This window comes from Coregonus clupeaformis, chromosome 23, assembly GCF_020615455.1.
Source record: "Coregonus clupeaformis isolate EN_2021a chromosome 23, ASM2061545v1, whole genome shotgun sequence".
NCBI lineage: Eukaryota > Metazoa > Chordata > Actinopteri > Salmoniformes > Salmonidae > Coregonus > Coregonus clupeaformis.
In genome coordinates, this window is record NC_059214.1 from 41,340,633 (window position 1) to 41,412,721 (window position 72,089).

Here is a 72,089-nt window from a genome sequence, read left to right on the forward strand (position 1 = left end):
CTTGTAACGCCAGGGTAGTGGGTTCGATCCCCGGGACCACCCATACACAAAAATGTATGCACACATGACTGTAAGTCGCTTTGGATAAAAGCGTCTGCTAAATGGCATATTATATTATTTATTATTAATGGCTAGGGTTCTGTGGAATGGTATTAAATACATCAAACACATGGTTTGCAGGTGTTTGATGCCATTCCATTTGCGCCGTTCTGACCATTATTATGAGCTATTCTCCCCTCAGCAGCCTCCTGTGATAAGGACATATAGATAAAGGACATATACTTAAATACAAGGGGTAGATGTGACATGCCTGGTCCTGGGGTGGGCAACTACTGCCCCCTTCTGGACAAAATCTGACAACACAGTCAGATCTGTTAGGTCAGGAAGATTAGAATGGGATGCATTTACTCTCCTTTGTCTGATGATAGAAAACCCACTCCAATTTCACAGTTTAAATTAATTGACAATGTCAATAGATTTAATCTAGATAAGTCTGAACTGTGCAATTAGAGTGACTGGCTAGATGTGTAACCTCAGGGACAATGGGATTGGCTGAAAATTGTTCTGATGATGACTGCCTACTAATTACCCAGAGAGAGGCATCCATCTTCTAAAAAAAGAGGGAAAACTACCAGCTATGGCCACCAACTCACTTCTCACAGTAACAACAATATAGGAATGGGTGTGGGTCATAGAAAAAAACGATGAACACAGAAAGCTGAACTAAAAACAGACGAAACTGAGCAAAGCAGCTGGCGTTGGAAGGCTATGTGATGCCTACAACGCTAGAAAGAGGGGAGGCATGGTTTTATGGGGAAGCATAGTTTAATAGAAGAGTCCAACACAGTCAGGACCAACAGATAAACGTCACTAAAATGGTACACCTAACCTAATCACACTATCATTGTTTGCAGTCCCCACTATAGGGTTGTGGTGTCCAGTATAGTTGCTTTGCTGTACTACTGCCCCTTGGACACCCAGGTCAGAGTCTGGGTCACCCTCTGTCTGCTGTAGCTCTTCAATGTTCCATTCTTAGAATTATGCATTCTAATTCTATGGTCATATCTAACAACTGTGACATCATAAACCACTGTACCGCGACAACCTAATTCCAACAGTCTAATCAAACATTCCAAACATCAGATTTCACCTATCTCTTTGGAGAGAGGCTTCTTTTTCAATTCGCTCTGATTTTACTCTTCATTATTGAGAAATGTGTTACTATTGTTATCTGAGTGGGTGTTTTGGCATTACACATTGGAGTCCCAGATAGCGAGGCTCTTTGTAAGGGTCGGTTGCCTGCTATGATCCCAAAGCAGTGGGCCAGCACCCCACCTATCAACATCGACACACACACAATTCTAAGAAACATCTAACATCGCTGGACATGGAATCAGGCCACTATCGGAACCCACTTCTCACCAGACCACCAGAGATAGTACGCCCAGCTTTTGAGCCATGTTTAGAAAACCTCTTACCCGGGTAACTGAGCTCAGGAGTGAGGAAAGAGAGGGAGCGGCAGAGCCTGTCTGGAGGACGAAGGTTGACGAGGTCCATGGGAATTCTGAGAGGATGGAGGCTGCAAGATGTGTGTTCTGGGGCACCTCTGCTCACATCTACTGTCTGTTGCGCGGCATGGGCCTGATCAGTTTCCGGTGGCTTCTACAGGTACAGTGATGTGAAGGGGCACTGGGGGCATGAGTCTATAGGAGAACACCACAATGTTACACAAGCAACAAGGCAATAAGATTGATAAAAAATTGCACTTTATATGTAACTTTTCTTCTATTCCATGGTGAATGTGTCAGAGGTGGGAGATGGACAAGAGAAGAAGGGTGTTGAGTGGGAAACTGTCAACTGTAAAGCAAGTGAAGCTCATCCAGTATCAATCTCCCAATGCTTCACCAAGAGAGTCCGTCGCTCTCATCAATATGGGTCATGCTTACATTTGGAATTAAATTAGCTAATAAAATATACTTTTTCTTTGCACTGAATTTTTCCAAAAAATAATCAGTCGTTTGAGGAAGGTTGAAAATATATAAACACTAAAAGTAGGCTAAATATTCATATGTGACAAAGGAAGGGTACATGCAGGGGTGGACAGGGCTGGTGAATTTTAGCCTGATGGGGGCCTCAAGGAAAAAAATGGGCCGGTGTGTTAGAAATGCCAGAGACTCTTTTTTATCCCAGTTGTTCCCTGCGTACATCAACAACAGTGGAGGCTGCTGAGTGGAGGACGGCTCATAATAATGTCTGGAACGGAGTGAATTCAATGGCATCAAACTATGTGTTTGATGTATTTGATACTATTCCACTGATTCCGCTCCAGCCATTACCACAAGCCCGTCCTCCCCATTTAAGGTCCCAACAACCTCCTGTGATCAAGAACCATTGAAGCTGAGGTTCTCTGATGATGCCCACCATTAGAACATGCCTCACCTATAGAGCTGTGCCTGTGAAACCCTACCACCTGCTGGTCTGTCAGTGTGAGTGCACCTGGCTGCAGGGGACAGGTATGGTGCATTCATCACCAGGACTAACTACTACTCTAACCCAGGCCATTTCACCCAGAATGGAAACACTGGAATTAGCTGAAGTTGGTTCTCATTAGCACCTCTCCCTAAAGCTAGGAGTTTTAAATGAGAATGCAGGAGAGCCACTTGCTCATAGTCAAACCCTATGAAACCCTATGATTAACTGGCTCATTGGGAGGAATCAGACACAAGACATAGCCTACTGATGGAGAGTTTAAGACACACATAAAGTGCAATATTAGCATACTCTACACCACCACAGCCTTTATATGTCTTTATTTATAATTTCAGAGTATTGAAGGTGCTGAAAGAAAAAAAAACATAAAAAGAAATTGTAGAAAGAAATTGAAAAAGGTGTAGTGGGTAGTTGCTCAGCTGACTGAAGAGATGAATGCGTCTGTGTGGAGTAGCACTGTAGCGCTTATTTTATCCACTAACGCTAATGCACATTTAACGGTTTACATTCTGTCATTGAAATACCAGCATGACACCTGACAATTGTTTGTAAAACCAGCCTTATTGTTTGAAAAAACAAGCGTTTATTCAGGGACATTTCTAGCATTTTGAGGCCCCTAAGAAATGTTTGGTTGGGGGGGCCCCCCACCTTCGCAGCAAAACATTTTAGTGGCCCCCCTCTTAGCGGCGGAGATACAAAAAAATGTGCAGCTTTAAAGTTAATGTCCTGTAATTCCACACATTTTGCCATAGGGCATAGAGAAAATATTGCAGTTTTAAAGCACATTTTTTGCAATTCTACCCATTTTTCCATGGAGCACAGAGAACATTTGGCAGTTTTAAAACTAAGTTCATGCGATTCTACTCATTGTGCCATCCTCTTCACATTTTGCGATGGGATGGAGGGAACGTTTTGCAGTTTTAAAGCAAGTTTCCTGCAATACTACACATTTTGCCATGACTTATGCCATGTTAATGATATCTGAGTGAGAGTCATTAACAAAATCAATAGGGGCCCCCTGGAGGTCAGTGCCTGGGCTCGTGCCTTGTGTGCCCGGTCAGTAATTCGGCCATAATTACTACAAGGTTTAGATATCTGGCTAGACTAACTTACATAGCAATCGATAAAATGTTAGCTGACATGGGCTTCCTAATTGACTGACTGTCAGTAACTGACATAACAAAAGGAAAACTGCTGATGCACTACCACATTTCGAAATTAATTATCAATTAAGTTGAAACCCGAACTGACTTTTTGGGGTTGGAGGCCCCTAGCAGCAGTGCTTCTGTCACTTATGCCTAGAAACAGCACTGCCTTTATTCCCACTGGGCACAGACCCTAGTTTAACTTCTAGTTTTGATTTACATTTGGTTGAGTTGTCAACTAATGTGAATTCAACGTGAAATCAACAAAAAAATGTCACATCATTTGATTTTTAGTTGGGCGAAAAAAAATACGAAATTCCCTTACTTTATGACTTTTTGCAAATCCAATCAGTTTGCCACGTTGATTCAATGTCATCACATTGAATTTGTTTTGTTGAAATTACGTGGAAACAACGTTAATTCAAACAGTTTTTGTGCAGTGGGTTGTTTGTAAAACACTGAGGCTGATCACTTTTGAGGTATTTAAATCATAGGCCTATTAATTTACAATGTTTTTTTGTTAGACTAATAGACTTAGTTTGTTTCTAGCCTTTTCTTTTCAGGGCATAGTCTCGATTAGTAAATCGCCAGGAACTGATGAATGCATATGAATAAATTTGCCACTATTTTGCCTACGAGAACGTCACCTGGTGTGTATTCATTAGTTTGATTCCATTGCAAAACGTTTTGTCCGTTGCAAAACGTTTTACCATTTACTTTAGGTACGAAACAGAAGCAAACAGAGTAAATGAAACTAATCGGGGTGGGACCTACATACATTTGTCCAATAGGGCACTCTGTTCACAACATAGACATCAGCAAACCGCTCGCCCACACGACGCCATACACGTGGTCTGCGGGTTGTGAGGTACTGCCAAATTCTCTAAAAATGACGTTGGAGGCAGCTTATGGTAGAGGAATTAACATTCAATTATCTGGCAACAGCTCTGGTGGACATTCCTTCAGTCACCATGCCAATTGCATGCTCCCTCAAAACCTGAGACATCTGTGGCATTGTGTTGTGTGATAAAAATGCACATTTTAGAGTGGCCTTTTATTGTCCCCAGCACAAGGTACACCTGTGTAATGATCATGCTGTTTAATCAGCTTCTTGATATGCCACACCTGTCAGGTGGATGGATTATCTTGGCAAAGGATAAATGCAAACAAATTTGTGCTCAACATTTGAGAGAAATAAGCTTTTTGTGCATATGGAACATTTCTGGGATCTTTCGTTTCAGCTCATGAAACATGGGACCAACACTTTACATGTTGCGTGTTTGTTCAGTGTACTTTAAAATGACTAAATCGAAACCGTGTAGAAATTATAATGGACCGACAATCCTATAGTTCCTTGACTGTGTCAAGCTAGACAATGAGGGAGCATCGACATTTCCAAAAACGATGGATAGAGGACAAAAATAGGTTTGACACTCGGCCCTTGGCCGAATTTATTTGACTGGATTTTTTATGCTTGGCATGGTATCTTATCTCAGATATGACCATAGAAATATAATTAATTAGTATTAAATAGTGTTAACTCTATTTCTATGGATATCATGCAATCGATTAGTCTGGCTGCGCTTTCTCCCTCGTCGAGAAAGCGAGCGGTCTGTGGACCTGTGTGAACCTAGCCATATGAAGGATTATCAACACTAGTGGAACAAGCGGTTCGACTTCAAAATAAAAGTTACCCATTGAAAGTGATTCAAACGGATACAAACAGTGGAAGCATTACATATTTGCACTAGACAATGCTAAACAAGGTCGGAATTTTGTTATATAAATTAAACAAAAGACAATTAGTTCATTTGACACAAAAAATGAAAAATTATGTTGAAATTGCACTGTGGATGTATTATACTTTAGAATTGCATTGGGGGCATACTTATATGCACTGTACAGCCTTACCTATGGAACTTGGGTCCATGAAATTGGGTATCAGCCTACTCAGTGACACAAACCGATTACCATTCTAAAAAGGTTTACATAAATATTAGCATCAACGTCGTCATATTAGGGAACTTTAACTGTGGGAAATCACCTCACTATTCATCCTATGCGTGTTAAACATTTTTTCTTTTTTCTTTTTTTTTTAAACCTTTATTTAACCAGGTAAGCCAGTTGAGAACAAGTTCTCATTTACAACTGCGAGCTGGCCAAGATAAAGCAAAGCAGTGCGATAAAAACAACAACACAGAGTTACATATGGGGTAAAACAAAACATAAAGTCAAAAATACAACAGAAAATATATATACAGTGTGTGCAAATGTAGCAAGTTATGGAGGTAAGGCAATAAATAGGCTATAGTGCAAAATAATTACAATTAGTATTAACACTGGAATGATAGATGTGCAAGAGATGATGTGCAAATAGAGATACTGGGGTGCAAATGAGCAAAATAAATAACAATATAGGGATGAGGTAGTTGGGTGGGCTAATTTCAGATGAGCTGTGTACAGGTGCAGTGATCGGTAAGGTGCTCTGACAACTGATGCTTAAAGTTAGTGAGGGAGATAAGAGTCTCCAGCTTCAGAGAGTTTTGCAATTTGTTCCAATCATTGGCAGCAGAGAACTGGAAGGAATGGTGGCCAAAGGAGGTGTTGGCTTTGGGGATGACCAGTGAGATATACCTGCTGGAGCGCATACTACGGGTGGGTGTTGCTATGGTGACCAATGAGCTAAGATAAGGCGGGGATTTGCCTAGCAGTGATTTATAGATGGCCTGGAGACAGTGGGTTTGGCGACGAATATGTAGTGAGGACCAGTCAACAAGAGCATACAGGTCACAGTGGTGGGTAGTATATGGGGCTTTGGAGACAAAACGGATGGCACTGTGATAGACTACATCCAATTTGCTGAGTAGAGTGTTGGAGGCTATTTTGTAAATGACATTGCCGATGTCAAGGATCGGTAGGATAGTCAGTTTTACGAGGGCATGTTTGGCAGCATGAGTGAAGGAGGCTTTGTTGCGAAATAGGAAACCGATTCTAGATTTAACTTTGGATTGGAGATTCTTAATGTGAGTCTGGAAGGAGAGTTTACAGTCTAACCAGACACCTAGGTATTTGTAGTTGTCCACATACTCTAGGTCAGACCCGTCGAGAGTAGTGATTCTAGTCGGGTGGGCGGATGCCAGCAGCGTTCGATTGAAGAGCATGCATTTAGTTTTACTAGTGTTTAAGAGCAGTTGGAGGCTACTGAAGGAGTGTTGTATGGCATTGAAGCTCGTTTGGAGGTTTGTTAACACAGTATCCAATGAAGGGCCAGATGTATACAAAATGGTGTCGTCTGCGTAGAGGTGGATCTGAGAGTCACCAGCAGCAAGAGCGACATCATTGATATACACAGAGAAAAGAGTCGGCCCAAGAATTGAACCCTGTGGCACCCCCATAGAGACTGCCATAGGTCCAGACAACAGGCCCTCCGATTTGACACATTGAACTCTATCTGAGAAGTAGTTGGTGAATTCATATTGCAATGTAAAGCCTTACCCCATTTCATGGACCCAAGATCCATAGGTATCAGCCTACTCTGTGATGGCATTTAAGATACCCAATAATGCAAAATTGCAACAGAAATAATGTTTAATCAGTATTTATTTAAAGAAACAATTTTCCAGAGGGAAGTGAAAAACAGTAACTAATTTGAGCCAATATAGGAAAAACTGAAAAATTATTTTTAGCAAGACAACTGAGCAAGCTCCTGGAAAATACACAAACCATCAACCCATGAACTATTTACAAGAAAATGTAGAATAAAGTAGATTGAAGAATAACACTTGCTCTTTACGAGCCGCAGGCCTTTCAGGCTTTTGGGATTTTTTGGCAGTTCAAGGCGGGCTTTGGGCTGGTTTAAATGTGTAAAGGCACATCACCATTAGGATAATTTAGGTCGTTAACAGCTATGCCAGTCCATTATTGTTTACATTGTGTCTTTGAAGCAGTTGGCTTTTCAACTAAAGTCTAGTAGGGGAGAGTGGGGTAAGTTGAGCCAAAGGGGTAAGTTGAGCCACCATTGTTTCTAGGAAACCATACACAAAATGTATAATTTGACCAAATGTTTAGGAAGAGGTCATAATTTAATGGAGTCTGTGAAGGAAGAAACCACATGGAAAAAGTGGTAAGCAAGTTAGGTCCAAAAAACTGATTTTTACCAAGTTAAATGCATTTATTGTGTTAGAGGTTTCATGATGCTTGTGTCTAAACAAAAGTAGAACATTTAAAGATTGTTCTATACATCAGTTGGGGTCTCTATAAGCTTCAATATGAGGTCCTAAACCTAGCATGAAATAGCATTCTTGTAGCTGTGTGGGCTAGTATAGTCAAAATGTTTGCCTTGGGGTAAGTTGAGCCAATGGTTGAATCCTCCATTTCTTGTAGTCCACAATCACATGCTTCGTAAACAACAGGTGTAGACTAACACCGAAATGCTTACTTACGGGCCCTTCCCAACAACACAGAGATAAAACAAAATGTATAGAAAGATAATAAACACAAGGAATAAATACACAATGAGTAATGATAACTTGCCGATATACACAGGGTACCAGTACCGAGTCGATGTGCAGGAGTACAAGATAATTGAGGTAGATATATACGTATAGTGTACGTTTTGTATAGTGTAGGGTAAAGTGACTAGACAACATGATAGATAATGAAGATCGTCTGGGTAGCTATTTTGCAGTTTTATGGCTCGGGGGTTGAAGTTGTTCAGGGTCCTGTTGGTTTCAGACTTGGTGCATCGGTACGGCTTGCCATGTAGTAGCAGAGAGAACAGTCTATGACTTGGGTGGCTGGAGTCTTAGACCATTTTTAGGGCCTTCCTCTGAGACCGCCTGGTATAGAGTTCCTGGATGGCAGGGAGCTCGGTCCTGGTGATGTACTGCGCCATACGCACTACCCTCTGTAGCGCTTTGCGGTTGGATCCCAAGCAGTTGCCATACAAAGCGGTGATGCAGCCAGTCAAGATGTTCTCAATGGTGCAGCTGTATAACTTTTTGAGGATCTGAGGGCCCATGCCAAATCTTTTCAGCCTCCTGAGTGGGAAGAGGCGTTGTCGTGCCTTCATGGCTGTGTTGGTGTGTGTGGACCATGTTAATTCCTTAGTGATGTTGACACAGAGCAACTTAAAGCTCTCGACACGCTCCACTACAGCCCTGTTGATGTGGATGGGGCTTGCTCGGCCCTCCGTTTCCTGTAGTCCACAATCAGCTCCTTTGTCTTGCAGACGTTGAGGGAAAGGTTGTTGTCCTGGCACCACACTGCCAGATCACTGACTTCCTCCCTATAGGCGGTCTCATCATCATTGGTGATCAGGTCTACCACCGTTGTGTTGTCAGGAAACTTAATGACGGTGTTGGAGTTGTGCGCGGCCACGCATTCTTGGGTAAACAGAGAGTACAGGAGGGGACTAAGCACGCACCCCTGATGGGTCCCCGTGTTCAAGGTCAGCGTGGCGGATGTGTTGTTGCCTACACTCACCACCTGAGGGCAGCCCGTCAGGAAGTCCAGGATCCATTTCCAGAGGGAGGTGTTCAGTCCCAGGGTGCTGAGCTTAGTGATGAGCTTGGAGGGCACTATGGTGTTGAACGCTGAGCTGTAGTCAATTAACAACATTCTCATGTAGGTGTTCCTCTTATCAAAGTGGGAAAGGGTAGTGTGGAGTACAATAGAGATTGTGTCATCTGTGGATCTGTTGGGGTGGTATGCGAATTAGAGTGGGTCTAGGGTGTCTGGGGGGATGGTGTTGATATGAGTAGTGACCAGCCTTTCAAAGCATTTCATGGCTACAGATGTGAGTGCCACAGGGTGATAGTCATTTAGACAGGTTACCTTTGCGTTCTTGGGCACAGGGACTATGGTGGTCTGCTTGAAATATGTAGGTATTACAGACAGGGTCAAGGAGAGGTTGAAAATGTCAGTGAAGACACATTGTCTGAGTACGCGTCCTGGTAATCCATCTGGCCCTATGTCTTGTGAATGTTAACCTGTTTACATTTTACATTTTAGTCATTTAGCAGACGCTCTTATCCAGAGCGACTTACAGTTAGTGAGTGCATACATTTTTCATACTGGACTTACTCACATAGGCTATGGAGAGTGAGATCACACAGGGAACAGCTGGTGCTCTCATGCATGGTTCAGTGTTGCTTGCCTCGAAGCAAGCATAGAAGGCATGTAGACTGGGGAGCTCGCAGATGGGTTTCCCTTTGTAATCTGTGATAGTTTGCCAGCCCTGCCACATCTGATGAGCGTCAGAGATTCGACCTTAGTTTTCTTTCCAAATTCTTTTTTAATATTTAACATAGAAATGCTACCAAAAATTATTTACTGAAACTGGATACAAATGATGGAGTCACCAATGATTGACCAAATTATATTTTGAAGGAGGAAGCAAAGTACTTTAAGCATATGTTTTCGTTTCAGCCGCCTCCATCTCCTCTAACAGAAGCTAATTGTAGAGATTTTTTTCTATTGATAATGTAAAATTAACAGCCATACAGAAAGACTCATGTGAAGGTATGAAAAATGTATGCAGTCACTAACTGTAAGTCGCTTTGGATAAGAGTGTCTACTAAATGACTCAAATGTAAAAAATGTAAAGGTCAAATTACAGAGGAGGAACTTCTGAATGCAATTAAAGACTTTAAGTCCGGGAAAACTCCAGGGTTGGATGGCATACCAGTCGAGGTATACCAAACCTTTTTTGATATACTCAGAGGACCGTTATTAGCATGTTTTAACCACTCCTATGTAAATGGTAGATTATCAGACACTCAAGAAGGAGGTCTGATTTCATTATTACTGAAACAGGATAAAAGTGGAAAATATAAAGATCCAGTCCATTAAAAAAATTGGAGGCCCCTTACACGTCAGTGTTGTGATGAAAAATTCTAGCAAAATATATAGCGCATAGAATTAAAAAGGTATTGTCGGACATTATTCGTTCTAATCAGATTTTTTTTTTTACACTAACTAGTTCTCTAGCAAATTAGTAAGATTGTCTCACCCAATGTTGAAGAATGGCCTTTTTCCCTTTATTCAGATTACAACCTCTCACTTTCAGTTATTTGAAAAGGAAATAATCTCCCAAATATCACTATTTCTAAAACAAGCCATAGAAAGTTGGTTGCAATTTCAATGTAATCCTCCAGAAACGACAGAACAAATAATGCAACAAATATTGTGGTTAAACTCAAATATACTAATTGATAAAAAAATCATTATTTTTTTTTAAATAAAAAATAAAAACATATAATCTTCGTAAATGATATCATAGGTATGACTGGTGGAGTTATGTCGTACATGCAGCTAACAAAAACATATGGAAAAAGAACATTAAAGAACATTATTGGTTATTATTGAGGTACCGATTCCATGGCATAGTGTTTATGAACTGATACGCAAAACGACACCGGATTCAAAACTTAGAATTTTTCAATTAAAATTATTTTACAAAATTCTTGCTACCAATAGAATGTTATTTATATGGGGGATACAATCTTCCCAGCTCTGCAGATTTTGCTGCGAAGAGACAGAATCATTAGATAATTTGTTTTGGTACTGTCCATTTGTAGCTTGTTTTTGGACACAGGTCCAGGAATGGCTAAAGGATTGCAATATTTACCTGGAGCTAACCCTGCAGATAGCACTACTGGGTGATCTGAAAAGTCATAGTCAATCGATCAATAATATAATAATACCTTTAGCAAAAATGTTCAATTTACAATCTGTAGAAACAATGAGAAAAGAAGGATTCAGAACTTTTGTAAAACATCACAGTACAGTTTAAAATGTTATGGCAAATAGAAATCCAATATGGATGGTGTTAAGAGATAGATGGGAGGTGTTGAATGGAGTTGAAGGATGGGACTAATAACAACTAACAACAACTAATAACAACAGGATAACTAATGTAAAGCATACTGTGTCCATAATAAGTATATAGGTTATAGGTTGAGAGCTTTTGTGAAAGAGCACAATTAGAAAGATATGGCATATAGAAGCAAACTGGATGGACATCATGAAAATGATCGGAAAGGTTGAGGGTAGAGGAAGTTCAGGAGTAAAAACAAACAAAATAGAATTATTGTAAAATTGACTGTGTCCATAAAATGTATATGGTATGTATAAGCTGGAAGTAGAGGCCTAAGCATTGTTGTTCACTAGTTTACTCCAATTAGGGAAGGGGTGGTGGGGTTGGAAAGTAATAAAGGGAAATATATTTTTTTAAAGGATATGTATGTATATGTATATGTTATGTATATGTTATGTATTTATATGTATGTATGTATGTATGTATGTATGTATGTATGTATGTATGTATGTATGTATGTATGTATGTATGTATGTATGTATGTATGTATGTATGTATGTATGTATGTATATGAGGGAAAAAAAGTATTTGATCCCCTGCTGATTTTGTACGTTTGCCCACTGACAAAGAAATGATCCGTCTATAATGTTAATGGTAGGTTTATTTGAACAGTGAGAGACAGAATAACAAAAAAAATAATTCAGAAAAACGAATGTAAAAAATGTTAGAAATTGATTTGCATTTTAATGAGGGAAATAAGTATTTGACCCCCTCTCAATCAGAAAGATTTCTGGCTCCCAGGTGTCTTTTATACAGGTAACGAGCTGAGATTAGGAGCACACTCTTAAAGGGAGTGCTCCTAATCTCAGTTTGTTACCTGTATAAAAGACACCTGTCCACAGAAGCAATCAATCAATCAGATTCCAAACTCTCCACCATGGCCAACACCAAAGAGCTCTCCAAGGATGTCAGGGACAAGATTGTAGACCTACACAAGGCTGGAATGGGCTACAAGACCATCGCCAAGCAGCTTGGTGAGAAGGTGACAACAGTTGGTGCGATTATTCGCAAATGGAAGAAACACAAAATAACTGTCAATCTCCCTCGGCCTGGGGCTCCATGCAAGATCTCACCACGTGGAGTTGCAATGATCATGAGAACGGTGAGGAATCAGCCCAGAACTACACGGGAGGATCTTGTCAATGATCTCAAGGCAGCTGGGACCATAGTCACCAAGAAAACAATTGGTAACACACTATGCCGTGAAGGACTGAAATCCTGCAGTGCCCGCAAGGTCCCCCTGCTCAAGAAAGCACATATACAGGGCCGTCTGAAGTTTGCCAATGAACATCTGAATGATTCAGAGGAGAACTGGGTGAAAGTGTTGTGGTCAGATGAGACCAAAATCGAGCTTTTTGGCATCAACTCAACTCCCCGTGTTTGGAGGAGGAGGAATGCTGCCTATGACCCCAAGAACACCATCCCCACCGTCAAACATGGAGGTGGAAACATTATGCTTTGGGGTGTTTTTCTGCTAAGGGGACAGGACAACTTCACCGCATCAAAGGGACGATGGACGGAGCCAAATCTTAGGTGAGAATCTCCTCCCTTCAGCCAGGGCATTGAAAATGGGTCGTGGATGGGTATTCCAGCATGACAATGACGCAAAACACATGGCCAAGGCAACAAAGGAGTGGCTCAAGAAGGAGCACATTAAGGTCCTGGAGTGGCCTAGCCAGTCTCCAGACCTTAATCCCATAGAAAATCTGTGGAGGGAGCTGAAGGTTAGAGTTGCCAAACGTCAGCCTCGAAACCTTAATGACTTGGAGAAGATCTGCAAAGAGGCGTGGAACAAAATCCCTCCTGAGATGTGTGCAAACCTGGTGGCCAACTACAAGAAACGTCTGACCTCTGTGATTGCCAACAAGGGGTTTTGCCACCAAGTACTAAGTCATGTTTTGCAGAGGGGTCAAATACTTATTTCCCTCATTAAAATGCAAATCAATTTATAACATTTTTGACATGCGTTTTTCTGGATTTTTTTGTTGTTATTCTGTCTCTCACTCTTCAAATAAACCTACCATTAAAATTATAGACTGATCATGTCTTCGTCAGTGGGCAAACGTACAAAATCAGCAGGGGATCAAATACTTTTTTCCCTCACTATATATATATATATATATATGTATATTTGCGAGAAAAAATACATATGGGGGATTGGAAGTGATGCAGACAATTACATTGATGGAAGTTACAATCTATCTGCAATAGTAAAGCTGATCTAACCCTTAAAATATATATATATTTCAAATTACATTAAAAAAAATATTTGATGCTTTGCCTGTTTGATGGCTCGTCCGACGTCGTAGCGGGATTTCTTATAAGCGTCCGGATTAGTGTCCCGCTCCTTGAAAGCGGCAGCTCTAGCCTTTAGCTCAGTGTGGATGTTGCCTGTAATCCATGGCTTCTGGGATATGTACAGTTGAAGTCGGAAGTTTACATACACCTAGGTTGGAGTCATTAAAACTCGTTTTTCAACCACTCCACAAATTTCTTGTTAACAAACTATAGTTTTGGCAAGTCGGATAGGACATCTACTTTGTGAATGACACAAGTAATTTTCCCAACAATTGTTTACAGACAGATTATTTCCCTTATAATTCACTGTATCACAATTCCAGTGGGTCAGAAGTTTACATACACTAAATTGACTGTGCCTTTAAACAGCTTGGAAAATTCCAGAAAATTATGTCATGGCTTTAGAAGCTTCTGATAGGCTAATTGACATCATTTGAGTCAATTGGAGGTGTACCTGTGGATGTATTTCGTTGCCTACCTTCAAACTCAGTGCCTCTTTGCTTGACATCATGGGAAAACCCAAATAAATCAGTCAAGACATCAGAAAAAAATTGTAGACCTCCACAAGTCTGGTTCATCCTTGGGAGCAATTTCCAAATGCCTAAAGGTACCACGTTCATCTGTACAAACAATAGTACGCAAGTATAAACACCATGGGACCACGCAGCCGTCATACCGCTCAGGAAGGAGACGCGATCTGTCTCCTAGAGATGAACGTACTTTGGTGCGAAAAGTGTAAATCAATCCCAGAACAACAGCAAAGGACCTTGTGAAGATGCTGGAGGAAACAGGTACAAAGTATCTATATCCACAGTAAAACGAGTCCTATATCGACATAACCTGAAAGGCCGCTCAGCAAGGAAGAAGCCACTGCTCCAAAACCACCATAAAAAAGCCAGACTACGGTTTGCAACTGCAGATGGGGACAAAGATCGTACTTTTTGGAGAAATGTCCTCTGGTCTTATGAAACAAAAACAGAACTGTTTGGCCATAATGACCAACGTTATGTTTGGAGGAAAAAGAGGGTCGCTTGCAAGTCGAAGAACACCATCCCAACCGTGAAGCACAGGGGTGGCAGCATCATGCTGTGGGGATGCTTTGCTGCAGGAGGGACTGGTGCACTTCACAAAATAGATGGCATCATGAGGAAGGAAAATTATGTGGATATATTGAAGCAACATCTCAAGACACCAGTCAGGAAGTTAAAGCTTGGTCGCAAATGTGTCTTCCAAATGGACAATGACCCCAAGCATACTTCCAAAGTTGTGGCAAAATGGCTTAAGGACAACAAAGTCAAGGTATTGGAGTGGCCATCACAAAGCCCTGACCTCAATCCTATAGGAAATTTTTGGGCAGAACTGAAAAGCATGTGCGAGCAAGGAGGCCTACAAACCTGACTCAGTTACACCAGCTCTGTCAGGAGGAATGGGCCAAAATTCACCCAACTTATTGTGGGAAGCTTGTGGAAGGCTACCCGAAACGTTTGACCTAAGTTAAACAATTTAAAGACAATGCTACCAAATACTAATTAAGTGTATGTAAACTTCTGACCCACTGGGAATGTGATGAAATAAATAAAAGCTGAAATAAATCATTCTCTCTACTATTATTCTGACATTTCACATTCTTAAAGTAAAGTGGAGATCCTAACTGACCTAAAACAGGGAATTTTTACTAGGATTAAATGTCAGGAATTGTGAAAAACTGAGTTTAAATGTATTTGGCTAAGGTGTATGTAAACTTCCGACTTCAACTTTATGTACGGTCACTGTGGGGACGACGTCATCGATGCACATATTAATGAAGCCGTTGACTGATGTTATCAGATGAATCCCGGAACATATTCCATGTGCTAGGTAAAACAATCCTGTAGCTTAGCATCTGCTTCATCTGACCACTTCCATATTGAGAGCATCCCTGGTACTTCCTGTTTGAGTTTTTGCTTGTGAGCAGAACAAGAATAGAACAAGAATAGACTGACGAGTGTCAGATGAAGGTTATTTGTTTCTGGCCATTTTGAGCCTGTAATCGAACCCACAATTGCAGATGCTCCAGATACTCAACTAGTCGCCTATGTAGATATTCCATTAAAAATCAGCCGTTTCCAGCTACAATAGCCATTTACAACATTAACAATGTCTACACTGTATTTCTGATCAATTTGATGTTATTTTAATGGACAGAAAAAATGCTTTTCTTTCGAAAAAAAATGACATTTCTAAGTGACCCCAAACTTTTGAACGGTAGTGTATATGTATAGAAACTAATAATAATATTGCAGGGGAGCCAAATAACTTTTGAAATATGAAGTGGAGGAGTGGTAGGGGTCATGGTCGACATGCTTGTCAGAGCTGTGTGTCGATTGAGTGTGGTCATAGTCATTGTCTCCGCTCTGAACATGCTCTTCTGGAAATCCAGTTGGTGCAGAGGGCTGTGACCTGGAGGGCCAGTAACAGAACTGACGAGCACGCTGCCAGACCTTCTCAGGGGCAGGAGAACAACCTGCCAAATCAGTTTCTATACACTGATCTTTATAGGAAACCCACTGATTGTAACAGTTTGTTGAGGGCTGAAAGCTATCACCCGCTTCCCTTGATAAACAGTTTGACCTACGACAATTCTGTCAAACTACAAGTGTAATGGCTGAAGTCAATACAATGGCACTCACCAATGTAGATCCTTCAAACACCCCCAAACAGGGAAACAGATCCCAATCAAAGGTGTTATCACGTGCTCCACTAAGGCAGTTATTTCTCTTATAACTTGTCCTTGTGGTAAAAGCGAAGCGCAAACTAAAAGTAAGAATCTTTGAGCATCATACAGTAACACCATTAGGTGCAAAAACTAGATGTACCCAGTTGCGGCCCACTTTTTGGAAGTAAACCACTCTACTTCGTCCCTTCAGCTATAATGGCATCGAACACGTCACCCTCCCTAGGAGAGGGGGTGACCTTGACAATTTATTATTAAAATGAGAGGCTGCCTGGATCTTAAAATTAAAGACCCTTGCTCCCTTAGGTCTCAAGTAGAGTTTGATCTGAGGCCATACTTGTGATTATTGTGTTTTTGCTATCCATTGTAAATAATGTTTGTAGGCCTATGTAGCCAAATTGTATCTATGAATTAGGGTTGTTGCGGTGACAGTATTACCGCCACACAAGCAGTCATGAGCCATGACTGCAAAATTCCATGTGACCATTGAGTCACTGTAATCTCCTTTTATGCACTCTGGACATGCTTTGGTAGTACCGGTGGTGGAAAAAGTACCCAATTGTCATACTTGAGTAAAAGTGAAGATACCTTAATAGAAAATTACTCAAGTAAAAGTGAAAGTAAAAGTAAAAGTCACCCAGTAAAATACTATTTGAGTAAAAGTCTAAAAGTATTTGGTTTTAAATATACTTGAGTATTAAAAGTCCATGTAAATGCTAAAATATACTTAAGTATTGAGAGTAAAAGTAAAAGTATAAATCATTTAAAATTCCCTATATTAAGCAAACCAGAAGGCACCATTTTCTTGTTTTTTTATTTAAGGATAGCCAGGGGCACACTCCAACACTCAGACATAATTTACAAATGAAGCATTTGTGTTTAGTGAGTCTATCAGATCAGAAGCAGTAGGGATGACCAGGGGTGTTCTCTTGATAAGTGCATGAATTTGAGCATTTTCCTTTCCTGCTAGCCATTCAAAATGTAAGAGTACTTTTGAGTGTCAGGGAAAATGTATGGAGTAAAAATAACATTATTTTCTATAGGAATAAGAGCATCTGCTAAATGACAAATATATATATATATTTTTTTAATGTGTAAAAGTAAAAGTAAAAGTTGTCAAAAATATAAATAGTAAAGTAAAGTACAGATACCCCCATAATCTACTTAAGTAGTACTTTAAAGTATTTTTACTTAAGTACTTTACACAACTGGGTAGGACCCAACTTGCTAACTACCATCAGGCCCTAATGGCCTGGTACTCAGGGCATTATTCTCCCTCTAACCACTCTGACATCAATGCAAATGCAATCGAAAATCACACATCAAACACTTATCATCAAAACAGTAGGCCTATCTACTTTTAAAATTCATCTCACTGTGATGATCAATTTGAAGAAAGAAGTTCAACACCAGGTTCAAACAATGTAAAATGTAGTTGTTGTGGATGTTGTTTCAAAGCCCAACAATGAAATGGACATCACTTTCTAAGGTGATGATTATTTCAAAACCTCATATGCATATTATAGTTTATACATATGCTAGGTTTATGAGCCAAAGCCCGAAAAAAAATCTGATTTCAATTCTGATTGTGCCGTTATACAATACATAGCTTACTGCATATTACACATGGCAGAAAAACATGAAACAAAAATGATTTAATGTCTTTCGTAGGCTACATAATTGGTCTAGCCTATACTCCAAAATTAAACAAATTTGAGTAATCACCTTTGAGTGTTGACTGTAATTATTATGCAAACTGGATGGACCTTATGCTACGCTCCAAAATGTCTATGAGTCTGGGAGAGAACGTATAGCCCTAGATAATGATGTTGATTGTGCTTACAGTTAGCCTACAATTAGGCTAGGGGATTTTTGTTTGATTTTGAATAGCCTAGTAATAGTTTATTTATTTATTTGTCATAATTAATTGGGTAACACATAACCTTTATCTATCTCACCACCATGCGTTTCCATCTCCTCCGCTCTATCCTTCATTCCTTTCTCGAGCGAGCAGACGGGCTGTCAACCGTTTAATGAATTATATTTCGTTGCGAAAACATGTTACTATCGATGTTCCGGAACAGATTTCACTTGGTTTCCCAAATGAAGCACTGGGTAGCTGCAGGGACAGGGTTGGAGAGCCCATGGCGTACAGAGTTTGGGCGGAATATCCCCTGTTGGGCAGCGAGAGCATGCTCCTCAAACAGTGGTTGATGCCTGGAGTTAAATAAATGTTCTTATATTTATTTATCAGCTGCTCATATTAAGCACATGCACTGCTATAAAACCGAAGTAGCCTACAAAACGGACCGGCGGGAAAGCTTGCGACCTCTATTCGATTTTCAAGTGCAAACAGATGACAAGTCTTATTTCTACTAATTTTACATATTAGTAAAGACAAGATTAAATTGAGAATAGTCTGATGGGTGAAAATATGATCACTTGATGAGAGAACAGCTGTGCAGCCTGAGGCAAGGAACAGAGCGCAAGCTTTTTTTGCTATTTTCTCATATCATTAATAGCCTATAGTCGCACCATGCACCACGCCCATATATGTTTGATTTCTAAGACATTCAAAGGTTTGTATCATTCACAACTAAAGTTGCCAAATAACTCTAAATCTAGCATATAGGACTTGTTTCAAATTATGACTTTAATGCTCAACATCTGCGCACTCGCTCTGTAATGGGTAAAATATCATTTCTATTTTATTCAGCTAAGTTCAATTATATCCTTCTTATTATAAAATCATATCAAATAAAAGAATGGCACGGGACTTGTAAGCATATAGAGTCAGCTAAATGCACAAGCCTACATCCTATGGCATGGAGCATAGCCAGATAACATAGGCTTACAGTATGGCAACTCATATTCTGTTCTTCTGAAATACATTTCTTCATATCCTAATATTTCTTTAAACCTGACTAAAATAAATAATGGATTTATTGCGATGGTGTATATTACATTGATTTATTAAACTTTTTTAAATGTAAATGTTCCAAAGGCTCACGTCAGCAGCTTGTATGTGTGGAGACCTGGAGATGCTAAACATGTTTATGTTAATTAACGGTGAATTACTGTGAGCCCAGCAGGCTTTTGCATGACAATAACCTGCTGACAAAATGTCATGACTACCACAGCCACAGACTGTCACTAGTTTATATAGTTTGAAAGGACACACCCAGGTGTCTGTAATCATGGCCGGATGTGGCTTGATTTCATTGGTTGATTTGGAGATATAAATAGAACATATAAAAAGCATGAATGGTTAACATAAGACCATAGACTATGGGGGATCATCTGAGACCAGCCACCTGGACAACTGATGAAACTGAGAAGTATTTCTGTCTGTAATAAAGCCCTTTTTTGGAGAAAAACTCATTCTGATTGGCTGGGCCTGGCTCCCAAGTGGGTGGGCCTATGCCCTCCCAGGCCCACCCATGGCTGCGCCTCTGCCCAGTCATGTGCATTTTTTTTTGTTTTTTTGTTTATTGTTATATATATTATTATTATATATATATATATATATATATATATATATATATATTAGTCATTTAGCAGACGCTCTTATCCAGAGCGACTTACAGTTAGTGCATACATTATTTTTTTTATCGAACCCACAACCCTGGCGTTGCAAACGCCATGCTCTACCAACTGAGCTACATCCCCTGCCGGCCATTCCCTCCCCTAACCTGGACTACGCTGGGCCAATTGTGCGCGCCGCCAATTATTTGTGGGTCTGTAACTTTCTCACTCATAATTATTCACGATTAATTCAGGGCTATCCCTAATCACGGTAGCATCCACAATAATGTAGAATTGTTTAGAAAGATATTATATTCTTAAGTGACTCCAAAATGACATAATACATTATTTACTAGTAATTTCTATTGGGCACAAACTAATCTGAAACACAACCAAAACAAACAGCAAATGCATCCAACAAGTTTGTTGAGTCACAAGCTTGATGTATTCATTGCGTGATAGGAATATGAGATCAAATACTAAACTTTTGACTACTTTAATACACATATAAGTGAATTTGTCCCAATACTTTTAGTCCCCTAAAATGGGGGACTATGTACAAAAAGTGCTGAAATGTCTAAATGGTTCACCCGATATGGATGAAAACACCCTAAAATGAAAGCTGACAGTTTGCAATTCAACCTCATAGTAATTGTATAATTTCAAATCCAAAGTGTTGGAGTACAGAGCCAAAACAACAACAAAATGGTCTCTGTCCCAATTCTTTTGGAGCTCACTGTAAGTATGCCCCCAATGCAATTCCAAAGTCTAATACATCCACAGTGTGAGTTCAACAGATCTTTTCTTTTTTTGTGTCAAATTAACTCATTATTGTGTTTTGTTGAAGTTATATAACAAAATTCTGACCTTGTTTAGCATTATCTAGTCCAAAAATGTCATGATTGCACTATTTGTATCTGTTTGTATCACTTTCTATGGGGGACTTTTATTTTGAAGGCAAACCGCAAATTCCACGATTGTGGCTAATCCTTATTGTGGCTAGCATTACACAGGTGCGCTGTGGGTGACTACTACTGCCTGAATCAGTCTTGTTTTAATGGAATTAACTTTTGTTGGAACATCATCTCGCAACAACACTTGCTAAACGGTGAGAATAACAGCACTGGAGTGGGAGGTTGAAAGACCATGTTGTGGTGAATTGACGATACATTATTGTATATTCAGGATGTAGCTAGTGATTTGTAGCAGTATGTTAACGCCAGCTAGCTAGCCAGCCAGCTGTTTTAACGTTAGTATAATGTGACAAGATGATGGGACTGAGGCCCATTGCTAGCTAGCTAACGTTAGTAGCTAAAGTGTTTGACAGTTAGTCAAGCTATCTTGTTGACACTAACTAGGTAGCTACGCTATTGATTTGCACAACGTCGACGCTGAAGCAAAATGTGACAGCTACAGCTGTGTACTGGGATGTCATGTCAAATAATTAATTTCCATTTCTATCCTGTGTGAAAATGCGACACTGCTCGTAAATTATGATGGCCTGCCACAACGTTAAGCTTGATTGCCAGTTAGCAATATGTGGCTACAATTATTCATGAATAAGATACAGATTAAAGACACGTTAGATAAAACTAAAAGTTGTTTACTAGTCAAACATATTTGGAGCAAATTCTAACGGTAAATTAAGCTAGCTAGCTCGTTGCTTGATCAGCTGGCTTGCTTGTTGTGGTCAGCCATGGCGGTTAGTTATGTGGTTATGGTTTCATAGCACGTAGCTAGTAATGCATAGGTTGCAACACAGGCCTGTCACCACCTCCCCATACAATGTGAATCTGTAGTTATGAAATTGCTTTACAATATTCTTTATTTTCCAGCCTGATCTTGAATCGAGCTACCATGTAAATAACCCCCACCCGTCCCGCATCACAGAATAGCTAGAATTAAAGATTACTAGCAAAAGTAGCTAGCTACCACTTCCCCTATTTTCAGTAGGCTTTATTGAATGCAGTTCCTAGTATCAGCCCAGCAGATGATGTTGTAGCTACACCAACAACAGCTGTACAATAGGAGCTTGGCATGCATGGTCCTTCAGATCTTGCATTGTCCTGTCTTGCACACAAGCCTAAGATCGCCAAGCGTCTGCTGGAGTGGTGTAAAGCTTGCCGCCATTGGACTCTGGAGCAGTGGAAACGCGTTCTATGGAGTGATGAATCACGCTTCACCATCTGGCAGTCTGACAGACACATCTGGGTTTGACGGATGCCAGGAGAACACTACCTGCCCCAATGCATAGTGCCAAGTCTGGTGGAGGAGGAATAATGGTCTGGGACTGCTTTTCATGGTTCGAGCTAGGCCCCTTAGTTCCAGTGAAGGGAAATCTTAATGCTACAGCATATGACATTCTAGATGCTTCTGTGCTTCGAACTTTGTGGCAACAGTTTGGGGAAGGCCCTTTCCTGTTTCAGCATCACAATGCCCCCATGCACAAAGTGAGGTCCATACAGAAATGGTTTGTCGAGATCGGTGTGGAAGAACTTGCCTGGCCTGCACAGAGCCCTGACCTCAACCCCATCGAACACCTTTGGGATGAATTGGAACACCGACTGCAAGCCAGGCCTAATCGCCCAACATCAGTGCCCGACCTCACTAATGCTCTTGTGGCTTAGTGGAAGGAAGTCCCAGCAGCAATGTTCCAACATCTAGTGGAAAGCCTTCCCAGAAGAGCGGAGACTGTTATAGCAGCAAAGGGGGGACCAACTCCATATTAATGCCCATGATTTTGGAATGAGATGTTCGACGAGCAGGTGTCCACATACTTTTGGTCATGTAGCCTATATGGTCTACTGAAAATGGTTCTCTGAGGACTGTCAGCTGTAGTTTCACTCCTGTGTGCTGCTGCATTCTTCTTCCCTTTTTACCCATCCTCCCACATAGCCACACATTCATGCTGAAACGCCTCAGACTGACCTATTTTAGCTCTTACACTATTCCTGCCATGGAAGATTGTTGTGCTGCTACATCTCCAAAGCTTGCTTACAAAGACCTTAAAAACCAGTAGTTGGTTGTTTCTATTTGAAACGATATATATATATCCCCACAGTTTGACGTGGTCTCTGCATTGACTTCTTGTGCACTGTTGGCGCATTCATAGATGGTAATGTTAAACATATACGGTCTATTCACAAACCTGTCTGCCGCCCAGTGGCAAAGCTTGGATGTTAAAGGAGTAGACTCGCCTACACTCCATAACAGTACATTATTGGGCACAGTCTGTGATTTTAAATATGAATGTAAGCCTAAATGTAATTTTTTAAGCTAAAATGCTGTAGGATACATGAACTGAGCATCATCAACCCGTCATCATGAGAAAATACAACTTGCAACACAGAAACCGAGAGGTAACAGAGACACCTGTCAGACTTCCTAGTTCGAGCTGCATTTCGATGGTCACAGCATTGGGGTCAGTGCATAGCAGAACATAGCCTAGCTGAGGTTAGCTGGTAACAGCTTTCGTTGATGTTTCTGAAAACCCCACCAAAGCAGCCCATAGAGCCCAGGAGGAGGTCCTGGGACAGCAGACGAGGGGGGGAGGGGGCGAGTGGGCTGTTCAGTATTTCCGCTGGTTGGTTCCCATACATAGAGGACAGACATCCTATCAGAGACTTGCCGTCTAGACTCATACTCAACCAGCTGCTTTGGACAGCACCTCAAAGAACAGCTCACATTTCTTGGGAAACTTTCTTCCTCACTCACTATAAATATTTTTGCTGTTTTTAGCTGCTTACCAACTGTGTTTCTCCTGCCCTGGGTTCAGAGTCTAGGTCCACACCCCAGTTCTCTCTTCGGCTGTTTGATCATCCATGCAGGCCTTCAGCCTGAAGGAGGGTGTCAGGCATACATGGTGACTATGCTAACATCTTAAGGCTGCTGGAAACCTGATCTCTGAATTTATTTAACTTCATCTGAGTGTTGATTCAGTGCCTCAGTTCAGTTAATCTCCACCAGTCTTTGTCTTACTGAGGTGACTGAGGGCAATGCTGTTGTTGTACATCTAACCTCTTAACTTCTACAGCTGACTTCCTGTAATGACTGTGTTTCTCAGGGTTTGTGTTGAGATTGGATAAAGACAGAGTCTTGTCATCCATCAGTAGGCCTATCTCACTATTTTGTGTTGAGTGGATGAACAGTCTTCTCTTCATCACAGTATCTCACTATTCCCACTACGCTGGCAGTGATAACATCACCCTCTGTATCATGCTGTTGTTCTGTGATGCAGAGTGGCACGTAGCAGCTACAGAACGCTTATGTTGGCCAGTGTCAATCTTGCACCTTACTGACCCCTTACAGTTATGTGTGGAGATAACCACACCTCTAGACATACTGCAGGTCCTTCTAACCTATGTACAGCAGAGGAGGCTGGTGGGGGGAGCTATAGGAGGGCGGGTTCATTGTAATGGCTGGAATGGAATCAATCATCAAATCAAGTTTATTTATAAAGCCCTTTTTACATCAGCAGAGTGCTTATACAGAAACCCAGCCTAAAACCTCAAACAGCAAGCAATGCAAATGTAGAAGCACGGTGCAGATGGAACGGAGTCAAACATGTTTTCCGTATGCTTGATACCGTTCCATTAATTCCATTCCAGTCTTTACAATGAGCCCATCCTCCTATTGCTCCTATCAATGTTTTTTATTCTTATCTTTGAGACTTGTTAGTAAGTCAGAATTGAATGATATCAAAATGCATTTGACGCCATCTCTCTCTCATCTCTCTCTGTCCTTCTCCTCTTTCTCTCCTTCTACAGGTGAGTGGCTAGTCCGCCACGCCCTCGTTGCCATGGATGCCTGTGCCCGTATCCGAGGAGTTCCTCTCAGGACCAGAGCCTCCATCAGGAAAGAGGTTAGTCAGACTGCCATCTTCTGATTGATTGATTGGTTGATTTCATTTCATTCTTGATAACCTGGTGCTGTGTGTGAGGCCGTTCATGTGTGTAACCTGAGGTAACCTCTAATTGTGTGTATGTTGTAGGCGGTGCGTGACGGTGGGACTCAGTGTATGAAGAGCCTTCTGAGCAGCAGAAAGGAGCTGTGCAGCGTGGGACTGGAGCTGCAGACCAGAGACGCACCATGCCTGACTGAGGTATGTGTCACATCTCTCACACACACACACACACACACACACACTTTGATATGCAGGATTTCCCTGACTTGTCCCTTTCTTCCCTCAGATCCATTTTGTGTGTTTGCCTGGCCACTCTGAAGGGGAGGATCTAACTCTACAGGTGAGAGTTACTGCACCAGCTCTGACTTATGTAGTTCAATTATTGTGTTATTAATTGATGTTATTAACGTGTTATTTGTGTGATGCTCTGTCCCTGTCCCAAGGCCCTGTCGTCTCTCCCGGGGGACCTGGCGGAGCTGCTGAGGTCTCTCCACGTCACCAGCCTGAGGAATGAAGAGGTGCTGCTACTGAAGGACAGCAGGAGATCAGCCGACAGGAGGGACTCTGCTACACAGGTTAATATGACAGGAGAGGAGAGGAAGTTTCTAATAGGTAAAGGGGAGAGACTGTGTTTCTCAGGTCTATAGACTGCTTCAGAGGAAATACAGTATTTCACAGGTAAATAAGAGTTCAATATCGTTTTGAAGCTGGTTCACAGGACCTTCCTTAGGCTGTATGCTAAGGCCTGAGAGATTCTCTGTGTTTTCACCCTGTTGGTCAGAGCCATGTGTACAGATGTCTGGGATAGTGTGGCCGCTTGTTTTCTCACCACTGATTGCCACATTGTCCTGCCTGGTCCATGTGTCTGCTAGTGTTCAGTCTGGCTCTGCTGCTTTGTGGTTACATTGTTTGTGACTGACAGACATGCTGACATATGTGTGGTTACAGTGTGTGTGACTGACAGACATAAACTGAAAGGCAGTGCAACTAAAACTCAGCCCCTCTACCCACTGTGGCCAAGATAGAAGTGGCACAGAGTGTTCTATTCTGCATATACAACAACACATCAGACTACAATCAGACATGCAGACATAACAACGCTGTCCAAGTAGAGCCCCTCTCTCTCTGTAAGACACAGCCAGAAGAATAGAAAACTACTGTGTGAGTTTACATATCCAGAGACTCTCAGATGATTAGCAAGCTTTGGTCTGATGCACTCCCGGACATGGCAGGCGCTGACAGTCTGCAGACTCTGTTTACCAGTGACAAGTGTTCTAGTTTTTGAATTCCTCAAAGAGCTGATTGTCCCTTTGCAGTAAGAATAAACAACTGTACCAGGCAGCCAGCAAACGGACTCTTTTCTCTCTCCTCCACAGCAGCAGTGCTGGCTGAAGGCGGTGTGTGTTCTGAGACCCAGCCCCAGCCAGGCCATTGTTGGTGTGTTGGTGGGCCTGCTGGGGCGTTACGCTGTCGGGGTCCGCTATGCCCTGGAGCTCCAGGCCCTCCACAGGGGCACGGCTGATAACACCAACCAGTCTGTGTCGTCCATCGAAGACGACTTTGTCACCGCTCTGGAACACCTAGAGGAGGAGGAGGACAACGGTAGGTTCATCACAACTCTATGTAGCTGGACGTTCAATAGAGATTGATGTGTTCATTCACTGTTGCATAATCTGAAGTGTTTATTAAATGAAGACAACCTCATTTACCACTACTCTCTATCCCTCTTGTCTCTCTCCCTAGCCGATGGCTCTTATCGCCATGGAAACAAGCGTGATGTGGCCTCCCAGACTGTCCCCGCCCACAAGAGAGACAAGGACCTATCCGGCTCCAGAATCATAATCAGCTCTGCCCCCAGGAAGTCCTTAACCAATTGCAGGTCTCCCCCAGAGGTGTCCATTACCGTACAGCACTCCAGAGGGGCAGAGTCCCAGTGGACCCTCTGCAGCCCAAGAGCCCGGCTCCCCTCCCCCACACGCCCTGTCAGCGAGTCAGAGGAATCGGACGGCTCAAGCCCTAGTCCAATCATCTTTCTAGATGAGGTTGGCTACCAGAAGAGCCTCAAAGCGACACTGGACATCCCTCGGATCCCTGGGGGGCCAACGGACAGGGTGGAGGACTCTGACTCTGAGGTCAGCGAGTTCTTCGACAGCTTTGACCAGTTTGACGACCTAGACGAGCTGAGCTCAGAGAGCTGTACACTCACTCTGCCTCTAGACCCGACATCCTCCGTTACCACCACCGGCACAGACCAGAAGAAGAAGTACTCTGAGGCTGGTACTGGCAAGTCAGGGTCCAAGAAAGTGTCCCGAAGCTGTTCCACCATGAACCCCCACCGGTTTGACCAGCGCACCCTCCCTGCCAATGTGAAGAAACCCACCCCACTCAAAAGCCCCCTTCCCCCTGGCTCTCCCTATGGATCCCCTGACTCCCCCCGGCCGGCCCCGATCTCTTGTGAGGAGAGTGGAGGTCCTCTGTTCAGCCCTGTCAGCTCCTCAGCCTTCAGCCCTTTGGGAGACGGAGGAGCTCTGGATTTCTTCTGGAAGACCGAGGGAGAGGTAGGAGACGAGTCAGAGCTACGGAAACCCCAGGACCTGTGTTCCCTCTACAAGACCTACTCAGACTTCGCCAGCAGTCTGTCCAAGGAGATCTTGGGCTCCGTGTGTGGCTACCAGTCTCCCGTGGACATCAACGACAACAAGAACCTGAGCTGTGTCTGCCACAAGGAGTTCCAGAACCAGTCTGGACACGTCATGAAGCTGTCTGAGATCCAGGAGATGGTGACTCTCTCCAAACTGCAGCAGAAGCCCCAGTCTCTGAAAGACAGCATCCAAAGGTTCGCTACAGACTTAGTAGAGATGAGTCTGGGCAGCGCCCTGAGAGACCTGCAGAAGGGAATGTCCTCCTGCACCACCACGCTCTGCCACCTGGCCGCCAGAATCACCTCTTCGGTCTTCCAGATGGCCTTCCAGGAGATCGGCATGCGCCACGCCTACGTCCTGAAGGAACGGGCCATCAACGGGCTGGCTGGGTTCCTGGTGGGCGAGGCAGTGTCAGGTGCTCTGAAAGACTTCCTGATGGTGAAGAAGCAGATGTTCAACAGCACGGTGACGCAGTTCGCCGCCGACCTGGCAGAGGAGCTGGTGTTTGAGGGGATGATGGAAGTGTGTCAGTTCTCCCACCCCTCCACCCCCCTCACCCCCAGCGATTGGTCCTTCGGGGTGGGGGAGGAGGACGATGCGGAGGTGGTGTCCTCCTATGCCTCGGACCTCTCAGAGTCTGTCCTCCAGGAGGCCTTCATAGAACTGTCCCAGGCTGATGTTGCCTTCACTACCCAGGCAGCCATTAGTGTCTCTCTGGACAACATCTGCTACGTCAGCGCTGTCGACACACACACCACCTGCAGTACCCCCGCAGGCCACCAGGCTTTCCACGTTAACCCAGCCGAGGAAGGCCCAGGTCTATCAGGGGAGTATGGCTGTACGGTGAAGAAGGCGCTGTTCTGTGTGTCTGGGATAGCCAGCTGTGTACCGGTCCACCTGGCAGGCCAGGCCATCTCCCACCTCCACGACTCAGAGGAGATCTGCCAGTGTAAGACCAGCCTGGCCCAGACCAGCCCCAAGAGGAGCTGCAGCTCAGAGAACAGAGTGGTGACCACAGCCTCTTCTGACGCTACTGCTGCCACACAGACTGACCTGCTGCCAAAGACCCCCTTTCACAACTTCTCTGGCAACATGGTGGATATGATAGTGAGTGAAGCATGTGAACTGATGACTGCCTCGAAGATGAAGAAGAAGGTGGAGGACTGTGCCGACTTCCTTTCTAAGACCATAGTGTCTCGGGGACCTCCAGCCGGACAGGAGGGTAGTGTCACTGACCAGACCTCCCTCTCCTCTCTCCACCCTCCCTCTCAGACCCCAGGAGGAGTGACCTTTGAGTCAGGCTCCAAGACCAGCAGAGCAGTCGCTGAGACCCGGCCTGTGATGATGAAGGACACTCTAGAGGTGCCAGGATTGGAGATGGGAGGCAGGAAGATGGCCACTGGCGAGGAGATGGTTCCCAGCCCTGGTCACAAGTCCAACGGGACCCCTGGTACTCCCCCCTCCACCCCCCAGCAGCCCAGTGAGGTGTCCCAGGAGAAACAGATCAAGCAATTCTCCAAGAAGCTGAAAGGGAAGTTGGCCAAGGAGTTCTCTCCTGCCACCCCTCCTCCCACCCCCCACTACCAGCCAGGGCCCGAGCCCAAAGAATCCCCCTCTGAGACAGACAAGGCTGACTTCATGCTCAAACTGATGAGGTCTCTGTCTGAGGAGGCAGACGGGAATGAGGAGGAAGAAGAGGAGGGTGGAGTAGAAGGGGTTAACTCTGGAACTGAGACAGGAAACCGTATGCAGCCAGAGCTCAACCTCTCAGTTGGAGGACACAAGATTGCCGACAAGGGAGCCCTCCATTACGCTGAGCGCCTGGCGTGCCACATCGTCTCCATGGCAACAGAGATAGACACCCTGGGAGGAGTGGAGGATGAAGGTAGAAGGACGGTGGAGGGGAGGGAGGAGAGGAGAGACAGCGTTGCCCAGTTCTCAGCGCATACCCTGAACACGCTGTGGATATACGCTGGTGAGGTGGCGGGAGAGGTGATCAGCGATGTAAAGAGGATAATGTGGTCAGGACAGTGTCGCCACAGTGCGCTCCAACAAGGCAGCCAGGAGCAGTCAGGGGAATGCCCTCACCACCACCAACCCCAGCCCAGTGAACACAGCAGGGACTGCAGGGTGGGTCGTTTGGCTGAACAGTGGTCCGGTGACGACCTCTCCTCTGTCCTCCACCCATCCACCTCTACCCCCAGCTCTGGCCTGTCCTCTGACTACCCCAGCTGTGAGAGTGTGACAGATGAGTACGCTGGCTACCTCATCAGGGTGCTAAAGAAAGAGGGAGGCAGCAGGGAGCTGGTCCTGGATCAGTATGCCAGCCGTCTGGCCTACCGCTCCATCAAACTGGGCCTGGCCCATGCTGCCCGTAACATGAAGAAGAGACCCTCCTCCTCCAGGCACCACTCCTCCAGGAGGCTCCACCAGGATGGCTGCAGGGGATCCAACGCCGAGCCATCCGTACCCAGGGACGAAGCAGGAAGAGTGGGATCTCCTTCCAGAGACTTTGACGATGGGAGCCAGAGGGAGTACATGGAGCTGGTGAACTTCGCAGAGTCGTTGGCATACAACATCACCTGTGACGTCACACGCAAACTCTGTGTGCCGTCGGTCCGGCTACCCAAGTCCCGGACTGACTCGTGTCTGTATAAGAAGTCCAAGCTGGAGTACATGGCAGAGAATATGATCATGAACTCCTTCTCATGCCCCCTGCTGGCCAAGGAGGGGATGAGCAGGCACTACCACAGCACAGGCAGCCTGTATGACGGCGGCTACAGCAGTGGAGTCATGGAGGTTAGTTTGGTTTATTTAATATTTCTATTTGAGTAAGGAAAGATACTGTTAAAACATGGAGACATTGAATTAAGAAGCGTCTGATTCTATCATCATTGCATTGTAGCATCACACATCAGCTTGCTCTAATTCCCAGCGTTTGTCTCTGCAGGTCCTGGAGCACTATGCCAGGAACATAGTGGACGACACGTTGGAGATGGTCCTGGCCTCGGCCGGACACCCAGCCCAGCAGGGTCCAGACAGACACTCCCACTCTGAGAGGCTGTCTGAGGGGCAGGCGGTGGGCTCTGCACTGGGGGAGACAACCTGCCGATATTGCCAGGTCAGGAAGTCTCTGATGTTTTTCCAATGGATTACTTATGAGGAACTAGCATCCACCCATTGTTTTTAGGTACAATCCTTGAGTATGCATGTTGTTTGTTATACCAGGTCAGGGAGTGTCCGTTCTGCTCACGGCCCAGCAGGCAGCACCTCCTCGGGGAAGGAGCAGGCCAGAGGAGGAGGCTGGAAGGGGAGGTGGGGGTGTGCGGCCTGGAGATCCCTGAGATCCACATCAATCTTAACCGCAGGGCCGTGTTTGCAGAGGAGATGGTCACTACGGCGATGGAGGGGGCCAAGCGCGAGCTGAGCAACACCAGCCTGAACGCCGACAGCGGGATTGGACACGACGGGCACAGCTTTGCAGAGAGCCTGACTGCCGAGATCATGACGTCAGCGCTATCCAACACATGCCAGACCACCAACATAAGGTACCAATACACTGTGACAGTCTGTGTAAGACACAACACCACCACTCGGTGACTAGCACTAATGTTGCAGAGTGCAACCACATGGGGAGACAATTCCTGTAAGATTCCATGATTGTTCACATGGATTTCCTTATGGTTAACTGCAATGGTTAGTAATAGGTAACGCAATTTCTTGTGACGCACCATATTGGGCAATTCATTTTAGAGTGAGTCCAAATATTTTTTCATTTCCGTATTTGACCAGATTACACAACCATAGTAAAGGAGCCAAGAAGTGATTCACCATCTTGATTACTAACTATAGTTCTCTCACTCCCTATGTTGATACTGTTATCAACTGTATTTCCCTGTATAAAGATTCTTTATTCATGTGCCTGGTTCCCTCTCTCCCTGTCCCTGTGGTAGTTTCCTAGGCAGGGAGGCCACAGAGTCCACGGTGTCCCAGCAGCTCGGTCTGAGTGTGGGAGACGACAGCCTGGGCAGCTGGTCCCGCCTCAGCTTCGAGGACGAACACCCCGACGAGACCAGCAGCTTCCTGCACCTCAGCGACAGGTAGAGAACACACCGAACATCATGTAGTCTCAAACTATTCTGCTCTATTCTTTTAGTTTCTCTGAAGGCTAAATTACATAGATCTAGTCCAGATTAGCTGACTAATGATTCACCTCTTGAAACACTTTTCTATTGTCTTTAAGCACTGTTGTCTCTCACTCTCTCACACCAGCGAATGACTCTAACCCATGTTCAATGTCCGCAGATGGATTGATATATGAGTGAGTAGTAGTGCTTTAGACTATGGTTGTTGCATTCAGCCTAGGCTTAAATGAATGCTGAAACTAATGAATGCAAGTCAGTCATCACCGTTTTGGCTACACTGCCAATGAGAAATATATGTATTTTTCAGTCGAGGTCAAATGGTTTTTCCCATGTCGTTTTAAGCTGGCTGTGGTGATTTAGTGATTAGCTGGTTTGATCCTGTGAGACTGAGTTGAGATCGGTACAAGACAGGTTCCTCCATGTTGTCTGTCAGCCTGACGTTAGCAGGCCTCTGGAGGATGTGAGGTCACAGACAGCAGAATGTATGATTTGGGAACCTCTAGAACAGCGGTATTACACTCTTACCAGGTCTAAATCAGTCCCTGGTTAGAGGGGAACAATTAAAAAACACAATGGAACTGGTCTCTAGTCTCAGGGTGAGAGTTGTTGATGTTCCCTGGCTCAGCCTGCTATCTCTATGGAAGCAGACCCAGTCAACGTGTACACTTCTCTCCCCAGATACTGAAAGGGAGAATGCGTGAGGAGAGCAGCTAGTTACTTTGGCCACCAGGGCCTAGTGAAGGTATCATAATATTTTCTAAAGGTGTGTCTGTAGCAGCCTCTGTCTCTCTCTCTGCCCCTGGCCCTTTCCACAGGAACAAAGTCCATCCATGTGTAATTCATTAGCCTCTCTCTCTCTCTCTTCAAAAGAATTATCCAACCGTCTCCCATTTGTCAACAAATAAACGAAATAACCCAGGAAAGGAAAGGCTCCATTTGTAAAAGTATTCAAACTTTAATGACCTTTCAGCAAACCACTCTCACAAACCACAGCTCCAGAGACACTTCTATTTTAGCTGGGTCATTAATGAGCTAATAGACATAGGTATTTTTAGATCATTCTCTACATACCAGTGCAGGTACCAGCCAGCCTGACAATCAGGACTGATTACAGTGATACAGGGTGTTGTGATGGATGTGGTGCTCCAGTTGCCATCTGGATGCCCCGGTGGAGAATGCAGTGATCTCACATCATTAGCAGTCATCAGTTGTTGCTTTGATTGAAAGTTATTTCAGGACCAAGCCTCACATTTAGATGGATGAAATAATAATGGATCAGTTGTTTTTGCCAGGTAAGACAGACTTGCTTGATAAAGCTTAGAAAGACCTTCAAGTGTTTCCAACGCCTCAGACAGTGTGTGTGCGCCCAGTGTTAGTGCCCAGTGTTGAGCAGTGGTCTTGTCTCTTGCAGCAATGGGAACAGCAGTAGTTGGAGCAGCCTGGGGTTAGAGGGAGAGGTGTATGAAGAGCACCTGTCCTTCACTCCCTCAGACAGGTCGGTCCTTACATACACACACAGCTAAAGGTGCTAATTCTAACCGCTAGTCTCTTTATAGCTCCGGGTAGAAGTTGCCCTCAACCACAGATCTAGGATCAGATCCTATCCCCATATCCTAACCTTTACCATTAAATAAACCATGACATAATCTGACCCTGTGTCAGTAGTTAGGGCCAACTTCTACCTACGCCCCCTTATCACTGCATGATGTCAGAGCTGTAATCAGCAACGCTGTAGAATGTGACTGTGTATGAGACAACAGCTTCTACCCTCTATAGATCCCTCTAGATAACCATAGAGGACAGAGCATGTCTTTGTCACTGTGTGTCGCCACTTTGTCGGCACGCTAGTGGAATTAGCCTAGTCAATGGAATCAGTGTGTGTGTGTGTGTGTGTGTGTGTGTGTACGCGTAAGCGTAAGCCTACTGCATGTGTCCTGAAGTAGGTGTGGGAAGGGCTGAAGCAGGGTTCTCTGTCTGTCTGCATGCTGCATGGCTGAGTGAGAAGCAGACACCCTGACCAGAGCTCTCCTCAGACTCTCCTCAACTAGTGGAAACGGATGACAACAGACTCATTTAGACCTCCCACCCTAGTCCTGCGGTAAGGGAGATCTAGCCAGTAGACACTACAATGAGGCAGCCCACCCTACTCCAGGAGGAAAGTCATATCTATATGCAGTATATTATTTATCATATAGTATAGGCTAGACAATGGGACAGGTTAATGATCCAAGTGTATGGAGTCTGTTGTCTGTTGCCCTGGGCTTTGTATTTTACAAGTTTACCGCTTGGCACGTCACACTGTACCAGTCAAAAGTTTGGACACACCTACTCATTATTTTTACTACTATCTGCATTGTAGAATAATAGTGAAGACATCAAAACTATGAAATAACACATATGGAATCATGTAGTAACCAAAAAAGTGTTAAACAAATCAAAATATATTTTATATTTGAGATTCTTCAAAGTAGCCACCCTTTGCCTTGACAGCTTTGCACACTCTTGGCATTCTCTCAACCAGCTTTGTGAATGCCAAAAGTAGTGCACTATAACCTATAGGGAATTCAGATTTGCTATATGCCAATTTGCATGTTGGGGGTTGTGGTCTGTCTCGCTGTGTTCTCTTGCATGCTGTGTGGCTCCAGAGTCGGCCTGCTCTCCCTCTCCCTCTCTTCTCCCTCTCCCTCTCTTCTCTCTCTCCCTCTCTTCTCTCTCTTCTCTCTCTCCCTCTCTTCTCTCTCTCTCTCTTCTCTCTCTGCTCTATCTGCTCTTTCTCTCACTCTTCTTCATCTCTTTTCTATCTGCTCTCTCCCTCTCTCTCACAGCTCTCTGCTCTCCCTCTCTCTCACAGCTCTCTGCTCTCCCTCTCTCTCACAGCTCCCTGCTCTCCCTCTCTCTCATAGCTCTCTGCTCTCCCTCTCTCACAGCTCTCTGCTCTCCCTCTCTCTCACAGCTCTCTGCTCTCCCTCTCTCTCTCACAGCTCTCTGCTCTCCCTCTCTCTCTCACAGCTCTCTGCTCTCCATCTCTCTCACAGCTCTCTGCTCTCCCTCTCTCTCACAGCTCTCTGCTTTCCCTCTCTCTCACAGCTCTCTGCTCTCCCTCTCTCTCACAGCTCTCTGCTCTCCCTCTCTCTCACAGCTCTCTGCTTTCCCTCTCTCTCACAGCTCTCTGCTCTCCCTCTCTCTCACAGCTCTCTGCTTTCCCTCTCTCTCACAGCTCTCTGCTTTCCCTCTCTCTCACAGCTCTCTGCTCTCCCTCTCTCTCACAGCTCTCTGCTCTCCCTCTCTCTCACAGCTCTCTGCTCTCCCTCTCTCTCACAGCTCTCTGCTTTCCCTCTCTCTCACAGCTCTCTGCTCTCCCTCTCTCTCACAGCTCTCTGCTCTCCCTCTCTCTCACAGCTCTCTGCCCTCCCTCTCTGCACTCTTTACCTCCCTCTCTTTTCTCTCTCACTATGTGTCTCTACTATGGTCCTGTGCTGGTCAGTTCTCTTACCAGTGTAATATTTCTCACCCCACAGCGAAGGCACTGAGGACAAGGAGCTTGAGACCAAGGATGAATCCTGCGGTATGACATAGTTACTTCTATCATTAACTGCACCGGATATCGATGGCAAATAGGCTGCTTTATATTCTCTTACTAATTTCTACATGAAGCATTTGATAGTAACTTGGTCCCTATCAGCCGCAAACAGTACATACCTTACCATGTTGCACAGCCACACTACAAACAGAACCACCTTAGCATGCATCTGAGCAGCATGAAAACAGATCCCTATCCTTCTAAATCATGTGTGGTAATAGTTCCCTGCTATAGGTTAAGAGTGGTTAGACTAGGGGACTTGGTGCTGTGTGTGTCTGTGCTGCTAGGAGGGGAATTCACCTACCGCCCACACATTGTCACACTGCCACTCATTCATTCATCTATTCTGCCTGAGTCTCCCTGTGTATCTGTCTGTCAGACCAGATTCCCCAGTGGGCTGAGGGGTTAAGGCTCCAGGCTGTGTCAGACCCAGGCCCAGCCAGTGGGGGAGGGAGCGTGGGAAACAGGCTTGGCCCACCACCAGAGGAGAGGAGAGGAAACACAGGGAGAGCTGGTTGGGATGGGATATTACTGTACTATAGGGATGACTGTCAAACAGAGACTGGAGTGGGAGGAAGCTGATATCTCTTCCCTCCCCCTCCAGGTGCAGTGCGTGTCGGCCAGGCTCAGGCTTACAGGCTCCTCCTGGTGGTCAACTCTGAGCTCAGGGAGATTACCCCTGACCCACAGCACATGACCTTTGACCCCCAGCTCAGGAGCATGCTGCAGTGGGCAGCGGCCTCCATGGCTGACCTGCCCATGGTTCAGCTGGGTCCTAGTGGCAGCAGGGAGCTGCAGCAGGTGAGTGACGTTAACCCACGAACAAAGGATTACACACACACACACACAGTGGTACCTTAGTTATTACTGATGTGTGTACTGGTTCCTGCTTGCTGAGCTGTGTTCTGTCTGCTCTTCCAGCTGCCTGCGGTGGTCCAGAGGCTGAAGGAGAGGGAGTGGAAGGTGGGAGAGCTGCTCCAAGCCCTGCTGCGTTACTGTGAGGAGACCCAAACCCACACCCCACCCCAGTCTGAACCCAGAGAGGCGGAGAGAGCACCCCACCACACTCCCCTCTTCCGGTGGCTCCTAGAGCACGCTTAGGCTGACTGCACCTCTCCCCTCCCTCCTTACCTCTCCCCCACGCTGCTTTCTGTACAGTATATCTGTGAAGCCTGCTACATAGTGAGCACTACTTGTTAAACTAAACCCTATGAAGATTCCCATCACTTCCCAGTGATGTGCAGCGTACCTGCCAAACCCCGAACTCCAAATCTAGCCTCTTCGTACCGTGGATGCTGTCTCTTATAGGGCTGTACCCCCATCGTTACCCAGAGGGCGCTATAAAAACAGCTATTCTTATTATTGTGTGTGTGTGTGGGCATATTGCATGTCGTGACTGAAAGCAATTGTGTATTTTCTTCTCTCTTCTCTGGTTTTGTTGTGGTTGTTTTTAAAAGGGATAGTTAAAGGGATTTTCTATTTCCTCAGAATCAGATGAACTCATGGATACCATTTTTATGTCTCTGCATCCAGTATAAAGGAAGTTAAAGGTAGTTTTGTGAGCCAATGCTGACTAGCGTTAGCACAATGACTGGAATTCTATGGTATCTACTAGCATGCTAGCAGTTACCTTTAGACTTCCACTCATTGTGCTAATGCTAGTTAGCAATTGCACTAACACTAGTTAGCAGCCTTCTTCAAACTGCACTCAGAGGCATAAAAACGGTATCCACTGGTTTATCTGACTCATTGCCGAAATCCTAAAGTATCCCTTTAATATTAGTCTGCATATCACATGCATTGATTAGTGTGCTATCGTTGACGACTGCCTTTGCTAAAGCGCTCACACCCTGACGCTACAGAGAGAGAGTAACTTTAACCTCTGTTACAGACAGTAACCTTAACTTCTGTTACAGGGAGAGAGAGAGTAACCTTAACCTCTGACAGAGAGAGCGGGAAACCTGACAGACGGAGACGGGGAGGGGGAACCTGAACCGTGTTACAGGTAGAGAGCTGGGGGGGTGTAAGATGAAGAGCGAGGCAATCTGGAGAGCGAGTTCAGTGAAAGAGTGAGAGAAAAGTCAGTGAAAGGGAGAGGAGGAGGGAGAAAGAGATTAAGTGAGAGTGTTTTCTGTTAGGGAATCCCCATAGCTGCAGGCCAGATGATGTCATCGCCTTAGTTCACCTCTGTGGTGGTGTTTCCACATGATTAGGGACCAATGACACACATATACACTCGCATGAATACAAATGCATGTTGATTCTAACCCCCTTTACGATGAGTATAACTGAGTTCAAGATCACATGTCTTACTCCTTTGAAAAGATAATTGTTTACAACATATGACGCCATATGATGTAGAGTGGCCTCAATATAATGGGTTACATTACATGATATCATGTATTTGTACGTGTCCCCCATGTTCTAAGTGTAAAACACACATAATGAACCGAGCAGCAGATTTTTGTTTATCAAACATTTATTCTAAAGGTTGTTTCTAAGATATTTTTATATTTTTAAAGATTTGAATTTAAACATGAGAAGCTGCTCTATTATATGAAGGAAGCCTTGGTTATCAGTCAGCTGTATGTTGCCATTAGCTACAGTAGAAACATCCCACTATAGCGTGCATCCGTTATCCGTGTGATGGGATGGTTATCTGGAAGGGCCTTGTCCACTGCTGGGAACATCCTATGACACACACACAGTAGATGGCCTAATTAAAGACATGTTCTCAGTCTGCACCTCTCAACCACAACTGACAGGTTTATAGCTCAGCCCACACACAGACACACACACACCCTTTCTCACATCATCTAGTGTGGGCCTAGGGAATCTGACCCCCTCAACTTTCCTCTCTTACCCCCAACACAGAAACACACACACACACACACACACACACACACACACACCCGGCACTACTCCTGCTATGAATGCACTTTTAGGGAGGTGAAGTGAGGATGGGCATTTTCACTCTGGCTGCCCCAGGCCTCTGCCTCCTTATAGATGATACCACAACATGATGACACTTCTGAGTGAGTGGTCCCATATCCTGTTAAGGTTAACCTTAGTCACACAGAGTCAGTCAACCACAGTAGCCAACACACACACACAGACCCTAAAGGAATCTCTGGCGTTATTGTGACACACTGGGATTATTATTAAGGGAATTTCAGACAATGTGAAATTATGGGGATATTGACCATGCTGTGGCATCTCTACGCTGTATTATAAACTGGGTGGTTCGAGCCCTGAATGTTTATTAGCTGACAGCCATGTTATATCAGAATGTATACCATGGGTATGACAAAACATTTATTTTTACTGCTCTAATTACTTTGGTAACCAGTTTATAATAGCAATAAGGCACCTCGGGTTTGTGGTATATGGCCAAAATACCACGACTAAGGACTGTATCCAGGTACTCTGCGTTGCGCCGTGCATAAGAACAGCCCTTAGCCGTGGTATATTGGCCATATACCACACCCCTAATGCCTTATTGCTTAAATATACCATGGCCTGCCTGCCCACGTTGAACCGTTGAGTTTGCATGGCTGTTCTGCTTCTGACATCACTGTAACAATGGAACAGATTCTAGTTCTTTAACCCTTTGAGGAGTGAGATCTGAGAACTTAGAACACTCTCAGTATTATATTATGGAATTTCACAGGATTGCATTAGCAGGCCTTTGTGCTGTGATCGATTACAACCAGTATGCCTGTATGTACTCCTCAAATGGTTAAATGCTATATTTCTGCACTGTACTATAGCTGTACCATCAGCAGAGCCGATCTTTGTTTAGCAGCAGCATGGCCTGATCCTCATGCTCTTCATCACTTGAATATTATTATATTGACATGCCTATCTGTGAACGAGCCCCAGTGACACTTCAGCTGTGCAATATCCCCAGTTAAAACTCCCTGACAGCATACAGTACAGACTCCACGTTGTCAAACTCCCTGACAGCATACAGTAGTAGGCCACTGCTGATGCCTTGTGTATTAAAAATGATCCTCTGGGCTGCCAAATGTTGCTGATCCATGCTATATCAGAAGGAAATGTTTCACATACGTTAAGGTTGTAAACACAATGTATCTGAACACTTAAGAATCAAAAGTACTTTAAAAGTTGTAGTAAAAAAAACACATTCCCAAAATGTTTAGGGGAAAAGTAGGTATTAATAGGAGAAAATCAATGTAATCAAAGAGGAATGTATGGAAGAGAGAGTGAGAGAGAGTATAAAGAACCTATAAGAGTTAGCCAACTGCGCCACAGTATAATAACACAGTATCCAGAGTCTCTGAGGGAGATTGAAATATGTTTAGTTGTTGAGTTGTGATAGTAAACATATAGACAGCTCATATCTGTCGGGCCCTCCTGTATTGATCACTGTATTTAGTGTACCTGTACATTCCAATGTTTTCCTTCACAGGCCACCTGTCTGGCCGCCTGCCTGCCGCTATAGTGTGTTATTTAAAGCTGAATGTGCGTCTGCAGAGAAATGACTCCACAGTATCAGATGTACTATCAGGTGTATAAGTCTATTTTGTTACTGTCAATGTTGCAGTGTTACTATCATCCTGTCTTGCACAGCGGAAGGCAACCTGTGTTTACTCGATCCCGTATTTTTCCTGCTTCTTTGTAAAATCTTGTAAAATAAGATATTTAATGCTAATTTATATAAGTTATAACAGTCAGTACACTACTAGTCTCTTTCTAGTGACATTGCAAAAAAGTTCACACATTCTAAGCTTGACGTTTAAACACTATTTGTCATTATTTAAGCTGTGTCTAACAATAAAGCTTTTTCGTGTGCTCTGGTATTCTGATTCTGCCTAATTACCTACCTAGTATACCGATTGTTTTGTGTGATGTAGAGAATGTTGTCACTTATAGGCTATGCTAGAAATCATTATCAAGTATACTATCTGTAAGACTTGCTTTTGGTCTTGCATACACCTGGTCCAGGTGTTTTGGGCTTCTTTGGGGGGGCTTTTCTCAGAACCGCCATTCGAACAAGCAGTCACTTCACTTGTGTCATGTCAACGGTTGTACCACAGAAACGGATCATCTGTAATTCTAGGAGGAAACAGTGAGATTACTTAACCAAGCCAAACCCTTCTGTTCCTGACAAGTGTTTTTGTACGTGGTTATTCCTCCTTGCTGCCACACAGACAGCCATTGTTGGTACTGTATGTAATTACACATGGTTTCCCTCCCATCCATCCATCTGTAATTAGGCATTAGTGTTACAGCACAATGCTGAGGGCCTGTCAGTGTACTGTTCTGCCTCAAGAGCCCTGAGATGAATGGTAGCTAGTGTCTGTCTATCTGACAGGAGGGGGGAGAAAGCTAATTGCAGACTTATCGCTGTGATATACAAGCTTTGGAATGTGACAGAGAGACACATCTCTGATCTCTGCCAGTCAGAGAAGCCTGGATTTTCAAGTTGGACCAAGTGAATGAACTCGTGCTGCAATGAGGACTTCCCTATCTTTATCATAGTCTTTTGTCAGCACCTCATGTTTTAGTGTCCACTCTTTTGTTATTTGATCATGGGCATCTGACTCCCTCTCAGGGCCTGAGCGGCGCATGTGCAACCAACTGAGCTATTGGAACCACAAAGTTCTGTTAGTCAGCACTTCCTCCTCTCCGGTGCGTGTTCAGTATTTCGTTATTTACATTATTGACATCTGACTCGTTATCAGGCTGTGACTGGTGTGGTCTGCCTCTGACATCAGACAGGCTGGGCCCGGCCTGGAATCCACCCCTGGGTCGGCCGTGATTCAACAGCCCAGTGACATCACTTCCCTCCCTACACCAACAAACGGCAAGGTTGTGGGGAGAGACCACTGGAGAGGAGGAGGGGGGTTTAAGTCAGGCCTATGGAATCCATGACATACAGGCTCATGGGGTTTGTGTCTGAGAGGGGAACTCCAGCTACATCATCTATTCATCTTTTTAAATTATATTTTCCTTTATTATTTTCCAGTAACCCTACCACCCCTCCCCTAATTGGAGTAAACTAATGAACAACAACACGTAGGCTTTTACTTCCAGCTTATACATACTATATACATTTTACGGACACAATCTATTTTACAATAGTTATCTTTTGTTTGGTTTTACTTCTATCCCTCAACCCCTCCCATCTATCTCTGAAGACCATCCAGTTTGATTTCTATTTGCCATATATTTTTAACTGTGCAGTTTCACAAAAGTTTTGAACCTATATACATTTTATGGACACAGTATATTTTACATTAGTTATCTTGTTGTTATTAGTCCCACCCTTCAGCTCCACTCAACCCCTCCCATCTATCTCTTAACACCATCCATATTGGATTTCTATTTGCCATATATTTTTCAACTGAGCTGTGATGTTTTACAAAAATTCTGAACCTTTCTATTCTAATAGTTTCTAGAGATTGTAAATTAAAGATAAACATTTTTGCTCAAAGTATTATTATAATATTGATCGATTGACTATGACTTTTCAAATCACCCAGTAGTGCTATCTGCAGAGTTAGCTCCAGGTAAATGTTGCAATCCTTCAGCCATTCCTGGACCTGCGAACAAAAACAAGCTACATATGGACAGTACCAAAACAATTGATCTAATGATTCTGTCTCTTGGCAGCAAAATCTGCAGAGCTGGAATGTGTGTATCCCCCAGATATATAACATTATATTGGTTGCAAGAATTGTGTATAATAATTTACATTGAAAAATGTTATGTTTTCAATCAGGCGTCGTTTTGCGTATCAGTTCATAAACCATGTGCCATGGGATCGGTACATCAAAAATCTCTACCCAACTATTTTGCAATCTATATGGCACAGCTGTCAATTTTTTGTTCCTTAAATGAAACTGGTATACTTTTTTTATTCATCATAACTTTCTTTAACCAATTTTGGTCTTAAATGCAAGGCCAACAGACAAGTTCCTTACATTTCCCCCCTTCCACTTGCCTCTTCCATTTTTGTGGTAATGCTGCAATTAGTTGGTTGTAATTTTGGGTAGAGCAGGCATTTCCATATCTTTTTGTTAGCTTCTTGTGTGACAACTCCACCAGTCATATTTATGATATCATTTACAAATATTATACTTGGGGTTTTTTGGTGGGGGTGGGAATAATGGTTTTTTATCAATTAGTATATTTGAGTTTAACCACACTATTTGTTGTATTATTTGTTCTGTCTTTTCTGGTGGATTAAACTGAAATTGCAACCAAATTTCTATGGCTTGTTTTAAACAAATGTTTTCATTTTCAAATAACTGAAAGTGAGAGGTTGTAATCTGAATAAAGGGAAAAAGTCCATTCTTGAACATGGGGTGAGACATTCTTACTAATCTGCTAGAGAACCAGTTCGGATTTAAGTATAACTTTTGAATGACTGACATTTACATCATTTAGCAGACGCTCTTATCCAGAGCGACTTACAGTTAGTGAGTGCATACATTATTTTTTTTCATACTGGCCCCCCGTGGGAAGCGAACCCACAACCCTGGCGTTGCAAACGCCATGCTCTACCAACTGAGCTACATCCCTGCCGGCCATTCCCTCCCCTACCCTGGGCCAATTGTGCGCCGCCCCATGGGTCTCCCGGTCGCGGCCGGCTAAGGCAGAGCCTGGATTCGAACCAGGATCTCTAGTGGCACAGCTAGCACTGCGATGCAGTGCCTTAGACCACTGCGCCACTCGACTGACGCATTTAGTGAGAGGTCTAATGCTTTAATATTTAATAATTTCTGCCCTCCGAATTCATATTCATTATATAAATAGGCCCATTTAATTTTGTCTGGCTTGCCGTTCCAAATAAAATGAAATATTTTTTTACATTTCAAAAACAGGTCGCTAGGTGTAGGCAAGACCATAAGCAAATAGGTCAACTGGGATATGACTAAAGAGTTAATCAGGGTGATTTTTCCACAAATAGACAGGCACAGTGCATTCGGAAGGTATTCAGACCCCTTGACTTTTTCCACATTATGTTACGTTACAACCTTATTCAAAAAAAAAAAAAAGTTTTTTTAGACAAAATAAATAAACTGAAATATGACATTTACATAAGTATTCAGACCCTTTTCTCAGGACTTTGTTGAAGCACCTTTGGCAGTGATTACAGCCTTGAGTCTTCTTGGGTATGACGCTACAAGCTTGGCACACCTGTTTTGGGGAGTTTCTCCCATTTTTCTCTGCAGATCCTGTCAAGCTCTGTCAGGTTGGATTGGGAGCGTCGCTGCACAGCTATTTTCAGGTCTCTCCAGAGATGTTAGATTGGGTTCAAGTCCGGGCTCTGGCTGGGCCACTCAAGGACATTCAGAGACTTGTCCCGAAGCCACTCCTGCGTTGTCTTGGCTGTGTGCTTAGGGTTGTTGTCCTGTTGGAAGGTGAACCTTCGCCCCAGTCTGAGGTCCTGAGCGCTCTGGAGCAAGTGTAATGCTGCAGTAGTATATGTGCCGGGGGACTAGGGTCAGTCTGTTATATCTGGTGTAATTATCCTGTCTTATCCGGTGTCCTGTGTGAATTTAAATATGCTCCCTCTAATTCTCTCTCCCTTCCCTCCCGGAGGACCTGAGCCCTAGGACCATGCCTCAGGACTACCTGGCCTGATGACTCCTTGCTGTCCCCAGTCCACCTGGTCGTGCTGCTGCTCCAGTTTCAACTGTTCTGCCTATGGCTATGGAACTCTGACCTGTTTACCGGACGTGCTACCTTGTCCCAGACCTGCTGTTTTCAACTCTCTCTCTCTCTACCGCACCTGTTGTTTCGACGTCTGAATGCCCGGCTTTGAAAAGCCAAGTGACATTTACTCCTGATGTACTGACCTGTTGTGCACCCTCTACAACAACTGTGATTATTTTTTGACCCTGCTGGTCACCTATGAACATTTGAACATCTTGGAGAACAATCTGGCTTTAATGGCCATGTACTGTTATAATCTCCCCCTGGCACAGCCAGAAGAGGACTGGCCACCCCTCAGAGCCTGGTTCCTCTCTAGGTTTCTTCCTAGGTGCCTGCTTTTCTAGGGAGTTTTTCCTAGCCACCATGCTTCTACATCTGCATTGCTTGCTGTTTGGGGTTTTAGTTTGGGTTTCTGTATAACACTTTGTGACATCTGCTGATGTAAAAAGCGCTTTATAAATACATTTGATTGATTGAAGTTTTCATCAAGGATCTCTCTGTACTTTGCTCCATTCATCTTTCCCTGCTGAAACCACCATGCTTCACCGTAGGGATGGTGCCAGGTTTCCTCCAGACGTGACGCTTGGCATTCAGGCCAAAGAGATAAATCTTGGTTTCATCACACCAGAGAATCTTGTTTCTCATGGTCAGAGTCCTTTAGGTGCCTTTTGGCAAACTCCAAGCGGGCTGTCATGTGCCTTTTTACTGAGGAGTGGCTTCCGTCTGGCCACTCTACCATAAAGGCCTGATTGGTGGAGTGCTGCAGAGAATAGTTGTCCTTCTGGAAGGTTCTCCCATCTCCACAGATTAACTCTGGAGCTCTGTCATAGTGACCATCGGGTTCTTGGTCATCTCCCTGACCAAGGCCCTTCTCCCCCGATTGCTCAGTTTGGCCGGGCGGCCAGCTCAAGGAAGAGTCTTGGTAGTTCCAAACTTCTTCCATTTAAGAATGATGGAGGCCACTGTGTTCTTGGGGACCTTCAATGCTGCAGAAATTTTTTGGTACCCTTCCCCAGATCTGTGCCTCGACACAATTCGGTCTCTGAGCTCTACAGACAATTCCTTAAACCTCATGGCTTGGTTTTTGCTCTGACATGCACTGTCAACTGTGAGACCTTATATAGACAGATGTGTGCCTTTCCAAATCATGTCCAATCAATTGAATTTACCACAGGTGGACTCCAAGCAAGTTGTAGAAACATCTCAAGGGTGATCAATGGAAACAGGATGCACCTGAGCTCAATTTCGATTCTCATAGCAAAGGGTCTGAATACTTATGTAAATCAGTTATTTCTGTTTTTTATTTTGAATAAATTAGCAAAACTGCCAAAAAAACTGTTTTCGCTTTGTCATTATGGGGTATTGTGTGTAGATTGAAGACAAAATTGTTTTTATTTAATCCATTTTAAAATAAGGCTGTGGCGTAACAAAGTGGAAAAAGTCAAATGCACTGTATTTTCCTTTCCACGGTAGCATCATCTATTCTACACCAGGCCTCTGTTCACCCTCGCTCTGTTCAAGAAAATACCCGCTGTTTTTACTGTCCTTTTCTTGTGTGGGTGGAGTTTTTGTCTTGATAATTCTGTGTGAGTGTTTCGTTAATTGGGGAACTCAGAAAGGCACATCTGGGGAGTTTGTGGATGTCCTGTGTTCTCTACAGAGGGAAATACGTGGCAGATCACATTGGATGCATTTTCTGCAAGTCAAATAGATTCATATCCTTTCTGGGTTTAATAAATCTATGAATGTTTTATGGTAAACAGACCTCTTCACTTATGTAACAGCATCATAGCCCTGTTTTGCTGGTGCCACATTTTAGGAACTTCTCTGTTCTTACAGGGTCATCTAAAAGTTTATATGAAAAGGTTTATTGATGGTGTGATAAATTACGTCATACATAATAACATGAGTCTTCTTTAATCATGTTGACTTAATAACTGATGGAGCAGAGATTAAACATCCTAATGAGAGACCCCCGAGTCGCCACTCATCTTTCAACATGTAAAGAGAACACTGCCCACCACTCCTCACTGTTAGTAATTGTTTATCAGTGAGAACATTTACAATTTCAAACTGTTTTATCTGTTTATTCAGGAGTGACCACAGGATGTTGTTTTAGAGTTGCCTACAGAGTGGATAGTAGTCGTGGTAACCAGGAAGTCTTCAGAGTGCGACAGTGTGTGTTGCCGCGTTCAAAACAACAGGTAACTCGAAAATCCGGACTTCAGTGGTTTCAAGACAACTGGGAACTCAGGAACAAATTAGCTCCGACTGGGAATAATCGTTTTGAACGGTCATCCAACTCCGTATTCCAAGTTGGGAACTCGGGCATCTTTCTAGAGCTCCGACTTTCCGACCTGAAGATCACTGACGTCATGATTTGACCTTGTTTTTTTCAGAGTTCCCAATTGTCTTGAAAGCACCATACGTGTGTGTGTTATATGTGTGTGTTGTGTTTGTGTGCAGGGCAGTTCCGTATGGAAACGAGCAGCGGCTCTCTCACAGACCCAACGACGTACATGACCTGAACCTGGTTACTATGGAAACCACCAACACCAGGGGAAAGATGAGAGAAAGAAAATATTGGGAGATAAGAGGTCTGGTTAGAGGAGCAGCTGACTAATTTTAATGTAAAAGGAGGGAATGATGAGAAAAAGTGTTTATCACCGTATGAACGGATGATATGAGAAAGAGAAGACCTTTGGCAGAAGGGGAAAAATCTCTGTCAAGTGGGCCTGTTAGTGGTTTCCCTCGACCAGTGACTGTGAAGCCCATGTTTTGACTAGGGTCATTGAAAACAGCAGATGGGGAGGGATAATAATTCAGTTTGACTTAGATCCATTGAAAAACTGTCTGTTCCTTTCCTCTGATCTACCTACACAGTATGCGCCAATGACGCCATGCCTGACTCAGTGTGCGTGTGTATGTTTGCATGTGTGCATCCATGCATGCTTGGTAAATGTGTGTTTTTGTTTTAAAAAGGGATACACCTCAACACCTCACCTTTTTCCATGACTTCAGGGCACCATCACATTCCCTGCACATCCCACATACACACACAAACCTTGTGCATTACACACACCTCACGTATCATATCTCCGGGGCTGTGGTGTTTGAAGCGACCACAGAGAGGAAGGAGAGGTTAGCTTCAGAGGTTTTGGGAGGGAGATTGATGTCATTGTTGATCCTGCCCCAGTGTTATACCTCCCAGATTCTGAAGAGCAGGCTGCTGCAGTGGAGCTGGAACTGGCCTGGCAGCAGACGTCCTATTGTCGGAATGAATGTTTCACCAGGGTGATGTGGTTTGGCGATGAACGGCACACAGGAGGTCAACCAAAAAATCCCAAACTACAAACGCACAGAACATGCCTCCTCACATCCCTCCAGTCAGTAACAGCTTCTCACATATCTTTCTCTGTCTCTCTCCATTTCTGTTTTCTCTCTCACAGTTCACACAGAGCAACAGGTGTTCTGTCACTTGCCATAAGCAGTCGTAATATACTATGGCAGGTTATGACAACTGACCAAACACATGGTGACACAGGCAGTAGTTTAGATTGATGTTTGCTGTAGTTACTGTAGCTAGCTTATGGGTTCACTATTGTTAGTGTTACAGTCGAAGCACATTGTGACCATCAGTCCACACAGGCAGGAAACCTTCAGAGGGGACAGAGGGATGAGGGAGTAGTAAAATGGAGAGATGAAGAGGCAGATGCAAGAAGTGATGTAATTCAGGGGTCCTGGTGAAGCAGAGAGACAGACTGTGTCATGTTGACAGGCGGTGGGATCACAGAGGAGATAATGTTTACCATACACACACACATGGACACCACTACATCAGTGGGATAATTAGAGGCTGGGAGTCATGGTCATGGCGTGGTACTGCTCTCTTGAAACGTTTTGTCCCATGGTAGGAAAACCTAGCAGCAGCATTAATACTGAAACATCATTAGTAAATAAACAGTGAATGTGATTCTGCTGCCATGTTTGTGTCTCCCACCAGGTGACTGTTTCCATCCACAACCTACTGTCTGCTCTAATAATGTGCTGTGTTCACCGCCCCAACTCACCCACTCAAAAACCCGCCCACAAACTTAAACTATACTGAACAAAAATATAAACGCAACATGTAAAGTGTTGGTCCCATGTTTCATGAGCTGAATTAAAAGATCCCAGAAATGTTCCATATGCACAAAAAGCTTATTTCTCTCAAATTGTGTGCACAAATTTGTTTACATCCCTGTTAGTGAGCATTTCTCATTTGCCAAGATAATCCATCCACCTGACAGGTGTGGCATATCAAGAAGATGATTAAACTGCATGATCATTACAACCACAGACCACGTGTAACCACGCCAGCCCAGGACCTCCACATCCGGCTTAGACATCCGTCTGAGACCAGTCACCCGGACAGCTGCTGATGAAATTTTGGGTTTGCACAACAGAATAATTTACTGCACAAACTGTCAGAAACCGTCTCAGGGAAGCTCATCTGTGTGCTCATCGTCCTCACCAGGGTCTTGACTTGACTGCATCGGCGTCTTAACCGACTTCAGTGGCCAAATGCTCACCTTCAATGGCCACTGGCACGCTGGGGAAGTATGCTCTTCACGGCTGAATCTCGGTTTCAACTGTACCGGGCAGATGACGTGTGGGCGAGTGGTTTGCTGATGTCAACGTTGTGAACAGAGTGCCCCATTGTAGCGGTGGGGTTATGGTATGGGCAGGCATAAGCTACGGACAACGAACACAATTGCGTTTTATCGATGGAAATTTGAATGCACAAAGATACCGTGACGAGATCCTGAGGCCCATTATCGTGCTATTCATCCGCTGCCATCACCTCATGTTTCAGCATGATAATGCACAGCCCCATGTCGCAAGGATCTGTACACAATTCCTGGAAGCTGAAAATGTCCCAGTTCCTCCATGGCCTGCATACTCACCAGACATGTCACCCACTGAGCATGTTTGGGATGCTCTGGATCGACGTGCACGACAGTGTGTTCCAGTTCCCACCAATATCCAACAACTTCGCACAGCCATTGAAGAGGAGAGGGATAACATTCCAGAGGCCACAATCAACAGCCTGATCAACTATCTCTATGCGAAGGAGATGTGTCGCAATGCATGAGGCAAATGGTGGTCACACCAGATACTGACTGTTTTTCTGATCCACGCCCCTACTTTTTAAAAAGGTATCTGTGACCAACAGATGCATATCTGTATTCCCAGTCATGTGAAATCCATGACTGGGAATACATATATTTCAATTTTCAGATTTCCTTATGTGAACTGTAAATCAGTAAAATCTTTGAAGTTGTTGCATGTTGCGTTTATATTTTTGTTCAGTGTATATACAGTGGGGAGAACAAGTATTTGATACACTGCCGATTTTGCAGGTTTTCCTACTTACAAAGCATGTAGAGGTCTGAAATGTTTTATCATAGGTACACTTCAACTGTGAGAGACGGAATCTAAAACAAAAATCCAGAAAATCACATTGTATGATTTTTAAGTAATTCATTTGCATTTTATTGCATGACATAAGTATTTGATCACCTACCAACCAGTAAGAATTCCGTCTCTCACAGACCTGTTCGTTTTTCTTTAAGAAGCCCTCCTGTTCTCCACTCATTACCTGTATTAACTGCACCTGTTTGAACTCGTTACCTGTGACCTACAGGAAACGTATGATCTCTGTAATTGCAAACAAAGGTTTCTGTACCAAATATTAAGTTCTGCTTTTCTGATGTATCAAATACTTATGTCATGCAATAAAATGCAAATTAATTACTTAAAAATCATACAATGTGATTTTCTGGATTTTTGTTTTAGATTCCGTCTCTCACATGTGAAGTGTACCTATGATAAAAAATTACAGACCTCTACATGCTTTGTAAATAGGAAAATCTGCAAAATTGGCAGTGTATCAAATACTTGTTCTACCCACTGTATATCCTAGTTGCTAAGCAGGTTGCTATGTAATACTCCAGGAGACAGAAGACTGAGACCTTTGGTGGGGACCATCTACTTCTGTATGCTCTCTGAAAAGTTGTGTTTATGCACAAGTGTGTGTGTGTGTGTGTGTGTGTGTGTGTGTGTGTGTGTGTGTGTGTGTGTGTGTGTGTGTGTGTGTGTGTGTGTGTGTGTGTGTGTGTGTGTAATGGCAGACTGGGGATGAACTTGTTACCACAGAGGATGTGGGAGAGAGGAGAGAGACCGACAGTACACGACTCTGCATGTCGTGAGACTTCATTCGACAAGGCAATTGTAATTCAGTCTCTAATTCAGACTCAGAATAAATTAACTGAGGACACACCTGCAAATAACCTGGTTAGCAAAAACCCTCAAATGACACATAATTTTCTAGACTGTTCAATCAAATCAAGGACAAACTACTGCATTAGCAATTGAGGGAAATGGTGCACACAAAAATGCATGTCACAAATATAATCAAGTCCACCCAGCTGGCTCTCTATATGTGGTAGCAATTGAGCCTGGGGGCGAGGTTACAAATATCACAGACCAAAACTCCCAAACTGTGCATACACATCCACTTCCTTATTATACAGTATTTGGCCATTCTCATTTAAAACCTCTGCCCACTTGTGAGCTTCAAAATAACCTGAATCACGGTGGTTGTTTTGAAACTGAAATAGCCATGAGAAGTCTAGACCCGCCGGAACCTTCTCTTCTCACTGTGACTTAACAATCTGACATACTAGGGACGCGGTTCTGACCTCTAACCCCTCACCTCTTACTTCAGACTGTGCTCTATGGGGAGGGCTAGTAATCAGATGGTCACTATATGGCCACGGTAGAAAGGTCAGTGGTGATATTGTCAGAATTGATGAGCAAGTAGAACATCTTTATATATATTCTTTGGGGTTAAGGTTAGGACGAGGCTTAGTGGTTGCTGGTGAGTTGTTAAAATCGTGTGAATGGTTATAGAGGTCTGTACGTACAGTGAGAGAAAAAAGTATTTGATCCCCTGCTGATTTTGTACGTTTGCCCACTGACAAAGACATGATCAGTCTATAATTTTAATGGTAGGTTTATTTGAACAGTGAGAGACAGAATAACAACAAAGAATCCAGAAAAACGCATGTCAAAAATGTTATAAATTGATTTGCATTTTAATGAGGGAAATAAGTATTTGACCCCTCTGCAAAATATGACTTAGTACTTGGTGGCAAAACCCTTGTTGGCAAACACAGAGGTCAGACGTTTCTTGTAGTTGGCCACCAGGTTTGCACACATCTCAGGAGGGATTTTGTCCCACTCCTGTTTGCAGATCTTCTCCAAGTCATTAAGGTTTCGAGGCTGACGTTTGGCAACTCAAACCTTCAGCTCCCTCCACAGATTTTCTATGGGATTAAGGTCTGAAGACTGGCTAGGCCACTCCAGGACCTTAATGTGCTTCTTCTTGAGCCACTCTTTTGTTGCCTTGGCCGTGTGTTTTGGGTCATTGTCATGCTGGAATACCCATCCACGACCCATTTTCAATGCCCTGGCTGAGGGAAGGAGGTTCTCACCCAAGATTTGACGGTACATGGCCCCGTCCATCGTCCCTTTGATGCGGTGAAGTTGTCCTGTCCCCTTAGCAGAAAAACACCCCCAAAGCATAATGTTTCCACCTCCATGTTTGACGGTGGGGATGGTGTTCTTGGGGTCATAGGCAGCATTCCTCCTCCTCCAAACACGGCGAGTTGAGTTGATGCCGAAGAGCTCGATTTTGGTCTCATCTGACCACAACACTTTCACCCAGTTCTCCTCTGAATCATTCAGATGTTCATTGGCAAACTTCAGACGGGCCTGTATATGTGCTTTCTTGAGCAGGGGGACCTTGTGGGCGCTGCAGGATTTCAGTCCTTCACGGCGTAATGTGTTACCAATTGTTTTCTTTGTGACTATGGTCCCAGCTGCCTTGAGATCATTGACAAGATCCTCCCGTGTAGTTCTGGGCTGATTCCTCACCGTTCTCATGATCATTGCAACTCCATGAGGTGAGATCTTGCATGGAGCCCCAGGCCGAGGGAGATTGACAGTTATTTTGTGTTTCTTCCATTTGCGAATAATCGCACCAACTGTTGTCACCTTCTCACCAAGCTGCTTGGCGATGGTCTTGTAGCCCATTCCAGCCTTGTGTAGGTCTACAATCTTGTCCCTGACATCCTTGGAGAGCTCTTTGGTCTTGGCCATGGTGGAGAGTTTGGAATCTGATTGATTGATTGCTTCTGTGGACAGATGTCTTTTATACAGGTAACAAGCTGAGATTAGGAGCACTCCCTTTAAGAGTGTGCTCCTAATCTCAGCTCGTTACCTGTATAAAAAACACCAGGGAGCCAGAAATCTTTCTGATTGAGAGGGGGTCAAATACTTATTTCCCTAATTAAAATGCAAATCAATTTATAACATTTTTGACATGCGTTTTTTTCTGGATTTTTTTGTTATTCGGTCAAACCTACCATTAAAATTATAGACTGATCATTTCTTTGTCAGTGGGCAAACGTACAAAATCAGCAGGGGATCAAATACTTTTTTCCCTCACTGTATATCCACTCCAGCCAATCTCCCTAATAGACCATAATAGAACACTAGGGGGTCTATTTAACACAGCTTCAGGCGCTTGGCTCCCTGCCCCCCCCGGGAAGGAGCGTTGGGTTCAGTCCGTCCCACTCCCCTCTGGCAGAGACCAGAACAGCTCACATGGCAAAACACAGAGGAATACCACACACACAAACACAACACCACCCAAACCTTTGCTGTACCGCAGGCCGCTAGTCCAGGTTCCTGGGCTGGGGGAAAATAGCTGAGGGTACAGCAGGAAAGCCACAGCTAAACACAGGTTCTCACAGTGTATTAAGCACCCCTGACCGGGAGAGGAGCTAACAGGACTACAGTGAACAGGACCTCAGCTAGAGCCAGAGCCAGGGGTAGAGCCACAGAGAGAGGCAGAGCCAGAGGCACAGGGCCAGGGGCAGTGCACGGGCAGCCAAGTTCAAGAGGTCATGGGGTAAGGGAAGGGAAGGGAAGGGAAGGGAAGGGAAGGGAAGGGAAGGGAAGGGAAGGGAAGGGAAGGGAAGGGAAGGGAAGGGAAGGGAAGGGAAGGGAAGGGAAGGGAAGGGAAGGGAAGGGAAGGGAAGGGAAGGGAAGGGAAGGGAAGGGAAGGGAAGGGAAGGGAAGGGAAGGGAAGGGAAGGGAGGAGGTTGTGGCTGGACTGACCTTGTGTTTGCCTCTCCTATCAGATGAGTATAGGTGAATGTCTGCCAATGGGAGGCAGGTTTGCAAACCATGTCAGGAAGGTCAAACCTAAGGTCAGAAGGTCATTGAAGTAGGACGTATTTTGCTCACCTACAATGGTAGTGACCTTGGCATCTGTCAGTAGATGGAGGTAGGTTTGTAAAGCATGTAGCCTATAAGGCCAGGGAGACATCCATTGCATACAAATGAAATATAGTTATACTACACATAACTGAAATCATGTGTGTGTGGTTTTGTGAAATCAAAAAGCCCATAATGACGGAGTATTACATGTTTTTAGTGCCAGGAGGTTTGCTGGTTTAGGGCTAAAGATGTAAAAATGCCACATTTCTCCCATGAACTCCACTGGCACCCAGAGATTCACTTGGATTTCGCAAATTCACCAACCTACCCCCTCTCCGTCCCCCCTTTCTATTGTCACAGTGTCTGCCTAAAATAACCTGTTTCAAATAGAGTTGTTCTTTCTGCTGTGTTTTCAAATACTATGCTGTTATTTCTTTTGCTGTCATCAGAAAACAGAGTAGAGCAGGGAGGATATTCCAGTATAATTCTCCTGGCCTGAGGAGGACCACTGGGCTGTTGATATTATATACAGTTTAGACCCTGTAATACTGATCACCGACAATGATGAGACAGCCTATAGGGAGGAGGTTAGAGACCTGGCCATGTGGTGCCAGGACAACAACCTCTCCCTCAATGTGATCGACAAAGGAGATGATTGTGGACTACAGGAAAAAGAAGAGGACCGAACACGCCCCCATTCTCATCGACAGGGCTGTAGTGGAGCAGGTTGAGAGCTTCAAGTTCCTTGGTGTCCACATCACCAACAAACTAACATGGTCCAAGCACACCAAGACCATCGAGAGCATTCTGACTGGTTGCATCACTGCCGGGTATGGCAACTGCTTGGCCTCCGACCGCAAGGCACTACAGAGGGTAGTGTGTACGGCCCAGTACATCACTGGGGCCAAGCTTCCAGCCATCCAGGAACTCAATACCAGGTGGTGTCAGAGGAAGGCCCTAAAAATTGTCAAAGACTCCAGCCACCCTAGTCATAGAGTGTTCTCTCTGCTACCACACGGCAAGCGGTACCGGAGTGCCAAGTCTAGGTCCAAGAGGCTTCTAAACAGCTTCTACCCCCAAGCCATAAGACTCCTGAACATCTAATCAAATGGCTACTCAGACTATTTGCATTGCAGTAAGACTAGCTGTTGCCATTGGTGTCTGCTAATGGGGATCCTAATAAATCAAATCAAACCCGTTAACTACTTAGCTAGCATATTACCTAACCCTAACCCCTAAACCTAACCCTAACCTTAACCCCTAAACTTCACCCCTAGCCTAGCTGACATTAGCCACCTAGCTAGCCTAGCTAACATTAGCCACAACATATTGGAATTTGTGTAATGTACAATGGGTTATGAAGAAAGAAAATCGTGTAATACACACAAAATGTGTTGCGATTAAAATCTTTTTTGTGTGCCTGTCACTAATTTTGAATAAGTCACTTATGTCTATTTCAAAATAAGCTGTGATAGTGTGTTGATCTGTCTGTCTGATAAGATGGGTAATAAGGTCTGTCTGTCTGTCATTGTGTACAGGCTATGATTGGCTATGACACAGTGACAGCTCCAATTTGTGGTTATTATTGTGTCAATGTTCACATTCGATGAGTGGAAGACAGTAGGTGGGTGTTGCGGTTGAGGTGTTGCATGCACAGAGGTACACACAAAGACACACACACACATCCGGTGTCATATCCGGTGTTACAGGGTGAATCACCAAACAGAGATATTAGGGTTGGGAATGACTTCTCTAATGACATAATGCATCAACTAGGTTACATTTACTCTGCAAAGAAAACCTTTAGAGTAAAAATTACTTTGCCAGACTCCTATGGTTATGAAACCTTCATAAAGTGCTAATAACTGCCATATCTCTTTTTTATCCAGCAAATGTCCCCATACTAATCATTCCATCACCGCGGTAGGAGTGATCTCGGGCTACAACCACAGCTGTGTGTTATGAAGAGCCCCGGTCTAGTTTAACCTGTTATATATATATATATGTGTGTGTGTGTGGTGTGTGTGGTGTGCATGTGTGTTCCGTGTTGTCTTGACAGGCAACACACACAGAAACACACACACACACACACACACACTATACTAGAGATCACTTTCGTCTGATTGGCTGTCTCTCTACAAGGGGAGCCGCTTGTCTTCTGCCCACCCACTGTTTATAACTCTCCTCGGTCAGAATTTCCTTCCTTCCACTGAGAGTAGTCTATTCATCCAGAGCACCAGGACTCACCATGGCAGCTAATGATTACCGAGGCTACCTGAGGAACCACTCCGACACGGAGGGCGCTCAGCCACGCTACCACCCGTCCCATGGCTCAGAACCCACCTATAGACCGCTTATATTCGGAACTCTTGCTATTATGGGATTGCTGCAGATTGCATCGAGTGTGGCGATCTTGTTACATTTGACAGGTTATCTCCAAGAGGTAAGACACTTTTCAAGATGCACAACGGTTGATAATAGAGCTAGGCCTATGCGACACACATGCGAGTTGCGACACTTAGTGCGCGTCAACATTTTAATGTGAAGCTGCAGGTTGCCTGATTTCAGTTCGATTTTAAAGAAGCAACCTGACAATAGGCTAAACAATATGAATCTGCAACATTGTCGTTTATTAAATAGTTGTCAGTTTCGCATTGCTTTCCTGGAATAGGCTACCAAGACATATTGCAGTTTGAAGCGCACAGGTTTCAACCTCGCAGGTTTGCGGATACAGTTCCGGCTCGCCACTTCTAGACAAACTTGTGGCTGATGAGCGTGAGCACTTTCCTTTAGAACAATCTGTGCTCTCCGCAGCAAGTGACGGTAGTTCTATGAACTTGTCCCCAACAGTAAAACAAGATGTCAGCGCTCTGTGTCTAACATAGAGAGGCTACCATCTCTCTCTACTGATGAGATTTTCCTGCCCAGATTAGAGGGAGTTAACAGTTATTTCAACAAGACAGTATTTTCCATTTGTTACAGACCTTATCAAACCAATCTCCCGTTTTCTCAACAATACAACTCAACAGCGAATGTCAGGCAAATGGGGATAGTGGACATACTGTAAAGATGTCATTCAAGCAATCTTGTTTGTAAAATACAGCTGTCTTTACTAATTGCAGGCACTTTTGAGGTGTTTACTCTGTGTTATTTACAGGTTTCTGTCGAAAATGTATCAGTTGAATACTGAGAATAAACAGATGTTTCATAAAGTTTAGTATGTTGTTTGGGGGAGGTGGGCTGCAACAGATTATAGCCAAGAGGTTTCAGAAACCCACCAAGAATCTCTCCTAAAGATTTTTAACTGTTCTGAAATTCAAAACCAAATTCAAAAATGCTTTATAGGCAAAATAAAATTGCAAATTCGTATTGCCAAAGCAACAATATACAAAATGAACATTTAGCAGTTCTCTCATCTCCAGGTCATCTCCAGTCAAGCCATTGAGCCCTCAGCATACAGAGAGACAGAATAACTTTTCAGTGATATTTATGTGCTTCAGTGCAAGTCAGGTGGCTAACCTGTCAGCTACCCCTATCACCCTGCACAATCAGTCTAGTATAAGACCGCATTAACATTCTTTCTGGGTTGTTTTTATTTCTTTATGGTGGTTTTAAGAGTTTAATGATTTCATGTTTCAGCCAAACAACGAGAAAACATTTCAGTTCCATCATGATGCTCCATCAGTCTTCACACGTAGGCCTAATGAAGTCCAGCATGTGGTGTGTGTGTTTGGAGAGAGAGAGAGCATGCTGCAGAATAATGTAAATGTTTGTTTGACCCGTCTTTTGGCATAAACACAGTGGTGTGGTGTGTGCCGATAGCTTGTTAACTCCTGGAGACGAGCCAGAGTAGGAAATGAGAGAGTATCTTAGAGTTGTATTTGGCACGAGGACCAGATTGTGTTAGGAATTGGATGCAGAGAGAAAAACTCTGCTGTGAGCCACCAAACCTCCTATTAAAGTCTCCCATTCAGACTGTCCTGTCCTGGTCCTGCAGTGAGAAACCATCTGATTGGGCTGAATTAGCTTTCCACTCAGCGAAGAGAAAAAAGAGACACTGAGCCGTTCTCTGAATAAACGGTCCTCACGACGACAGCCCCATAGGGTAGCACTTTAAGGTGACTCATGATATAGGAGGGCCCAGATATTGGTACTACACCAGTCTCCCTGTCTGAACACCTGTAGGAGTTACTGTATCTGATGGGGGAGCAGGAAGAATGTGCTGTTGTAGGCTGTTTCTAAACTCATCAGACTCTGAGGGTCTGAGAGACCAGGATGTACAGGACATCTGGTTCTAGATAGGGGTATAGGGATGGGAATCAGTATGGGTATTATAGGTAATGGTTGAAGAGGTCTGGTGCTGACCAGTACAGAGAAATGGCACCTCTAACCTAGGGATACAGTGCCTGCATAGCAAATGAGTAGACTAGATGTCCATGCTAGAAAGGACAATAATGGCAGTGATGGAAGTTGTGGAAAGTTTAGTTCTTACTATATGTCCTCTTTAACTATTTGATCAATTCATGTAATTAATGGTTGGCCAGAGAGTCAATTGGCATGGTCGTCCAGGTTTCAGTCAATGAATTGTGACACCCTTGAGGCTACCTGTCAACAATCTGTGTCTGTTTTACTCTGATAGATTAGGGGGATTGTTAGGTAATATTTGTCTTCCTAACGCCAGTGTTTGTTTCTGTTTCCAGGTAGACCTCTCCTCCGCCCCACAGCAGCCTATAGAGGTGAGTCGACCCCTGTCTGATCATAAAAACTAGCCCTCTCATTGGTCCAAAGATGGTTTTTACTGTAATGTTGTTCTGTACAGTGCCTTGCAAAAGTATTCATCCCCCTTGGCATTTTTCCTATTTTGTTGCATAACAACCTGTAATTTAAATTGAGTTTTATTTGGATTTCATGTAACGGACATACACAAAATAGTCCAAATTGGTGAAGTGAAATGAAAAAAAAAACCTGTTTCAAAAAATTCAAAAAAATAAATAACGGGAAAGTGGTGCGTGAATATGTATTCACCCCCTTTGATATGAAGCCCCTAAATAAGATCTGGTGCAACCTATTACCTTCAGAAGTCACATAATTAGTTAAATAAAGTCCACCTGTGTGCAATCTAAGTGTCACATGATCTCAGTATATATATACCTGTTCTGAAAGGCCCCAGAGTCTGCAACACCACTAAGCAAGGGGCACCACCAAGCAAGTGGCACCATGAAGACCAAGGAGCTCTCCAAACAGGTCAGGGACAAAGTTGTGGAGAAGTACAGATCAGGGTTGGGTTATAAAAAAATATCAGAAACTTTGAACATCCCACGGAGCACCATTAAATCCATTATTAAAAAATTGAAAGAATATGGCACCACAACAAACCTGCCAAGAGAGGGCCGCACACCAAAACTCACAGACCAGGCAAGGAGGGCATTAATCAGAGAGGCAACAAAGAGACCAAAGATAACCCTGAAGGAGCTGCAAAGCTCCACAGCGGAGATTAGAGTATCTGTCCATAGGACCACTTTAAGCCGTACACTCCACAGAGCTGGGCTTTACGGAAGAGTGGGCAGAAAAAAGCCATTGCTTAAAGAAAAAATAAGCAAACACATTTGGTGTTCGCCAAAGGGCATGTGGGAGACTCCCCAAACATATGGAAGAAGGGACTCTGGTCAGATGAGACTAAAATTGAGCTTTTTGTCCATCAAGAAAAACGCTATATCTGGCGCAAACCCAACACCTCTCATCACCCTGAGAACACTATCCCCACAGTGAAGCATGGTGGTGGCAGCATCATGCTGTGGAGATGTTTTTCATCGGCAGGGACTGGGAAACTGGTCAGAATTGAAGGAATGATGGATGGCACTAAATACAGGAAAATTCTTGAGGGAAACCTGTTTCAGTCTTCCAGAGATTTGAGACTGGGACGGAGGTTCACCTTCCAGCAGGACAATGGCCCTAAGCGTACTGCTAAAGTAACACTTGAGTGGTTTAAGGGGAAACATTTAAGTGTCTTGGAATGGCCTAGTCAATGCCCAGACCTCAATCCAATTGAGAATCTGTGGTATGACTTAAAGATTGCTGTACACCAGTGGAACCCATCCAACTTAAAGGAGCTGGAGCAGTTTTGCATTGAAGAATGGGCAAAGATCCCAGTGTCTAGATGTGCCAAGCTTATAGAGACATACCCCAAGTGACTTGCAGCTGTAATTGCTGCAAAAGGTGGCTCCACAAAGTATTGACTTTGGGGGGGTGAATAGTTTTCCATTTTTTTGTCTTATTTCTTGTTTGTTTCACAATAAAAAATATTTTGCATCTTCAAAGTGGTAGGCATGTTGTGTAAATCAAATGATACAAACCCCCCAAAAATCTATTTTAATTCCAGGTTGTCAGGCAACAAAATAGGAAAAATGCCAAGGGGGGTGAATTCTTTCGCAAGCCACTGTACATCCTGGTAAGCTACAACGAATAAGCCTATGTTTGTCATTAAAGCTCAGAGGAGATCGTCGGGTGACACTTTATTTTACAATCTTATATCAGTTGGTATTTATCTGGTAATGTAATTAAAAAGGTAATTGCTGTTTTGGAGGAAATACCAGATAAATAAGTTAATACTGTGAAAGAGGACTTTCACAGTTTATAGATCATGTTTATCAGATTACAGTATCTACAGCAGGGTTCCCCAACCTGCAGATTATTTTATTTATTTGCGCCCCCCCCCCCAAGTTATATATAAACTAATATAAAAAAGTATGTGGACACCCCTTCAAATTAGTGGATTCGGCTATTTCAGCCACACCCGTTGCTGACAGGTGTACAAAATCGACCACACAGCCATGCAATCTCCATAGACAAACATTGGCAGTAGAATGGCCTTACTGAAGAGCTCAGTGACTTTCAACGTGGCACCGTCATAGGATGCCACCTTTCCAACAAGTCAGTTCGTCACATTTCTGCCCCGCTAGAGCTGCCCGGTCAACTGGAAGTGCTGTTATTGTGAAGTGGAAACGTCTAGGAGCAACAATGGCTCTGCCGCAAAGTGGTAGGCCACACAAGCTTACATAATTGGATCTCTGAAGCGCTTAGCGTGTAAAAATCGTCTGTCCACAAGCCTAAAATCACCATTCGCAATGCCAAGCGTTGGCTCGAGTGGTGTAAAGCTTGCCGCCATTGGACTCTGGAACAGTGGAAACACGTTCTCTGGAGTGATGAATCATGCTTCACCATCTGGAAGTCCGACGGACGAATCTGGGTTTGGCGAATGCCAGGAGAACGCTACCTGCCCCAATGCATAGTACCCAACTGTAAAGTTTGGTGGAGGAGGAATAATGGTCTGGGGCTGTTTTTCCTGGTTCGGGCTAGGCCCCTTTGTTCCAGTGAAGATAAATCTTAACGCTACAGCATACAATGACATTCTATATGATTCTGTGCTTCAAACTTTGTGGCAACAGTTTGGGGAAGGCCCTTTCCTGTTTCAGCATGACAATTCCCCCATGCACAAAGCAAGGTCCATACAGAAAATGGTTTGTCGAGATCGGTGTGGAAGAACTTGACTGGCCTGCACAGAATCCTGACCTCAACCCCATCGAACACCTTTGGGATGAATTGGAACGCCGAATGCAAGCCAGGCCAACATCAGTACCTGACCTCACTAAAGCTCTTGTGGCTGAATGGAAGCAAGTTCCCTCATCAAAGTTCCAACATCTAGTAGAAAGCCTTCACAGAAGAGTGGAGGCTGTTATAGCAGCAAATGGCGGACCAACTCCATATTAATGCCCATGATTCTGGAATGAGATGTTCGAGCAGGTGTCCACATACTTTTGGTCATGTAGTGTATATCATTTTTTGGGTGGACATAAAATACTGTAAAACACCAGCCAATCAGCTCCAAGGGATTTTAATTTTGGAAATCTGTTCCAAAGTATTCCCACACATAATAGAGAGATATACGGTATGTGATTGTATACAAATGTAAGCAAGGTTTGAAATGATTATGTTTTATTCAAATATTATATCTGTTTGGGGTTCTTGCGGTCAATTTGCAGTCTACAAATTATTTGTAATTTTGTTCCGGGCCCCTGACCATCCACTCAAGAAAAAAATCTAGTTGATGATCCCTGATCTACAGGATATCAAATCCAAAGCTCTGTTTCCTTTTTGGCTTCATTCATTGATTCTCTGACACGAAACAGCCTTGTCCTGTGTGTGAGTTAGCCTATGGCAGTCCTGTTTGGTCAAACCAGAATATCAATAATAGCTGGGGGAAACTATTGGGTAACCACCTTGGTGTGTATGTTCAGCCATTGGATTTCACCAAGGGAACAAAAGTGTTACAACACATTACACCTCGTAGGTTGAGCAAAGGCATTCCGACAATGTTTTGATGCAAGGCATTTCCTCCTTCTTTAAGTTGCAACCAGGAAGGAGCAGTATTATCAGCATGGGTGGTGTACAGTTCAGTATTTAAAACTTTAAAAGCATAGCTACACTTTTATGTTAAAACAATTACAAGGTTACCCATTCTCAAATTTGTGCTTAGTCGTGCTGTTCCCATGCTTTTGTTTTTAAAGTGAGGAGCAGAAACCTTGTTGTGCATACCCCAGCAGCTTTACACCCTAACCCAAACCCAGCTTCAAACCCTAACCCCAGTGTGGTCAGGAGCCTGTAGAGAGGTCAAGCCAGTCATCACCCTAATAAAGTGAGGATTGGGGGGTAGGTCTAGAGTCAGGTTGGCCTGTAGTTTACTGTACTGTAGTGGAGCACCAATCAGACGATATCATGGTTTGGGAGAGGCCGTTGCAAAGTGTCCTGAGGGGGGTGGTATCTGTCTGTTTGTGGCTCTTGAGTAAACCTTTGCTCATCAGTAACAGTGGCGTAGAGCGGTGGTCGTGGCGGAATGCACCATTGTTGAGGTCTGGCAGGGGTTTTTCTGTGATTCCTTCTTGGAATGTTCTGCCATCTCTCTGGCATAGGTTTCCACCAGCAACAGCAGAATCTTTCCAGGAAGTAAAACACAGAAAGAAAGGGAGCGGCTCTGCTTTGCTTAGCTGTGTTTAGTTTCCCATAATTCTATAATTTCAAAAGAAAGTATGTATTTTGTATTTGCCCTCGTTGCCCCAAAAGAGTGCTTAGTCAAACCACCCACTCTGCTCTGCTCTGCCTTGGACTGAGGTTGCCTTTGTGTCGTCAGACTGACATCTCGGACAGGGATGGTTCCCATGCTGTAGTCTCAACCCTGCACCAGACTCCAGGCTGCAGAGTGAACCCTGCTCTAATCTTTATGAGGTGTGAGGCTGACAGGTCTGTTTGGCTCCCAGTGTGTTATCATAGAGTGAGTGTGTGTGTGTGTGTGTGTGTGTATGTATGTGCGTGCGCGCGTGTTATGATTGTCTTCCCTGGGACCAGTGTTACTTTGCTGATAAATTAGTGGGTTTGTTAAAGACCAGGCATTACTAAGAGCTGTCATGTCTCATGTTTGCCTTTATTAAGTGCTCTTGAGACAGGATCCAGCCAGGCTGGGCCTACAGTGGGACCTGTGGTCAGCCTGATGGCGGGAGGGTCAGAGAGCACAGGATCCTCAGAACTCAATGGTTTGGAATGGATGACTCATGGCTGTAGTCTATTGTACAGTGTTGCACACTATTGTGTAGTCCTGGGCTGTAGTCTTCTATTGCACAGTGGACTGAACTGTGTGAAAGGTGATACAATAGAGTATAACAGTATAGTACAACACAGGATTGGATAACTATAGTCCTGTATGGCCACACACAGCGTGTACTGGTTTTGACCCTTCCCCTCTACTCAGGGACTGATTCAGACCTGGGACACCAGGTGAAGGGACTCTTTGGCCAATAAATGACATTAATGAATCAGATAACCAGCCGTAGGCCTACTGTGGACCTCCAGGTCTGGGTCTGAATCCACTACAGTAGTAAGTTATAGTAGACCAGTAACCATCCCAGCTCTGTATCTCTCCAGCTAACGTCATCCTCTCTTCCTGGGAGTGTCTCACCACAAATCAAGGCCAAATGCCACAGTGTTGGGCCAGGGGGGAGTTAGATCGTTATTTCTCCGTAGCGTTGGCCAGACTTGTTTACCCTGTCTAATTCTAAACCACTTTTCTATAAACATGTTTACACGCAAATAGTTTTTGGAAGAGAGACAGTACTAATCTTGGACTCAACATCTACAGGTCTGTCTGCTCCTGTTTTGTGAGTAAATATTAGTGTCATGCAGGTGCAATAATGGTGCTGCAAACCACAGTGTTGATCATTCCAGGGCAATAGTCTGTTTTATATTTAATGTTCCGTGACATCTCTATTCAGAGGTGTTGTGTGTGGTTTTCAGGTAATTTAAGAACAATCTTCCATTTCAACAGCGTTCACGTCAACACTTTTGTTTTCGGTATTTCATTTTATTAATTGGCTGGAGGTGGAGGGGAGATGACATTTCAGGCATACCAAGGCTGATCAAAATGTAGGAAATTACACTGAAATTATAAAACAAGTTGAAACATCTACAGGATGTCTCTGTTCTGGAAGTAAGTGTCTCTAGCAGACGGTAGGTCTTCACACGGAACCCGTTCAGTCAGGCAGGCTGGGTAACTGTCTGATTGTTTACCTGCATAGAGACTGTGTTTTGTTCTATGTGCTGCGTCTTGTCTCCAGTCTGTGTACTATAGCTCAGACTGGGGATACGTATGTCATCGCACCACTCCAGGTGTGAATCTAATCAGTTAGAAGTGGTGCCAGAACTGTGATAGGAACATCCATCTGAAAGGTGACATTAACCAGCAGCCCTAGGGTTACAGAACCACACCACAATTACTGGTGCTGCTCACAACTCAGAGGTTCACTTGGCAGAACTATGGGAGAAGTGTGTGGGAAACACATGCAAGCACACACACACTATAATTAAAATAGACAATGAAATAAGCATTGGTTGAAACATGTGGCAACTGCTTAGAAAGTATTATGATTGGGTTAATGATAAATCACTTCTAGATAGTGGTTTGCGGCTGGGCGGTCACTCACTCTCTCTGACTTGGAGGGAAGAATTTGTCAAACTACTGTACAGCTACACTACAAAATGACCCTGTAGTATCCAACCCTCCTCTCAGTGACTACGTTTTTAAAACAACTGTTGATACCAGAGTTCCCAAGCCTTTACAGTTCCACCCTGCTCTGACATGTGTAACATTCCATTTACATAGGAAGTGCAGACAGAACAGATCATTGCTGACGCCCTGAGGGACCCGAGAAAAGGCAGACAACGCTGCAAAAACCAGGGGAGGGAGGGGTTTCCATCAGCTCATCTACCAATCAAAGCGACCATCGACTACGTGAAGAGTAAGCCCATAGAAGTAGCCAACAGTAAGCCACAGCTTACAGCTAGATTAGAACTAGCCTACTGCAACCAATATTCATATACAGTACAATGGTAAAACTCTGTGACACATTTTTGACTGACTGACTCACTGATGGATTGACTGATTGATTTCTTTGCTGATTAGTTGATCAACTGATTGACTGACTGATGTATTGTTATTGTTCCAGAGGGGGAGCTGAGAGCAGCTATGATCCATTGGAACGAGGCGCAGGGCCACCTGAAGAAGATGCGTTACCATGACGGCCGTCTCCTGGTGGACGAGTCAGGCCTGTACTACGTCTACGCCAAGACCTGTTTCCGCTACTACGACCTGGAACCTGAGACAGAGCCCCGCGACGCCCCTGGACATGCCCTCACCACGCCCCAGACCGTGGACGTAAAAAACGCCCAGCTCATCCAGTACATCTCCCACGAGAAACACACGTCATCGCCCAGCAAGTCTGTGGTGCTGATGAAGACAGGCAGCACCATGCGCTGGAATAACTCTCAGTATAACATGTACTGTGCCCAGCAGGGCAGGGCGGTGATACTACAGCACGGGGACGGACTGTTTGTTAACGTGTCCAACGCCTGGATGCTGGACCCTGAACCGGAGGGGACGTACTTTGGGGCGATTAAGATGGGGAACTGAACCCACATACAGAGGAGAAGGTGGATGTGCTACTGGATGTTCTGTAGACGTAACTGCCAAACAACCAGAGATAGAGCACTTATTGTATGTAAGATTACTGAATTTGTGTTTGATTTTGTTTTTTGATTGAAAGGTATGGGCTATGTTGCTCTTCACCAGATAGCGTTTCTTACCCGAAAGAGAATGACAATAAGCAGTTATTTAGATGAGGTGTTATGGATACCTCTGGTCACTCACTAGGCCTTCAGCAAACCACATAATATGCTGTTCACACATACTTTAGACAAGACTTAACCATTTTCCTTATGGTCCAAAACTGCACTGGATGCTTTTTAGTAGACCTATAACATTTTATACAGCTGATAGTTATCAACCACTTAAGATTGTTGATATTTGTCATTCCAGGGAGCAATGTTTGTACAATGTTTCTTTCAAGCATAGCATTATGAATCATATTTTCTGTTTGTCAGCTAACAACACAAAGTCATTCCTCATCCCTAGCCTGGCCCCTCATAGTTTACTAAACATTGTCATCATCTTGAACAGAAACACAGCTGGGGTACTTTGTTCATAACTGAGTAGAGTTTTCACCAATCATGCTCCTCAGTCTCTCTTGGGAAAGGATGAAGTGGAGGTTAGAGGGTGAATAGGACATTATTCAGTAGTAAACACAGTACTACTGTCCGCTTACGCCCATAGAGAGAGGCAACATTTAACATTACATAATGTGCTGTGTAAGAACAGTGATATACAACTGTTTTCCAAGACAATACAGAAAAGTGGTAGACAATGGCTCCACACCTGCATTTACTTCATGTATCCAGGAGAGACTTGCTGTAATCCCTCATCCCAGTAACTGAGGGGAACATGGTTGTGGTTTGGATCAAAAGTTTATATTTTCTTATTTTGATTAGTTTTTCCCCAAACTACACAGTATTGAACTGTCCTTGCCCTGTCTTTGGTGGTTTATACGAGTAATGATAATCAAAAACACACAAACAACTGATGTAACGATGCAAACTGAAGATAGCTGGCCTGTCTTACCGTAGGGGACGAGAGCAGAGATTCTCGTCTTTATGAAACTAGCGGATCCAAATTGACTTTGGTCCACCTTTAATTTATAGTTTCTTTTTTTCATTTTACTCTTCGAGGAGGTAAATGGGAATATGCACTAAATCTATTTATTTATTAGACATAACAATGCAGATATGGACCATTGGTTAAATGATCAGTCTGCTTTAAAATCATGTATATTTTATGTCTGTATTACAGTAGGCAGTACTTAGTTTATCAGTAGATGCGCTTTTTTGTTCAAACACAGGGGCTCAATGTTGAATTCTGTATTTATGTATTTTTTATTCCGACAATTCTGTGTGCACTTGCCTAGCCGAAGCAGAATATGCTGTCCATCATAAGATTGTAGCCACCTTAAAGTTTAAAAAAATCTTCATCTTGTACATTCTTTTTTAAATTGGATGTTTATTTATGTCAGTTTAACAAAAAAAATCATAAATGTTCTATATAGGTTTGACGTTTGTTCGATTTTTTTATCATCAAAATGTATTTGTCCAATGCGCTGAATACTACAGGTGTAGACCTTACAGTGAAATGCTTACTTACGAGCCCTTAACCAACAATAAAAGTAGGTTAAAAAAGTAAAAAAAAGTAAGAAAAAAAGTAAGAAAAATTGTCTAAATAAACTAAAAGGAAAAACAGTAACACAATAAAATAACAATAACGACGCTATATACAGGGGGTACCGGTACCGAGTCAATGTGCGGGGATATGGGGTAGTCGAGGTAATTAAGCTAATATGTACATGTAGGTAGGGGTAAAGTGACTGCATAGATACAAAACAGAGAGTAGCAGCAGCGTATGAAGAGTGTGTAGGGATGTGAATGTGTGTGTGTGTGTGTGTGTGTGTGTGTGTGGCATCAATATGCGTGTGTGTGTGTGTTTTGTGTGTGTGTGTGTGTTAGAGTGTCAGTGTAGTATGTGTGAGGGTGTGGTTAGAGTCCAGTGAGTGTACATCGAGCCTGTGCAAGAGAGTTAGTGCAAAACATTATATTAAATAAGAATAAAATAAGGGGATCAATGCAAATAGTCCGGGTAGCCATTCGATGAACTGTTCAGCTGTCTAATGGCTTGGGGGTGGAAGCCGTTAAGGATCCTTTTTGTCCCAGACTTGGCGCTCCGGTACTGCTTGCCGTGCGGTAGCAGAGAGAACAGTCTATGGCTTGGGTGGCTGGATTCTTTGACAATTTTTAGGGCCTTCCTCTGACACCACCTGATATAGAGGTCCTGGATGGCAGGAAGCTCGGCCCCAGTGATGTACTGGGCCATACGCACTACCCTCTGTAGCGCCTTGCGGTCGGATGCCGAGTAGTTGCCATACCAAGCAGTGATGCAACCAGTCAGGATGCTCTCAATGGTGCAGCTGTAGAACGTTTTGAGGATCTGAGGTCCCATGCCAAATCTTTTCAGAATAGGCGTTGTCGTGCCCTGTTCACAACTGTGTTGCTGTATTTGGACCATGATACACTAGGTCTTTAGTGACGTGGACACCAAGGAACGTGAAGCTCTCGACCCACTCCACTACAGCCCTGTTGATGGAAATGGGGGAGTGGTCTGCCTTCCTTTTCCTGTAGTCCACGATCAGCTCCTTTGTCTTGCTCATGTTGAGGGAGAGATTGTTGTCCTTGCACCACACTGCCAGCTCTCTGACCTCCTCCCTATAGGCTGTCTCATCATCGTCAGTGATCAGGCCTACCACTGTTGTGTCATCAGAAAACTTAATGATGGTGTTGGAGTTGTGTATGGCCACGCAGTCGTGGGTGAACAGGGAGTACAGGATGGGACTACGCACACACCCCTGAGGGGCCCCTGTGTTGAGGGTCAGTGTGGCGGATGTGTTGTTGCCTAACCTCACCACCTGGGGTGGCCCGTCAGGAAGTCCTGGATCCAGTTGCAGAGGGAGGTGTTCAGTCCCAGGGACCTTAGCTTAGTGATGAGCTTGGAGGGCACTATGGTGTTGAACGTTTAGCTGTAGTCGAATTGGAGTGGGTCCAGGGTTTCTGGGATGAGGATGTGAGCCATGACCAGCCTTTCAAAACATTTCATGGCTACAGATTTGAGTGCTATGGGGTAGTCATTTAGGCAGGTTATCTTGGTGTTCTTGGGCACAGGGACTATGGTGGTCTGCTTGAAACATGTAGGTATTAAAGTCAATGTCCCGTTGATAGGATCTGGCTCGTCGACCCCTGTAGCGGCGTTTCCTCTTCTTACAAATGACAGGGATTTGGGCCTGGTCCGGGAAGAGCAGTATATCCTTCACATCTGATTCATTAAATAAAAAAATCCTTGTCCAGTTCGAGGTGAGTAATCATTGTTCTGATGTCCAGAAGCTCTTTTCTGTCAGAAGAAATTATGGCGGAAACATTATGTACAAAAAAAGTTAAAAACAGCGCACAAAACCCCACACAAAATATCACAATTAGTCACAAGCCTTTAAAATGGCGGCCATCCCCTCTGGCGCCATTTTAGCATGAATGCATAACACTATGAATCGTAGATGATGTGTCACATCATCCTTTACAGACTTAAACAGAAAGTTTAAAATGAGTTAAATATTATATGTGACCAAACCAAAGGTCTACCCTGGTCATACCCAGCTCCAGCCATTATACCATATGGTGTAACCCTCGTCTTTATCCTAAATCTACTGTCATATGGTATAAACCTCGTCTTTACCCTACAGCTATTGTCATATGGTGTAACCTTCGTCTTTACCCTACAGCTATTGTCATATGGTATAACCCTCGTCTTTACCCTACAGCTATTGTCATATGGTATAACCCTCGTCTTTACCCTACAGCTATTGTCATATGGTATAACCCTCGTCTTTACCCTACAGCTATTGTCATATGGTATAACCCTCATCTTTACCCTACAGCTATTGTCATATGGTATAACCCTCGTCTTTACCCTACAGCTATTGTCATATGGTATAACCCTCGTCTTTACCCTACAGCTATTGTCATATGGTATAACCCTCATCTTTACCCTGCAGCTATTGTCATATGGTATAACCCTCGTCTTTACCCTGCAGCTATTGTCATATGGTATAACCCTCATCTTTACCCTACAGCTATTGTCATATGGTATAACCCTCGTCTGTTGTCATATAGTGTAACCCTACTCTTTTGCCATATGTTGTAACCTTCATCTTTACCCTATAGCTATTGTCATATGGTGTAACCTTTGTCTGCCATATGGTTTAACCCACTCTGCCAATAACTCAGTGTAGATATCTGAACCACAGGGGACCTGGGGAGTAAACAGAACCAGATTGGAGGCAATGAAAATTACTCACATTCATTATGTTTATTACATGGGTGTGTTTGGGAAATGTGTGTGTGTGTGTATGGAATATACTTTATGTGTAGTGTGTGTATGGGTAATGTGGGTGGCTGTAGTGTGTTCCTGGGGTATGTGACCAGAACACAGTGAAGCTGGTTCTCTGGGTCCGCTCTGAGAGATGTTTAACAAGCATATGGTCTGATGACTCTCCTTCCTTTATACTTCCATATGGAGGAGCCTCACAAGGCTTGCAGCACATTGCTAAACAATGCCCTCCCTGGGTTGGAGATGGAGTGATTTGTAATGTAAAATGTGGGTGAGGTGTATATGGAGTTGTTTAGGTTGAATTTCAACATTGCTCTCAGAGAGATATCTGATTTCTAGGATGATGTATTCTGCTCCAAAATGGTCCCACTCTTCTCATATTTAATCTGTCGGATAACAATTGAACATTTTTAGGGAGGTTGGTTCCTGCATATGAGAGGTTTTGCAGTCAGAAAATATACTTTGGCACGAAGACTGTTGTTCAGAAATGGTCAAACCCTTTTAGACAAACCATGCACTTCATGAAAAATGCTTACAATGTTTCACAATGTTTGGCAGCTATAGTAACTTCAGCTCTCTGCACACTTTAAATGTGCGTTTCACAAGGGTATTGCATTTGCATTTTAAATAGACTGAGAATACAGTCACTTGATTTCCCAATGTCTGGAACTGACAAGAAACCATTAAAATGGGTTGTGTCAGTAAACATTGTGCCAGGCTTGCCCAAAACGTGTGTGCGGGCACAAACACAGATAAAATACAGGAAATATCCACATTTGGCAAAGCTGAAGAATTTAGCGTCTCACTTTATTGTTCACATACTGTATGTAAAAGCACAAAGCGCTACAGCAATGAAGGATCATTTGCCAAACCAAGGTATGTCAATGTTAATATGGAATTTAACCTACACTACAGGACATAAAACCTTTTACAGTTCTTTGAGAGACTCATTACTGCTGACTGGTATTTTCTCTACGTCTCCAGTGTGAGGGAGTTGACTGTTCTGTGACTATCTGCTAAATACAGACCAAAGACATATTGAACTTGACTCATGACTCTATTCCAGATCACTGTTAGTTCTTTCAGGTCACAGACATGATTTCAATGTCTCCTCTATTGAAGAGAATAATGTCTCAGCTGAGAGGTGGAGTAGGTTTGAAACACCCAGTGGTGTTTTGTAACTACGGGGGTGTTTTCCTCAGTAAATATCAGAGGCATTGATACAGCTTCACCTCATGCCAATAGCAAACAATGGGTGCTTGAATTCATGAGGTTCTGTGGTTTGGGGGAAATAGCTGATTTACGAAGCAGCTGGATGCTTTGTTATGTACCATCAGGTTCTTTAGCAGTTTGCACGCTTACACACACACGACACACTCCGACACACACACACACACACACTCCTCCGGTGCCGAGTCAGCGTGGCCAGCTATTTTCACAAGCTATGCTCTCTGGTTTTGTCTTTGCCCCAGTAGAGTCCAGACATAGTTGGCTGTTTGAAGCTGACGTTTTTACCACTGTGATAATACTAACATTAGTACAATTAAAACAATAACAGTGGGAGATTTACAGGACGTTGTGTAGACATTTGGGCGTGCGAATATAAGAGGACTGTTAACGGCCCTTGTCAGAGCATGGGTGAGTTGATGACGTCTATGTGTGTGAATCTCTCAGGACCATGGAGCTCCAGTTGGACGACTCCTTACTGGCCAACTTCATTAATAAAGTCGTATTGAATTAAAGTTACTCATTAGATGGCCGGACTACAACAAAAAAATGCATCAATATATCAGAGCTGATAAATCTGTACAAGATATGAAAGAGGGGTTTATGATATGTGTCCTCTCCTCACCACATGTTGGGCTTAGCGGGAGCCTTTGTGGTTGTCAGTAAGCCTGGTGAGATCATACCTACATCTGTCCTTATCTATGTTCCTGTAAATCTTACAGACATGTCAGTAGCATTAGTTATGGCGCCACACTGCAGAGCATCAGGTCAATATGGCATAATGTCTCCATCACAATCTGTTTAGCTTGGATTGAGGTGGTTACAGTTTTTGTTTTGTTTACATTTATCAGAAAAAAATTGTTTGGGTTTGACACACCCTAAATATTTGTTTCAATTACCACATTTTAATTGAACAAATTCCACAAACAAGTCCCTGAAAACCCCTTGTGCTACTTTTTGTGATCATTCGCTAGCCCCCAGACACGGACATACAACTGGAGGTCGAGGGAATTTTAAGAATGTCACAACAGGAAAGCTTGTGGTTCACACAAACACTCACTCACTCACACACACACACACACACACACACACAAAGCAAGAGAGCGG

The 72,089-nt window shown here is 43.9% G+C and overlaps 2 protein-coding genes and 1 long non-coding RNA gene across 6 annotated transcripts; all 3 read left to right on the forward strand.

Annotated features, from left to right (window-relative positions):
• Positions 1-1,180: 1,180 nt before the first annotated feature.
• LOC121536308 lies at positions 1,181-1,976 on the forward strand. Its single transcript, XR_005994853.1, has 2 exons — positions 1,181-1,668; positions 1,809-1,976. It is a non-coding gene; the product is annotated as an uncharacterized LOC121536308 (long non-coding RNA).
• Positions 1,977-21,064: 19,088 nt separating this feature from the next.
• Positions 21,065-36,883, forward strand: LOC121536933 (A-kinase anchor protein 11). 4 transcript variants are annotated; one of them, XM_041844589.1, is made up of 14 exons: positions 21,065-21,158; positions 24,817-24,911; positions 25,041-25,151; positions 25,240-25,293; positions 25,397-25,528; positions 26,330-26,555; positions 26,697-30,394; positions 30,546-30,716; positions 30,824-31,143; positions 31,549-31,695; positions 33,152-33,235; positions 35,259-35,305; positions 35,925-36,121; positions 36,242-36,883. In XM_041844589.1, exons 2-14 carry the CDS (start codon positions 24,849-24,851, stop codon positions 36,419-36,421), a joined length of 5,430 nt encoding a protein of 1,809 aa, XP_041700523.1. In that variant the 5' UTR covers positions 21,065-21,158; positions 24,817-24,848; the 3' UTR covers positions 36,422-36,883. The 4 variants fall into 4 exon arrangements, with proteins under 4 accessions (XP_041700523.1, XP_041700524.1, XP_041700525.1 ...); XM_041844590.1 differs by having other exon boundaries at positions 26,333-26,555; XM_041844591.1 differs by lacking the exon at positions 33,152-33,235.
• Positions 36,884-55,553: 18,670 nt separating this feature from the next.
• tnfsf11 (TNF superfamily member 11) lies at positions 55,554-66,871 on the forward strand. The gene is made up of 4 exons (XM_041843579.1): positions 55,554-55,781; positions 58,039-58,074; positions 64,545-64,680; positions 64,888-66,871. The coding sequence occupies exons 1-4, from the start codon at positions 55,587-55,589 to the stop codon at positions 65,349-65,351; spliced, it is 831 nt and encodes a 276-aa protein (XP_041699513.1). The 5' UTR covers positions 55,554-55,586; the 3' UTR covers positions 65,352-66,871.
• Positions 66,872-72,089: the final 5,218 nt, after the last annotated feature.

Excerpts from the sequence above, each read along its gene's own strand:
- LOC121536933 (XM_041844589.1), top strand. The coding sequence starts at position 24,849 with ATGGATGCCTGTGCCCGTATCCGAGGAGTTCCTCTCAGGACCAGAGCC. Across the intron at positions 25,152-25,239 it reads ACGCACCATGCCTGACTGAG|ATCCATTTTGTGTGTTTGCC; the intron begins GTATGTGTCACA and ends TTCTTCCCTCAG. Across the intron at positions 36,122-36,241 it reads GCAGCAGGGAGCTGCAGCAG|CTGCCTGCGGTGGTCCAGAG; the intron begins GTGAGTGACGTT and ends CTGCTCTTCCAG.
- tnfsf11 (XM_041843579.1), top strand. The coding sequence starts at position 55,587 with ATGGCAGCTAATGATTACCGAGGCTACCTGAGGAACCACTCCGACACG. Across the intron at positions 58,075-64,544 it reads CCCCACAGCAGCCTATAGAG|GAAGTGCAGACAGAACAGAT; the intron begins GTGAGTCGACCC and ends CCATTTACATAG. Across the intron at positions 64,681-64,887 it reads GACCATCGACTACGTGAAGA|AGGGGGAGCTGAGAGCAGCT; the intron begins GTAAGCCCATAG and ends TTATTGTTCCAG.